This window comes from Salvelinus namaycush, unplaced genomic scaffold, assembly GCF_016432855.1.
Source record: "Salvelinus namaycush isolate Seneca unplaced genomic scaffold, SaNama_1.0 Scaffold89, whole genome shotgun sequence".
Lineage (NCBI taxonomy): Eukaryota > Metazoa > Chordata > Actinopteri > Salmoniformes > Salmonidae > Salvelinus > Salvelinus namaycush.
Window position 1 is genome coordinate 233,089 of NW_024061630.1, and position 72,089 is coordinate 305,177.

The 72,089-nt window shown below is 47.9% G+C and overlaps 3 protein-coding genes across 3 annotated transcripts in view; all 3 read left to right on the top strand.

Moving 5' to 3' along the window:
• Window positions 1-2,279: 2,279 nt before the first annotated feature.
• Window positions 2,280-33,574, top strand: ralbp1 (ralA binding protein 1; the record flags this gene model as incomplete). The annotated part of the gene is made up of 11 exons (XM_038987916.1): window positions 2,280-2,492; window positions 2,857-3,008; window positions 3,692-3,834; window positions 4,465-4,658; window positions 7,065-7,220; window positions 7,606-7,767; window positions 18,710-18,841; window positions 22,148-22,258; window positions 23,389-23,510; window positions 32,650-32,770; window positions 33,117-33,574. Coding segments are annotated over 11 exons (1,833 nt in total), but the record flags the coding sequence as incomplete, so codon positions are not given.
• Window positions 33,575-36,662: 3,088 nt separating this feature from the next.
• Window positions 36,663-48,676, top strand: LOC120043298 (ras-related protein Rab-31-like). Its single transcript, XM_038987921.1, has 7 exons — window positions 36,663-36,843; window positions 37,446-37,525; window positions 39,462-39,543; window positions 40,932-41,003; window positions 41,621-41,727; window positions 47,027-47,136; window positions 48,475-48,676. Exons 1-7 carry the CDS (start codon window positions 36,808-36,810, stop codon window positions 48,570-48,572), a joined length of 585 nt encoding a protein of 194 aa, XP_038843849.1. The 5' UTR covers window positions 36,663-36,807; the 3' UTR covers window positions 48,573-48,676.
• Window positions 48,677-57,288: 8,612 nt separating this feature from the next.
• The window catches only part of LOC120043297 (vesicle-associated membrane protein-associated protein A-like), a 32,408-nt gene continuing 17,607 nt past the window's right edge, over window positions 57,289-72,089 (top strand). Inside the window, exon 1 of the mRNA XM_038987920.1 lies at window positions 57,289-57,440. Coding sequence (XP_038843848.1) covers window positions 57,383-57,440 — 58 coding nt within the window. The 5' untranslated portion in view covers window positions 57,289-57,382. The remainder of the gene's footprint in view (window positions 57,441-72,089) is intronic.

Here is a 72,089-nt window from a genome sequence, read left to right on the forward strand (position 1 = left end):
TATGCTCAGTTTTGGGTCAAAGCCCTCTCAAGCACATGGCGTCTCTGATTCTTAATGGTTCTAGTTATGTGGGGGAGGGGCTTATTGTTCCTCCTGTCTGTTTTTATCAGGGGTTTTCCATGGATACATGTAGCTTTCCCTCCCAGGGCGTAGTGACCAGAGAGAGAGGGTGGGGGGGTGGGTGGGGGGGGGGTTGAGGGCACACCCTGTACCCAGCGAAGGTGTGTCATAGGCAGTGGTCCGATACACAGGGTCTCTAGCTGGCTAGAGGCAACAGGTTAGGTGTTGAGGTCACCATTGATCTGATCTTGGACACCAGTTTGTTTGCGATTGGATGTGAGGAAGTATCTTTTGAGGAGAACGAGCCGCCTGCCAGGTGCTGTGGGAATTGTCCTATATTGGAGCCTGACCTCTTTTCCTTGTCCTCTCTCTCTCTCTGGCTCCCTCTCTCTTTTCTTCTCTCTCTCCTCTCCCCCTCCTCTGCTATATTTCCTGACTCTCTCTCCTCTCCCTCTCCTCTCCTCTAGTTCCTGACTCTCTCTACTCTCCCTCTCCTCTGCTATATTTCCTGACTCTCTCTCCTCTCCCTCTCATCTCCTCTAGTTCATGACTCTCTCTCCTCTCCCTCTCCTCTGCTATATTTCCTGACTCTCTCTCCTCTCCCTCTCATCTCCTCTAGTTCCTGACTCTCTCTCCTCTCCCTCTCCTCTGCTATATTTCCTGACTCTCTCTCCTCTCCCTCTCCTCTGCTATATTTCCTGACTCTCTCTCTCTCCTCTCCTCTGCTATATTTCCTGACTCTCTCTCTCCTCTCCCTCTCCTCTCCTCTAGTTCCTGACTCTCCTCTCCTCTAGTTCCTGACTCTACTCTCTCCCTCTCCTCTGCTATATTTCCTGACTCTCTCTCCTCTCCCTCTCCTCTCCTCTAGTTCCTGACTCTCCTCTCCTCTAGTTCCTGACTCTACTCTCTCCCTCTCCTCTGCTATATTTCCTGACTCTCTCTCCTCTCCCTCTCCTCTGCTATAGTTCCTGACTCTCTCTCCTCTCCCTCTCCTCTGCTATAGTTCCTGACTCTCTCTCCTCTCCCTCTCCTCTGCTATATTTCCTGACTCTCTCTCCTCTCCCTCTCCTCTAGTTCCTGACTCTCTCTCCTCTCCCTCTCCTCTGCTATAGTTCCTGACTCTCTATCCTCTCCCTCTCCTCTCCTATAGTTCCTGACTCTCTCTCCTCTCCCTCTCCTCTCCTCTAGTCCCTGACTCTCTCTCCTCTCCTCTCCTCTAGTCCCTGACTCTCGCTCTCCTCTCCTCTAGTTCCTGACTCTACTCTCTCCCTCTCCTCTGCTATATTTCCTGACTCTACTCTCTCCCTCTCTCTTTTCTTCTCTCTCTCCTCTCCCCCTCCTCTGCTATAGTTCCTGACTCTCTCTCCTCTCCCTCTCCTCTGCTATATTTCCTGACTCTCTCTCCCTCTCCTCTGCTATAGTTCCTGACTCTCTCTCCTCTCTCTCTCCTCTGCTATAGTTCCTGACTCTACTCTCTCCCCCTCCTCTGCTATAGTTCCTGACTCTCTCTCCTCTCCCTCTCCTCTGCTATATTTCCTGACTCTCTCTCCCTCTCCTCTGCTATAGTTCCTGACTCTCTCTCCTCTCTCTCTCCTCTGCTATAGTTCCTGACTCTACTCTCTCCCCCTCCTCTGCTATAGTTCCTGACTCTCTCTCCTCTCCCTCTCCTCTGCTATATTTCCTGACTCTCTCTCTCCTCTCCCTCTCCTCTGCTATATTTCCTGACTCTACTCTCTCCCCCTCCTCTGCTATAGTTCCTGACTCTCTCTCCTCTCCCTCTCCTCTGCTATATTTCCTGACTCTCTCTCTCTCTCCTCTCCCTCTCCTCTGCTATATTTCCTGACTCTACTCTCTCCCCCTCCTCTGCTATAGTTCCTGACTCTCTCTCCTCTCCCTCTCCTCTGCTATAGTTCCTGACTCTCTCTCCTCTCCCTCTCCTCTGCTATAGTTCCTGACTCTCTCTCTCTCCTCTCCTCTGCTATAGTTCCTGACTCTCTCTCCTCTCTCTCTCCTCTGCTATATTTCCTGACTCTCTCTCTCTCTCCTCTCCCCCTCCTCTGCTATATTTCCTGACTCTCTCTCTCCTCTCTCCCTCCTCTGCTATAGTTCCTGACTCTCTCTCCTCTCTCCTCTCCTCTGCTATATTTCCTGACTCTCTCTCACCTCTCTCCCTCCTCTGCTATAGTTCCTGACTCTCTCTCCTCTCTTTCGTGCTTCTTGTTGACTACATCTGTGGTATTAGTGAGAATCAGAGAGAAGTGTGCTTTCTAACCTCCTCCTCTATCCTCTCCGTCCGTCCCGTAGCGGAGGGATACGCAGCCTTCCAGGAGGACAGCTCGGCGGACGAGGCGGAGAGCCCCTCCAAGATGAAGCGTTCAAAGGGGATTCACGTGTTTAAGAAACCCAGCTTCTCCAAGAAGAAAGACTTCAAGGTAAAGAATCAAGTAAATGAACATCACTGTTTTCCATTTATTTACCTTGCCGGGGAACTCTGTTTTAACACTCTGCTGTAATGCCCTGCTATTAACTGTTAGTTACGATAACCAGTGAAGCTTATTCTTTTGAATTATTTCAATGTTTTTATTTGCTATTACTTATGAGGATGCAGCACTAAACCATATTTTTTGGGGATCAGAAAAATGTCTGATTTCTCACTTTATATATGCCATTTTGTCATCCATGCATATATTTTACATATTGGTGGTCCCGGGAATTGAACCCGCTTCCCTGGCGTCGCAAACACTATGCTCTACCAACTGAGCTGCAGGGGACCAACACATTGTCTTGTCCTCCCAGGTGAAGGAGAAGTGTCCCAAGGAGGACAAGAAGGACAAGAAGTCTAAAGACCTGACGGCGGCTGACGTGGTGAAACAGTGGAAGGAGAAGAAGAAGAAGAAGAAGCCTGCGGCCGAGCCGGAGCCCGTCCCCGTGGAGATACCTGCGTTCAGGTAGACCGGACGGGTCAACGTCCCCATCCCAGGCCTGGTGACAATTTGACTGGGAGTGAAAGGCTGGACTCTGTTGCTTTCAACCTGAGTGTGGCTGGACTCTGTTGCTTTCAACCTGTGTGTGGCTGGACTCTGTTGCTTTCAACCTGAGTGTGGCTGGACTCTGTTGCTTTCAACCTGAGTGTGGCTGGACTCTGTTGCTTTCAACCTGTGTGTGGCTGGACTCTGTTGCTTTCAACCTGAGTGTGGCTGGACTCTGTTGCTTTCAACCTGAGTGTGGCTGGACCCTGTTGCTTTCAACCTGTGTGTGGCTGGACTCTGTTGCTTTCAACCTGAGTGTGGCTGGACTCTGTTGCTTTCAACCTGAGTGTGGCTGGACTCTGTTGCTTTCAACCTGAGTGTGGCTGGACTCTGTTGCTTTCAATCTGTGTGTGGCTGGACTCTGTTGCTTTCAACCTGAGTGTGGCTGGACCCTGTTGCTTTCAACCTGAGTGTGGCTGGACTCTGTTGCTTTCAACCTGTGTGTGGCTGGACTCTGTTGCTTTCAATCTGTGTGTGGCTGGACTCTGTTGCTTTCAACCTGAGCGTGTTTCTCAGGGATTTGTGTTAAAAGCCAAAAGTACTAATATCCGTTCTGTGACATTTTAAAATGGTCATTTAAACTATTATTGTTTCTTCACCAGACCCATCTTCGGGGCTCCCCTGGCTGAGGCAGTGAAGAGAACAGCCCTGTATGACGGGATCCAGCTTCCTGCGGTCTTCAGAGAGTGTATCGACTACATCGAGAGCTACGGAATGAGATGTGAAGGAATCTACCGTGTGTCAGGTGTGTCTTGGTGTGTGAGTCTACCGTGTGTCAGGTATGTCTTGGTGTGTGAGTCTACCGTGTGTCAGGTATGTCTTGGTGTGTGAGGGGAGTCTACCGTGTGTCAGGTATGTCTTGGTGTGTGAGTCTACCGTGTGTCAGGTATGTCTTGGTGTGTGAGTCTACCGTGTGTCAGGTATGTCTTGGTGTGTGAGTCTACCGTGTGTCAGGTATGTCTTGGTGTGTGAGTCTACCGTGTGTCAGGTATGTCTTGGTGTGTGAGTCTACCGTGTGTCAGGTATGTCTTGGTGTGTGAGTCTACCGTGTGTCAGGTATGTCTTGGTGTGTGAGTCTAGCGTGTGTCTGGTATGTCTTGGTGTGTGAGGGGAGTCTACCGTGTGTCAGGTGTGTGAGTCTACCGTGTGTCAGGTGTGTGAGTCTACCGTGTGTCAGGTATGTCTTGGTGTGTGAATCTACCGTGTGTCAGGTATGTCTTGGTGTGTGAGTCTACCGTGTGTCAGGTATGTCTTGGTGTGTGAGTCTACCGTGTGTCAGGTATGTCTTGGTGTGTGAGGGGAATCTACCGTGTCAGTGATGAGTGGCGGTGTATACTGTGTATTAACCCTCCCTCCTCTCTCTTTCCCTCCCCAGGTATGAAGTCTAAAGTGGATGAGCTGAAGGCAGCGTATGACCGCGAGGAGTGTCCGTGCTTGGAAGAGCATGACCCTCACACTGTAGCCAGCCTGTTGAAACAGTACCTCCGAGAGCTACCTGAGAACATGCTGGGGCGAGACCTGGCTCAACGCTTTGAGGACGCCTGCAGTAGACCGGCTGAGGCTGAGAAGGTGAGGAGGTGATTTGATGACCAGCTTTTAGATATTATGGATTAATTTATTTTCCCCCCTCGTCAATCTATACACAATACCCCATAACGACAATCCGAAAACAGGTCTTTCGAAATGTTTGTAAATGTATTACAAAAAAAAATAAAAATGAAATACCTTATTTACATAAGTATTCACTCTTTGCTATGAGACTATAAATTGAGCTCCTGTTTCCATTGATCAACCTTGAGATGTTTCTACAACTTGATTGGAGTCCACCTGTGGTAAATTCAATTGATTGGCCGATGATTTGGAAAAGCCTTTTGAGTGTTGTATATCGTCAGTATCCTGGTCAAGGCAGCATCATGTTAAAATATCGTGACCATGGGTAACATATTAAAACCAATCAGTTGGATGGTTTAACAATCTGCCTATGGTGGCCAAATTGACCTGTTTAACAAATGCGATTGGATGGAGGCTGTACTGTTTTAAGGTCTCTGATAGGTTGACTCGTTATTTTGTTACCGGATATAATTTTCTGATCATCTGGCCGTCCTCAGCATCGTGACTAATTTGACCAAGTTGACCTATGAGAAAAGCTAGCAGCTAGCCATCAGACCAATGGTTTAAACGATGGTATAAGCAAAAGTTCACAAGTATGGCCCCTGTGTGTGTTTTAAAAGAGTTCTAGAACAGTGTTTTATTTGCCAGGTGACAGAGTTCTAGAACTGTGTTTTATTTGTCAGGTGACAGAGTTCTAGAACTGTGTTTTATTTGTCAGGTGACAGAGTTCTAGAACGGTGTTTTATTTGTCAGGTGGCAGAGTTCTAGAACTGTGTTTTATTTGTCAGGTGGCAGAGTTCTAGAAGGTGACAGAGTTCTAGAACGGTGTTTTATTTGCCAGGTGACAGAGTTCTAGAACGGTCTTTTATTTACCAGGTGACAGAGTTCTAGAACGGTGTTTTATTTGTCAGGTGACAGAGTTCTAGAATGGTGTTTTATTTGTCAGGTGACAGAGTTCTAGAACAGTGTTTTATTTGCCAGGTGGCAGAGTTCTAGAACGGTGTTTTATTTGTCAGGTGACAGAGTTCTAGAACGGTGTTTTATTTGTCAGGTGACAGAGTTCTAGAACGGTGTTTTATTTGTCAGGTGACAGAGTTCTAGAACGGTGTTTTATTTGTCAGGTGGCAGAGTTCTAGAACGGTGTTTTATTTGTCAGGTGGCAGAGTTCTAGAACGGTGTTTTATTTGTCAGGTGGCAGAGTTCTAGAACGGTGTTTTATTTGTCAGGTGGCAGAGTTCTAGAACTGTGTTTTATTTGTCAGGTGGCAGAGTTCTAGAAGGTGACAGAGTTCTAGAACTGTGTTTTATTTGTCAGGTGACAGAGTTCTAGAACTGTGTTTTATTTGTCAGTTGACAGAGTTCTAGAACGGTGTTTTATTTGCCAGGTGACAGAGTTCTAGAACGGTGTTTTATTTGTCAGGTGGCAGAGTTCTAGAACTGTGTTTTATTTACCAGGTGACAGAGTTCTAGAACGGTCTTTTATTTACCAGGTGACAGAGTTCTAGAACGGTCTTTTATTTACCAGGTGACAGAGTTCTAGAACGGTGTTTTATTTGCCAGGTTACAGAGTTCTAGAACAGTGTTTTATTTGCCAGGTGACAGAGTTCTAGAACGGTCTTTTATTTACCAGGTGACAGAGTTCTAGAACGGTGTTTTATTTACCAGGTTACAGAGTTCGAGAACGGTGTTTTATTTGCCAGGTGACAGAGTTCTAGAACGGTCTTTTATTTACCAGGTGACAGAGTTCTAGAACGGTGTTTTATTTGCCAGGTGACAGAGTTCTAGAACGGTGTTTTATTTGCCAGGTGACAGAGTTCTAGAACGGTGTTTTATTTGCCAGGTGACAGAGTTCTAGAACGGTGTTTTATTTGCCAGGTGACAGAGTTCTAGAACGGTCTTTTATTTACCAGGTGACAGAGTTCTAGAACGGTGTTTTATTTGCCAGGTGACAGAGTTCTAGAACAATCTTTTATTTGTCAGGTGACAGAGTTCTAGAACGGTGTTTTATTTGCCAGGTGACAGAGTTCTAGAACGGTGTTTTATTTGCCAGGTGACAGAGTTCTAGAACGGTGTTTTATTTGCCAGGTGACAGAGTTCTAGAACGGTGTTTTATTTGCCAGGTGACAGAGTTCTAGAACGGTGTTTTATTTGCCAGGTGACAGAGTTCTAGAACGGTGTTTTATTTGCCAGGTGACAGAGTTCTAGAACGGTGTTTTATTTGCCAGGTGACAGAGTTCTAGAACGGTGTTTTATTTGCCAGGTGACAGAGTTCTAGAACAGTGTTTTATTTGTCAGGTGACAGAGTTCTAGAACGGTGTTGTATTTACCAGGTTACAGAGTTCTAGAACGATGTTTTATTTGTCAGGTGACAGAGTTCCAGCGTCTCTTAACGGAGGTGCCCCCCGGCAGTCGCCTGCTCCTGTCCTGGCTGGTCACTCACATGGACCATGTTATCACAAGAGAGACCGACACCAAGATGAATATCCAGAATATATCCATCGTACTCAACCCCACTGTACAGGTAATAAGAATGAATTGTATTTGTAGAGGGCTTTTCATTACATACAGGAATCCCATAGGTCTGTGCAGGAGAGGAGGGAGGGAGGGAGGGAGGGAGGGAGGGAGGGAGGGAGGGAGGGAGGGAGGGAGGGAAGGGTCCTCAGTGAAATCCTGGCCCAGTTTTTTAGAGCTAATGCATTCCCAACAGGGTACGATGTTGGTTGCTCCACTTACACTGAACTAGCAGACTTCATTATCACCCCTACAAACTACTAGACTTTAGCTCAGAGGGTTAACACTGCGTCAGTGCAATTCATATGCCGGTGACCTATATCCTCCTCTTGTCTTCTGTCTGTCCCGTCTATCTGTGCTCCTGTCTTTCTGACCCCCTGTCCTCTTTCCTCCAGATTGGTAACAGGGTCCTGTACATGTTCTTCACCCACGTGAGAGAGCTGTTTGGGGAAGTCTTTCTGAGACCCGTATCCCGTCCCCTCCGCTGGTCCAACGCTGCCACCATGCCGGCCCTGCCAGAGACACAGGACAGCATTAAGGAGGAGATACGACGACAGGTTGGGAGCGTTTGAGCAGATATTTGCAGTACAACTTTAGTCACTGAAGCAGGCTGACTGCCACTCGAGCAGTTTTTAAGGGGCAGTAGATGGTATCCAGGACACTGACGCCGCTCTGGTAAAAGGCCATTTCTGGGTTTTGTTATTTGTGCATCTTAATAAATCTCAGTGGGAACATACAGTGTCAGAGTTGTGGACACTGATCATTGTCTGGATCTGTACGAGCTCCAGTGTCTCAATAGGACTTCCTGTGACTTCCTGTTCATCTCCGTATTAAAATGTAGCCTAGTGTTCCCCTCTTCACGATGTACAGCACATCAATGGAGTTGAGCGGAGACGACTGTGAGAGGACTGAACCTCCGACTACATCCAGGCTGTAAATTCTTAAACCCGTGTACCGTGTACCTATGTTGGTCTTCCGTAGCTTGTACCTATGTTGGTCTTCTGTAGCTCCGTGCCGTTCTTTGTTTACTGAAATCCATACTTTTTTTAAACTAAAAACTTTTGTTCAAATACAGTTCTCTTTCTGTGGGTCTAACCCCCAAAAAGGTTCTGGAACACGGTGAAAGACCTGTAGAATAAACCCTTCTCCTCACAGCTGCCCATGTCTCTATACCAGGCGGTGTCACAGAAAGGCCCGGACAATTGTCAAAAGACCACATCCACCCAAGCCATAAGACTGTTCACTCTACTACCGCACGGCAAGCGGTACCAGAGCACCAAGTCTGGGACCAAAAGGCACCTGAACAGCTTCTAGCCCCAAGCCATAAGACTGCTAAACAGTTAATCAAAATGGCTACCCAGACTACTGCATTTACCTTTTTTTATTACACGTACTCTTAAGTCGACTCTGTTCACTCACTGGAGTCTACCCACACACATAGTGACACTCCAACACACGCTGCTGTTATTATCTATCCTGATTGCCTAGTCATTTTTACCCCTACCTACATGTACATATTACCTCAACTACCTCGTACCCCTGCACATTGACTCTGTACAGGTACTCTTTGTATATAGCCTCGTTAGTGTGATTGTGAAGCAACACACTGCTGTTATTCCTCTCACTACTATTATTATTCATTATTATTATTTATTATTATTATTTATTAGTATTCATTATTATTATTATTTATTATGCATTATTATTATTCATGATTATTATTTATTATTATTCATTAATATTATTTATTATTATTCATTATTATTAGTTATTATTATTATTAATAAGTATTATTTATTATTCATTATTATTTAGTATTATTATTATTCATAATTATTATTTATTATTATTCATTATTATTATTTATTATTCATTATTATTTAGTATTATTATTATTCATTATTATTCATGATTATTATTATTATTATTCATGATTATTATTTATTATTCATTATTATTATTTATTATGATTCATTATTATTTATTACTCACTCATCTTTTTTTGAGAAACAAATTGTTTGAAACACTGCGGTTCGTACACCTTTTAAGATAAACTCCAAATCACAAACACTGTAAAAAATCATTCTGATAACTATTATACGTTTTACAATATTCAACTTTTTGTAACTACAAAAATTCCCCTGAGTTAACATGGCGTTTCAAAACTAAACTTAATTGCCTAGCAACCAGTTTTATATGAACAAGTAATTCGTTTTATAAGCTAATTTACGCAAATGTTGTGAAAATAAGGCTTGTAAATTCAATACCTGATGTTTTTCCACTGATAAAATAATCAATCAATTTAGAAGATGGCCAATATCACTCAAGAAAAAGTAGCTAGCTCTGTCTTTAAACTACTGACCACTACTACTGCCTATACCTACTGACCACAACCACACAACTACTGACCACAACCACACACCTACGGACCACAACCACACACCTACTGATGACCACTACTACTAGCTATACCTACTGACCACAACCACATACCTACTGACCACAACCACACACCTACTGACCACAACCACACACCTACTGACCACAACCACACACCTACTGACCACAACCACACACCTACTGATGACCACTACTACTAGCTATACCTACTGACCACAACCACACAACTACTGACCACAACCACACACCTACTGACCACAACCACACACCTACTGACCACAACCACACACCTACTGATGACCACTACTACTAGCTATACCTACTGACCACAACCACACACCTACTGACCACAACCACACACCTACTGAAGACCACTACTACTAGCTATACCTACTGACCACAACCACACACCTACTGACCACAACCACACACCTACTGACCACAACCACACACCTACTGACCACAACCACACACCTACTGATGACCACTACTACTAGCTATACCTACTGACCACAACCACATACCTACTGACCACAACCACACACCTACTGACCACAACCACACACCTACTGACCACAACCACACACCTACTGATGACCACTACTACTAGCTATACCTACTGACCACAACCACACAACTACTGACCACAACCACACACCTACTGACCACAACCACACACCTACTGACCACAACCACACACCTACTGACCACCACTACTACTAGCTATACCTACTGACCACAACCACACACCTACTGACCACAACCACACACCTACTGACCACAACCACACACCTACTGACCACAACCACACACATACTGACCACAACCACACACCTACTGACCACAACCACACACCTACTGATGACCACTACTACTAGCTATACCTACTGACCACAACCACACACCTACTGACCACAACCACACACCTACTGACCACAACCACACACCTACTGATGACCACTACTACTAGCTATACCTACTGACCACAACCACACAACTACTGACCACAACCACACACCTACTGACCACAACCACACAACTACTGACCACAACCACACACCTACTGATGACCACTACTACTAGCTATACCTACTGACCACAACCACACACCTACTGACCACAACCACACACCTACTGATGACCACTACTACTAGCTATACCTACTGACCACAACCACACACCTACTGACCACAACCACACACCTACTGAAGACCACTACTACTAGCTATACCTACTGACCACAACCACACACCTACTGACCACAACCACACACCTACTGACCACCACCACACACCTACGGACCACAACCACACACCTACTGATGACCACTACTACTAGCTATACCTACTGACCACAACCATACACCTACTGACCACAACCACACACCTACTGACCACAACCACACAACTACTGACCACAACCACACACCTACTGACCACAACCACACACCTACTGATGACCACTACTACTAGCTATACCTACTGACCACAACCACACACCTACTGACCACAACCACACAACTACTGACCACAACCACACACCTACTGACCACAACCACACACCTACTGACCACAACCACACAACTACTGATGGCCACTACTACTAGCTATACCTACTGACCACAACCACACACCTACTGACCACAACCACACAACTACTGACCACAACCACACAACTACTGACCACAACCACACACCTACTGACCACAACCACACACCTACTGACCACAACCACACAACTACTGACCACAACCACACACCTACTGACCACAACCACACACCTACTGACCACAACCACACAACTACTGATGACCACTACTACTAGCTATACCTACTGACCACAACCACACACCTACTGACCACAACCACCCAACTACTGACCACAACCACACAACTACTGACCACAACCACACACCTACTGACCACAACCACACAACTACTGACCACAACCACACACCTACTGACCACAACCACACACCTACTGACCACAACCACACAACTACTGACCACAACCACACACCTACTGACCACAACCACACAACTACTGACCACAACCACACACCTACTGACCACAACCACACACCTACTGACCACAACCACACACCTACTGATGACCACTACTACTAGCTATACCTACTGTCCACAACCACACACCTACTGACCACAACCACACAACTACTGACCACAACCACACACCTACTGACCACAACCACACACCTACTGACCACAACCACACACCTACTGACCACAACCACACACCTACTGACCACAACCACACACCTACTGACCACAACCACACACCTACTGACCACAACCACACACCTACTGATGACCACTACTACTAGCTATACCTACTGACCACAACCACACACCTACTGACCACAACCACACACCTACTGACCACAACCACACACCTACTGATGACCGCTACTACTAGCTATACCTACTGACCACAACCACACACCTACTGACCACAACCACACACCTACTGACCACAACCACACAACTACTGACCACAACCACACACCTACTGACCACAACCACACACCTACTGATGACCACAACCACTAGCTATACCTACTGACCACAACCACACACCTACTGACCACAACCACACACCTACTGACCACAACCACACACCTACTGACCACAACCACACACCTACTGATGACCACTACTACTAGCTATACCTACTGACCACAACCACACACCTACTGACCACAACCACACACCTACTGACCACAACCACACAACTACTGACCACAACCACACACCTACTGACCACAACCACACACCTACTGATGACCACTACTACTAGCTATACCTACTAACCACAACCACACACCTACTGACCACAACCACACACCTACTGACCACAACCACACACCTACTGATGACCACTACTACTAGCTATACCTACTGACCACAACCACACACCTACTGACCACAACCACACACCTACTGACCACAACCACACACCTACTGACCACAACCACACACCTACTGACCACAACCACACACCTACTGACCACAACCACACAACTACTGACCACAACCACACACCTACTGACCACAACCACACACCTACTGACCACAACCACACACCTACTGATGACCACTACTACTAGCTATACCTACTGACCACAACCACACACCTACTGACCACAACCACACACCTGCTGACCACAACCACACACCTACTGACCACAACCACACACCTACTGATGACCACTACTACTAGCTATACCTACTGACCACAACCACACACCTACTGACCACAACCACACACCTACTGACCACAACCACACACCTACTGACCACAACCACACACCTACTGATGACCACTACTACTAGCTATACCTACTGACCACAACCACACACCTACTGACCACAACCACACACCTACTGATGACCACTACTACTAGCTATACCTACTGACCACAACCACACACCTACTGATGACCACTACTACTAGCTATACCTACTGACCACAACCACACACCTACTGACCACAACCACACACCTACTGACCACAACCACACACCTACTGACCACAACCACACACCTACTGACCACAACCACACACCTACTGATGACCACTACTACTAGCTATACCTACTGACCACAACCACACACCTACTGACCACAACCACACAACTACTGACCACAACCACACAACTACTGACCACAACCACACACCTACTGACCACAACCACACACCTACTGACCACAACCACACACCTACTGATGACCACTACTACTAGCTATACCTACTGACCACAACCACACACCTACTGACCACAACCACACACCTACTGACCACAACCACACACCTACTGACCACAACTGTTTTATTGACAGGGAAGTCATACAGAGACTAGGGTCTCTCTTTCAGATGAGCCCTGCATAAATACAAACATTCAAACATGTATACAACATACAATACACTAAATTACACAACACATATGAAGGAAAACAGACACTACTCTGATAATGGTGCTGGAGGGGATGGATGCCCTTTCAGGGGCTCCTAACCAACTGTGCTATTTTGTGTTTTTTTTCTCGCATTATTTGTAACTTATCTTGAACATAATGTTGCTGCTTCCGTCTTTTATTTTTTTAAATATTTTTTTTACCTTTTATTTAACTAGGCAAGTCAGTTAAGAACAAATTATTATTTTCAATGACGGCCTAGGAAACAGTGGGTTAACTGCCTTGTTCAGGGGCAGAACGACAGATTTTTACCTTGTCAGCTCGGGGATTCGATCTTGCAACCTTTCGGTTACTAGTCCAACGCTTTAACCACGAGGCTACGCTGCCGTCTCTTATGACTGAAAAAGAGCTTCTGGATATCCGAACAGCGATTACTCACCTCGATCTGGATGAATATTTTTTCTTTAATGAGTCTGACGTGAAGGATGTACTGCTTGTCTGAGATCAGGCCCAAATCCCCGTCATTCACGTGAAGAATAGACGGAAATACAGGGGGAGGAGATCAGGGTGTCATGTGAGAATTCGTCGTCGAGTGGGTAACCCACCTCTACCATCCGTTCTATTGGCCAACGTTCGATCACTGGAGAATAAACCGGACGATCTCCATTCGAGACTATCCTGGACTGGAAGAGGAAGAACTGGAAGAACTTGTCCCGATTGGTGTTTTTAAATCACTGATGAAGGATTTTGAGGCTGATTCCCTGACCTGTCAATGTTTTTAATTTGCTGTTTTTGATTTTGTTATACTCTTGTGAATTCTATGGTTTTTACTCGATTACTTGTAGTTTTTCATGTTGTCTGTCTGTAATTTTTGTAATGACTTGGTGCTGCCTATCTTGGCCAGGACGCTCTTGAAAAAGAGATTTTAAATCTCAATGAGCCCTTCCTGGTTAAATAAAGGTTAAATAAATAAAATAAAATATCCTACCAACGGGAATTTTAAAACCGTAATATCTAATGTTTCACCGAGTCGTGGCTGAACGACAACATGGATAATATACAGTTGGCTGGTGTGTTCCGTGCATTGGCAAGGGTTGGTGATGTGTGTCTATTTGTCAATAACGGCTGGTACGCAATCTCTAATATTAAGGAGGTCTCGAGGTTCTGCTCGCCTGAGGTAGAATACCTCATGATAAGCTGTAGACCACGATCTCTAATATTAAGGAGGTCTGGAGGTTCTGATCGCCTGAGGTAGAATACCTCATGATAAGCTGTAGACCACGATCTCTAATATTAAGGAGGTCTGGAGGTTCTGCTCGCCTGAGGTAGAATACCTCATGATAAGCTGTAGACCACGATCTCTAATATTAAGGAGGTCTGGAGGTTCTGCTCGCCTGAGGTAGAGTACCTCATGATAAGCTGTAGACCACGATCTCTAATATTAAGGAGGTCTGGAGGTTCTGCTCGCCTGAGGTAGAGTACCTCATGATAAGCTGTAGACCACACCATTTACCAAGAGAGTTTTCATCTATATTTTTCGTGGCCGTCTATTTACCACCACAGACCGATGCTGGCCCTAAGACGGCACTCAATGAGCTGTATAAGGCCATGGGCAAACAAGAAATGATCATCCAGAGGCGATGCTCCTAGTGGCCGGGGACTTTAATGCAGGCAAACTTAAATCAGTTTTACCTCATTTCTACCAGCATGTCACATGTGCAACTAGAGGGGGGAAAAAAACTCTAGACCACCTTTTTACTCCACACACAGAGACACATACAAAGCTCTCCCTCGCTTTGGCAAATCTGACCATAATTCTATCCTCCTGATTCCTGCTTACAAGCACAAACTAAAGCAGGAAGTACCAATACGGAAGTAGTCAGATTTGTATTTATTATGGATCCCCAAGCTACTCATTATAAAAACATTACAATACATTCATAACAGATTTCACAACACACTAAGTGTGTTCCCTCAGGCCCCTACTATCACATATATACAACACTAAATCCATGTGTAGGTGTGTGTATAATGCGTATGTTATCGTCTGTGTGTACTGTATGTGACTGTGCCTATGTTTGTGTTGCTTCACAGTCCCCGCTGTATTTTGTTTATTAAGGCAGGACATGTTGAATGCACTGAGCTGTCTGTCTAAACTACTGGCACACAGCTCAGACACCCATTCATACCCCACAAGACATGCCACCAGAGGTCTCTTCACAGTCCCCAAGTCCAGAACAGACTATGTGAGGTGCACAGCACTACATAGAGCCATGACTACATGGAACTCTATTCCACAGTACTACATAGAGCCATGACTACATGGAACTCTATTCCACAGTACTACATAGAGCCATGACTACATGGAACTCTATTCCACAGTACTACATAGAGCCATGACTACATGGAACTCTATTCCACAGTAGTACATAGAGCCATGACTACATGGAACTCTATTCCACAGTACTACATAGAGCCACGACTACATGGAACTCTATTCCACAGTACTACATAGAGCCATGACTACATGGAACTCTATTCCACAGTACTACATAGAGCCATGACCACATGGAACTCTATTCCACAGTACTACATAGAGCCATGACTACATGGAACTCTATTCCACAGTACTACATAGAGCCATGACTACATGGGACTCTATTCCACAGTACTACATAGAGCCATGACTACATGGAACTCTATTCCACAGTACTACATAGAGCCACGACTACATGGAACTCTATTCCACAGTACTACATAGAGCCATGACTACATGGAACTCTATTCCACAGTACTACATAGAGCCATGACTACATGGAACTCTATTCCACAGTACTACATAGAGCCACGACTACATGGAACTCTATTCCACAGTACTACATAGAGCCACGACTACATGGAACTCTATTCCACAGTACTACATAGAGCCACGACTACATGGAACTCTATTCCACAGCACTACATAGAGCCACGACCACATGGAACTCTATTCCACAGTACTACATAGAGCCATGACCACATGGAACTCTATTCCACAGTACTACATAGAGCCATGACTACATGGAACTCTATTCCACAGTACTACATAGAGCCACGACTACATGGAACTCTATTCCACAGTACTACATAGAGCCACGACTACATGGAACTCTATTCCACAGTACTACATAGAGCCATGACTACATGGAACTCTATTCCACAGTACTACATAGAGCCATGACTACATGGAACTCTATTCCACAGTACTACATAGAGCCATGACTACATGGAACTCTATTCCACAGCACTACATAGAGCCATGACTACATGGAACTCTATTCCACAGTACTACATAGAGCCATGACTACATGGAACTCTATTCCACAGTACTACATAGAGCCATGACTACATGGAACTCTATTCCACAGCACTACATAGAGCCATGACTACATGGAACTCTATTCCACATCATGTAACTGATCCAGCAGTAGGATCAGATTTAAATAACAGATAAACACCTTATGGAACAGCGGGGACTGTGAAGAGACACACACACAGGCACGATAACATACGCACTATACATACACATGGATTTAGTACTGTAGATATGTAGTAGTGTTGGAGTAGGGGCCTGAGGGCACACAGTGTGTTGTGAATGTATTGTAAAGTTTTTAAAATTGTATAATTTTGCTGGACCCCAGGAAGAGTAGCTGCTGCCTTGACAGGAACTAATGGGGATCCATAATAAACCCCAGGAAGAGTAGCTGCTGCCTTGACAGGAACTAATGGGGATCCATAATAAACCCCAGGAAGAGTAGCTGCTGCCTCGGCAGGAACTAATGGGGATCCATAATAAACCCCAGGAAGAGTAGCTGCTGCCTTGGCAGGAACTAATGGGGATCCATAATAAACCCCAGGAAGAGTAGCTGCTGCCTTGGCAGGAACTAATGGGGATCCATAATAAACCCCAGGAAGAGTAGCTGCTGCCTTGACAGGAACTAACGGGGATCCATAATAAACCCCAGGAAGAGTAGCTGCTGTCTTGGCAGGAACTAATGGGGATCCATAATAAACCCCAGGAAGAGTAGCTGCTGCCTTGACAGGAACTAATGGGGATCCATAATAAACCCCAGGAAGAGTAGCTGCTGCCTTGGCAGGAACTAATGGGGATCCATAATAAACCCCAGGAAGAGTAGCTGCTGCTTTGACAGGAACTAATGGGGATCCATAATAAACCCCAGGAAGAGTAGCTGCTGCCTTGGCAGGAACTAATGGGGATCCATAATAAACCCCAGGAAGAGTAGCTGCTGCTTTGACAGGAACTAATGGAGATCCATAATAAACCCCAGGAAGAGTAGCTGCTGCTTTGACAGGAACTAATGGGGATCCATAATAAACCCCAGGAAGAGTAGCTGCTGCCTTGGCAGGAACTAATGGGGATCCATAATAAACCCCAGGAAGAGTAGCTGCTGCCTTGGCAGGAACTAATGGAGATCCATAATAAACCCCAGGAAGAGTAGCTGCTGCCTTGGCAGGAACTAATGACTATCCATAATAAACCCCAGGAAGAGTAGCTGCTGTCTTGGCAGGAACTAATGGGGATCCATAATAAACCCCAGGAAGAGTAGCTGCTGCCTTGGCAGGAACTAATGAGGATCCATAATAAACCCCAGGAAGAGTAGCTGCTGTCTTGGCAAGAACTAATGAGGATCCATAATAAACCCCAGGAAGAGTAGCTGCTGTCTTGGCAGGAACTAATGGGGATCCATAATAAATACAAACACAAATGCCACAGATGTCTCAAGTTTTGAGGGAGTGTGCAAGTGGCCTGCTGACTACAGGAATCCACCTGTAGGATCGTCTGAGTTTTTCTGTCTGTAATAAAGCCCTTTTGTGAGGGAAAACCCCCCAATTCTGATTGGCTGGGCCTGGCTCCCCAGTGGATGGGCCTATGCCCTCCCCAGCCCATCCATGACTCCACCCCTGCGAGGTTATGTGAAATCCATACATTACGGCCTAATTGATTTATTTAAATTGACTTGATTTCCTTCTAAAAAAAAAACCTGTAACTCTTTGAAATTATAGCATGATGTGTTTTTATATTTTTTGTTCAGTGTAACATATTGTGTCGTTAATATTAAAGGTTACTATAATCCTGTATGATAATGTCCCCCCCCCCCCCCCCTAGGAGTTCCTGTTGAACTGCCTTCACAGAGACCTCCAGGCTGGGGTGAAGGATTTGTCTAAAGAGGAGAGGCTCTGGGAGGTCCAACGCATCCTCACCGCTTTAAAACGCAAACTACGGGAGGCCAAGAGACAGGCAAGGACACACACACAACATACAGGGCATTTAGAAAACGGGAGGCCAAGAGACAGGCAAGGACACACACACACCATACAGGGCATTTGGAAAACGGGAGGCCAAGAGACAGGCAAGGACACACACACACACCATACAGGGCATTCAGAAAATGTATTCAGATTTCTTCATTTTCCCACATTTTGTTACGTTACAGCCCTGTTCTAAAATGGATTAAAAAAATAAGAAATCCCTCATCAATCTACACACAAAGCAAAAACAGGTTTTTAGAAATGTTTGCAACAACAAAAAAAGATGAAAAAAATAATAATTGTAGATTTTTCTCAACTTCATTAGAGTCCACCTGTGGTAAATTCAATTGATTGGACATGATTTGGAAAGGCACACAGCTGTCTATATAAGGTCCCACAGTTGCCAGTGCATGTCAGAGCAAAAACCAAGCCATGAGGTCAAAGGAATTGTCCGTAGAGCTCCGAGACAGGATTGTGTCGAGGCACAGATCTAAGAAGGGTACCAAAATATTTCTGCAGCATTGAAGGTCCCCAAGAACACAGTGGCCTCCATCATACTTAATGGAAGAAGTTAGGAACCACCAAGACTCTTCCTAGAGCTGGCCGTCCGGACAAGCTGAGCAATCGTGGGAGAAGGGCCTTGGTCAGGGAGGTGACCAAGAACCTGATGGTCACTGACAGATTTCCAGAGTTCCTCTGTTGAGATGGGAGAACCTTTCAGAAGGACCGCCATCTCTGCAGCACTCTACCAATCAGGCCTTTATGATAAAGTGGCCAGACGGAAGACACTCCTCAGTAAAAGGCACATGACAGCCTCTTGGAGTTTGCCAAACGGCGCCTAAAGGACTCCCAGACCATGAGAGACAAGATTCTTTGGTCTGATGAAACCAAAATGGAGCTCATTGTATTTATTTATTTATTTTTACCCCAATTTCGTGATATTTAATTGGTAGTTACAGTCTTGTCTCATCGCTGCAACTCCCGTACGAACTCGGGAGAGGCGACGGTGAAGAGCCGTGCATTCTCCGAAACAAGGCCCTGCCAAGCCGCACTGCTTCTTGACACACTGCTCGCTTAACCCGGAAGCCAGCCGACACCAATGTGTCGGAGGAAACACCGTACAGCGCCCGGGCCGTCACAAGGAGTCGCTAGAGCAAACCCGTAGTGACGCCTCAAGCACTGGGATGCAGTGCCTTCGACCACTGCGCCACTTGGGAGACAAAGATTGAACTCTTTGGCCTGAATACCAAGCGTCACGTCTGGAGGAGACCAGGCACTGCTCATCACCTGGCCAATACCATCCCTAAGGTGAAGCATGGTGGTGGCAGCATCATGCTGTGGGGATGTTTTTCAGCGGCAGGGGCTGGGAGACTAGTCAGGATTGAGGGAATGATGAACGGAGCAAAATACAGAGAGATCCTTGATGAAAACCTGCTCCAGAGCGCTCAGGACCTCAGACTGGGGTGAAGGTTCACCTTCCAACAGGACAACGACCCTAAGCACACAGCCAAGACAACGCAGGAGTGGCTTCGGGACAAGTGTCTGAATGTCCTTGAGTGGCCCAGCCAGAGCCCGGACTTGAACCCAATCTAACATCTCTGGAGAGACCTGAAAATAGCTGTGCAGCGATGCTCCCCATCCAACCTGACAGAGTTTGAGAGGATCTGCAGAGAAGAATGGGAGAAACTCTCCAAATACAAGTGTGCCAAGCTTGTAGCGTCATACCCAATACGACTGGAGGCTGTAATCGCTGCCAAAGGTCCTTCAACAAAGTACTGAGTAAAGGGTCTGAATACTTACGTAAATGTCATACGTATTTACCAGTCATATTACCAGGGTTAGAGGTTCCAAGCCTGTTCTATTTACCAGTCATATTACCAGGGTTAGAGGTTCCAAGCCTGTTCTATTCATTATATTTACCAGTTATATTACCAGGGTTACAGGTTCCAAGCCTGTTCTATTTACCAGTCATATTACCAGGGTTACAGGTTCCAAGCCTGTTCTATTCATTCTATTTACCAGTCATATTACCAGGGTTAGAGGTTCCAAGCCTGTTCTATTCATTCTATTTACCAGTCATATTACCAGGGTTACAGGTTCCAAACCTGTTCTATTCATTCTATTTACCAGTCATATTACCAGGGTTACAGGTTCCAAGCCTGTTCTATTCATTCTATTTACCAGTCATATTACCAGGGTTAGAGGTTCCAAGCCTGTTCTATTCATTCTATTTACCAGTCATATTACCAGGGTTAGAGGTTCCAAGCCTGTTCTATTTACCAGTCATATTACCAGGGTTAGAGGTTCCAAGCCTGTTCTATTCATTCTATTTACCAGTCATATTACCAGGGTTACAGGTTCCAAGCCTGTTCCATTTACCAGTCATATTACCAGGGTTAGAGGTTCCAAGCCTGTTCCATTTACCAGTCATATTACCAGGGTTAGAGGTTCCAAGCCTGTTCCATTTACCAGTCATATTACCAGGGTTAGAGGTTCCAAGCCTGTTCCATTTACCAGTCATATTACCAGGGTTAGAGGTTCCAAGCCCATTCTATTTACCAGTCATATTACCAGGGTTAGAGGTTCCAAGCCTGTTCTATTCATTCTATTTACCAGTCATATTTCCAGGGTTAGAGGTTCCAAGCCTGTTCCATTTACCAGTCATATTACCAGGGTTAGAGGTTCCAAGCCTGTTCCATTTACCAGTCATATTACCAGGGTTAGAGGTTCCAAGCCTGTTCTATTCATTCTATTTACCAGTCATATTACCAGGGTTACAGGTTCCAAGCCTGTTCTATTCATTCTATTTACCAGTCATATTACCAGGGTTAGAGGTTCCAAGCCTGTTCTATTTACCAGTCATATTACCAGGGTTACAGGTTCCAAGCCTGTTCTATTCATTATATTTCTGTGTGTTGCTGCTGCATGGTGAAGGCCGTTGCCTAGGCAACCAAAGACTGCTTGTTTCAGCAAGAAGCAACAAAGTTTCATCATGTTAAGAGTCTGTGCTACAGCAGAAACTCAACCGCAGGAATCTCCTGCCTTCCTGTCTGCCTTCCTGTCTGCCTTCCTGTCTGCCTTCCTGTCTTCCGTTTGCTATTCGTTTCCAAAATGACGGTTATTTCATCTTCATGACGGTCTTTATCCATACCCGGCGGTTACACGGTTATATGGTAATTGTGCCAGCCCTAGTGTGTACCTCCTAGGAGCTTTAGAGATCCTGTCTCTCTAACGTGTGTGTGTGTGTGTGTGTGTGTGTGTGTGTGTGTGTGTGTGTGTGTGTGTGTGTGTCCAGGAGTGTGAGACTAAGATAGCCCAGGAGATAGCCAGTCTCTCTAAAGAAGACGTGTCTAAAGAAGAGATGACTGAGAACGAAGAAGAGGTGGTCAACATACTGCTGGCACAGGTAACACACGGTAACACACGGTACCACACGGTACCACACGGTACCACACGGTACCACACGGTACCACACGGTACCACACGGTACCACACGGTAACACACGGTACCACACGGTAACACACGGTAACACACGGTACCACACGGTACCACACAGGTAACACACGGTAACACACGGTAACACACGGTACCACACAGGTAACACACGGTAACACACGGTAACACACGGTACCACACGGTACCACACGGTAACACACGGTAACACACGGTACCACACGGTAACACCCGGTAACACCCGGTAACACAGGTACCACACGGTACCACACGGTAACACACGGTAACACCCGGTAACACACGGTACCACACGGTACCACACGGTAACACACGGTAACACCCGGTAACACACGGTAACACACGGTACCACACGGTAACACAGGTACCACACGGTAACACACGGTAACACACGGTAACACACGGTAACACACGAAAATGGACATTATGGAGGGGAAATGATCTGCTGAACAGTGCTTTTTTTCTCTCCCTCCCTTCCTCTCTCTCTCCCTTCCTCTCTCCTTCCCCTCCTCTCTCTCTCCCTCCCCTCCTCTCTTTCTCCCTCCCTCTCTCCTTCCCCTCCTCTCTCTCTCCCTCCCTTCCTCTCTCTCTCCCTCCCCTCCTCTCTCTCTCCCTCCCTCTCTCCTTCCCCTCCTCTCTCTCTCCCTCCCTTCCTCTCTCTCTCCCTCCCCTCCTCTCTCTCTCCTTCCCCTCCTCTCTCTCTCCATCCCCTCCTCTCTCTCTCCCTCCCCTCCTCTCTCTCCCTCCCTCTCTCCTTCCCCTCCTCTCTCTCCCTCCCTTCCTCTCTCTCTCCCTCCCTCTCTCCTTCCCCTCCTCTCTCTCTCCCTCCCTTCCTCTCTCTCTCCCTCCCTCTCTCCTTCCCCTCCTCTCTCTCTCCTTCCTCTCTCTCTCCCTCCCTCTCTCCTTCCCCTCCTCTCTCTCTCCCTCCCCTCCTCTCTCTCTCATTCCCCTCCTCTCTCTCTCCCTCCCTCTCTCCTTCCCCTCCTCTCTCTCCCTCCCTTCCTCTCTCCTTCCCCTCCTCCCTCTCTCCCTCCCCTCCTCTCTCTCTCCCTCCCTCCCTCCAGGAGAATGAGATCCTGACGGAGCAGGAGGAGCTGATATCTCTGGAGCAGGTGTTGAGGAGACAAATCGCTACAGAGAAGGAGGAGATCGAGAGACTGAGGGCCGAGATCGCTGACATACAGAGGTCAGGACTCTGACTGACGTGATTGGCTAGAGGTCAGATCTCTGACTGACGTGACCGGCTAGAGGTCAGATCTCTGACTGACGTGACCGGCTAGAGGTCAGGACTCTGACTGACGTGACCGGCTAGAGGTCAGAACTCTGACTGACGTGATTGGCTAGAGGTCAGATCTCTGACTGACGTGACCGGCTAGAGGTCAGAACTCTGACTGACGTGACCGGCTAGAGGTCAGAACTCTGACTGACGTGATTGGCTAGAGGTCAGAACTCTGACTGACGTGATTGGCTAGAGGTCAGAACTCTGACTGACGTGATTGGCTAGAGGTCAGAACTCTGACTGACGTGATTGGCTAGAGGTCAGAACTCTGACTGACGTGATTGGCTAGAGGTCAGAACTCTGACTGACGTGATTGGCTAGAGGTCAGAACTCTGACTGACGTGATTGGCTAGAGGTCAGAACTCTGACTGACGTGATTGGCTAGAGGTCAGAACTCTGACTGACGTGATTGGCTAGAGGTCAGAACTCTGACTGACGTGATTGGCTAGAGGTCAGAACTCTGACTGACGTGATTGGCTAGAGGTCAGATTTCTGACTGACGTGACCGGCTAGAGGTCAGAACTCTGACTGGCGTGATTGGCTAGAGGTCAGAACTCTGACTGACGTGATTGGCTAGAGGTCAGATCTCTGACTGACGTGATTGGCTAGAGGTCAGAACTCTGACTGACGTGATTGGCTAGAGGTCAGATCTCTGACTGACGTGATTGGCTAGAGGTCAGATCTCTGACTGACGTGATTGGCTAGAGGTCAGAACTCTGACTGACGTGACCGGCTAGAGGTCAGAACTCTGACTGCCGTGACCGGCTAGAGGTCAGATCTCTGACTGACGTGATTGGCTAGAGGTCAGAACTCTGACTGACGTGATTGGCTAGAGGTCAGAACTCTGACTGACGTGATTGGCTAGAGGTCAGGACTCTGACTGACGTGACCGGCTAGAGGTCAGAACTCTGACTGACGTGATTGGCTAGAGGTCAGAACTCTGACTGACGTGATTGGCTAGAGGTCAGATCTCTGACTGACGTGACCGGCTAGAGGTCAGAACTCTGACTGACGTGATTGGCTAGAGGTCAGAACTCTGACTGACGTGATTGGCTAGAGGTCAGATCTCTGACTGACGTGATTGGCTAGAGGTCAGAACTCTGACTGACGTGATTGGCTAGAGGTCAGAACTCTGACTGACGTGATTGGCTAGAGGTCAGGACTCTGACTGACGTGACCGGCTAGAGGTCAGGACTCTGACTGACGTGACCGGCTAGAGGTCAGGACTCTGACTGACGTGATTGGCTAGAGGTCAGGACTCTGACTGACGTGACCGGCTAGAGGTCAGATCTCTGACTGACGTGACCGGCTAGAGGTCAGATCTCTGACTGACGTGACCGGCTAGAGGTCAGATCTCTGACTGACGTGACCGGCTAGAGGTCAGATCTCTGACTGACGTGACCGGCTAGAGGTCAGATCTCTGACTGACGTGACCGGCTAGAGGTCAGATCTCTGACTGACGTGACCGGCTAGAGGTCAGAACTCTGACTGACGTGATTGGCTAGAGGTCAGGACTCTGACTGACGTGACCGGCTAGAGGTCAGGACTCTGACTGACGTGACCGGCTAGAGGTCAGAACTCTGACTGACGTGATTGGCTAGAGGTCAGATCTCTGACTGACGTGACCGGCTAGAGGTCAGATCTCTGACTGACGTGACCGGCTAGAGGTCAGGACTCTGACTGACGTGACCGGCTAGAGGTCAGGACTCTGACTGACGTGACCGGCTAGAGGTCAGGACTCTGACTGACGTGACCGGCTAGAGGTCAGGACTCTGACTGACGTGACCGGCTAGAGGTCAGGACTCTGACTGACGTGATTGGCTAGAGGTCAGATCTCTGACTGACGTGACCGGCTAGAGGTCAGGACTCTGACTGACGTGACCGGCTAGAGGTCAGAACTCTGACTGACGTGATTGGCTAGAGGTCAGATCTCTGACTGACGTGACCGGCTAGAGGTCAGGACTCTGACTGACGTGACCGGCTAGAGGTCAGGACTCTGACTGACGTGACCGGCTAGAGGTCAGGACTCTGACTGACGTGATTGGCTAGAGGTCAGAACTCTGACTGACGTGATTGGCTAGAGGTCAGAACTCTGACTGGCGTGATTGGCTAGAGGTCAGAACTCTGACTGACGTGATTGGCTAGAGGTCAGATCTCTGACTGACGTGACCGGCTAGAGGTCAGATCTCTGACTGACGTGATTGGCTAGAGGTCAGATCTCTGACTGACGTGATTGGCTAGAGGTCAGAACTCTGACTGACGTGATTGGCTAGAGGTCAGATCTCTGACTGACGTGACCGGCTAGAGGTCAGAACTCTGACTGACGTGACCGGCTAGAGGTCAGATCTCTGACTGACGTGATTGGCTAGAGGTCAGATCTCTGACTGACGTGATTGGCTAGAGGTCAGAACTCTGACTGACGTGATTGGCTAGAGGTCAGAACTCTGACTGACGTGATTGGCTAGAGGTCAGGACTCTGACTGACGTGACCGGCTAGAGGTCAGAACTCTGACTGACGTGACCGGCTAGAGGTCAGGACTCTGACTGACGTGATTGGCTAGAGGTCAGAACTCTGACTGACGTGATTGGCTAGAGGTCAGAACTCTGACTGGCGTGATTGGCTAGAGGTCAGAACTCTGACTGACGTGATTGGCTAGAGGTCAGATCTCTGACTGACGTGACCGGCTAGAGGTCAGATCTCTGACTGACGTGATTGGCTAGAGGTCAGATCTCTGACTGACGTGATTGGCTAGAGGTCAGAACTCTGACTGACGTGATTGGCTAGAGGTCAGATCTCTGACTGACGTGACCGGCTAGAGGTCAGAACTCTGACTGACGTGACCGGCTAGAGGTCAGATCTCTGACTGACGTGATTGGCTAGAGGTCAGATCTCTGACTGACGTGATTGGCTAGAGGTCAGAACTCTGACTGACGTGATTGGCTAGAGGTCAGAACTCTGACTGACGTGATTGGCTAGAGGTCAGGACTCTGACTGACGTGATTGGCTAGAGGTCAGGACTCTGACTGACGTGACCGGCTAGAGGTCAGAACTCTGACTGACGTGATTGGCTAGAGGTCAGGACTCTGACTGACGTGATTGGCTAGAGGTCAGGACTCTGACTGACGTGACCGGCTAGAGGTCAGATCTCTGACTGACGTGACCGGCTAGAGGTCAGATCTCTGACTGACGTGACCGGCTAGAGGTCAGAACTCTGACTGACGTGACCGGCTAGAGGTCAGGACTCTGACTGACGTGATTGGCTAGAGGTCAGGACTCTGACTGACGTGATTGGCTAGAGGTCAGGACTCTGACTGACGTGATTGGCTAGAGGTCAGATCTCTGACTGACGTGATTGGCTAGAGGTCAGGACTCTGACTGACGTGACCGGCTAGAGGTCAGGACTCTGACTGACGTGATTGGCTAGAGGTCAGAACTCTGACTGACGTGATTGGCTAGAGGTCAGATCTCTGACTGACGTGATTGGCTAGAGGTCAGAACTCTGACTGACGTGATTGGCTAGAGGTCAGGACTCTGACTGACGTGACCGGCTAGAGGTCAGAACTCTGACTGACGTGATTGGCTAGAGGTCAGAACTCTGACTGACGTGATTGGCTAGAGGTCAGATCTCTGACTGACGTGACCGGCTAGAGGTCAGAACTCTGACTGACGTGATTGGCTAGAGGTCAGGACTCTGACTGACGTGACCGGCTAGAGGTCAGGACTCTGACTGACGTGACCGGCTAGAGGTCAGATCTCTGACTGACGTGATTGGCTAGAGGTCAGGACTCTGACTGACGTGATTGGCTAGAGGTCAGAACTTTGACTGACGTGATTGGCTAGAGGTCAGAACTCTGACTGACGTGATTGGCTAGAGGTCAGAACTCTGACTGACGTGATTGGCTAGAGGTCAGAACTCTGACTGACGTGATTGGCTAGAGGTCAGAACTCTGACTGACGTGATTGGCTAGAGGTCAGAACTCTGACTGACGTGATTGGCTAGAGGTCAGAACTCTGACTGACGTGATTGGCTAGAGGTCAGAACTCTGACTGACGTGATTGGCTAGAGGTCAGAACTCTGACTGACGTGATTGGCTAGAGGTCAGAACTCTGACTGACGTGATTGGCTAGAGGTCAGAACTCTGACTGACGTGATTGGCTAGAGGTCAGAACTCTGACTGACGTGATTGGCTAGAGGTCAGAACTCTGACTGACGTGATTGGCTAGAGGTCAGAACTCTGACTGACGTGATTGGCTAGAGGTCAGAACTCTGACTGACGTGATTGGCTAGAGGTCAGAACTCTGACTGGCGTGATTGGCTAGAGGTCAGAACTCTGACTGGCGTGATTGGCTAGAGGTCAGATCTCTGACTGACGTGATTGGCTAGAGGTCAGATCTCTGACTGACGTGATTGGCTAGAGGTCAGATCTCTGACTGACGTGATTGGCTAGAGGTCAGAACTCTGACTGACGTGACCGGCTAGAGGTCAGGACTCTGACTGACGTGACCGGCTAGAGGTCAGGACTCTGACTGACGTGACCGGCTAGAGGTCAGGACTCTGACTGACGTGACCGGCTAGAGGTCAGGACTCTGACTGACGTGATTGGCTAGAGGTCAGAACTCTGACTGACGTGATTGGCTAGAGGTCAGAACTCTGACTGACGTGATTGGCTAGAGGTCAGAACTCTGACTGACGTGATTGGCTAGAGGTCAGAACTCTGACTGGCGTGATTGGCTAGAGGTCAGAACTCTGACTGACGTGATTGGCTAGAGGTCAGATCTCTGACTGACGTGACCGGCTAGAGGTCAGATCTCTGACTGACGTGATTGGCTAGAGGTCAGATCTCTGACTGACGTGATTGGCTAGAGGTCAGAACTCTGACTGACGTGATTGGCTAGAGGTCAGATCTCTGACTGACGTGACCGGCTAGAGGTCAGAACTCTGACTGACGTGACCGGCTAGAGGTCAGATCTCTGACTGACGTGATTGGCTAGAGGTCAGATCTCTGACTGACGTGATTGGCTAGAGGTCAGAACTCTGACTGACGTGATTGGCTAGAGGTCAGAACTCTGACTGACGTGATTGGCTAGAGGTCAGAACTCTGACTGACGTGATTGGCTAGAGGTCAGGACTCTGACTGACGTGACCGGCTAGAGGTCAGAACTCTGACTGACGTGATTGGCTAGAGGTCAGAACTCTGACTGACGTGATTGGCTAGAGGTCAGAACTCTGACTGACGTGATTGGCTAGAGGTCAGGACTCTGACTGACGTGATTGGCTAGAGGTCAGGACTCTGACTGACGTGACCGGCTAGAGGTCAGAACTCTGACTGACGTGATTGGCTAGAGGTCAGGACTCTGACTGACGTGATTGGCTAGAGGTCAGGACTCTGACTGACGTGACCGGCTAGAGGTCAGATCTCTGACTGACGTGACCGGCTAGAGGTCAGATCTCTGACTGACGTGACCGGCTAGAGGTCAGAACTCTGACTGACGTGACCGGCTAGAGGTCAGGACTCTGACTGACGTGATTGGCTAGAGGTCAGGACTCTGACTGACGTGATTGGCTAGAGGTCAGGACTCTGACTGACGTGATTGGCTAGAGGTCAGATCTCTGACTGACGTGATTGGCTAGAGGTCAGGACTCTGACTGACGTGACCGGCTAGAGGTCAGGACTCTGACTGACGTGATTGGCTAGAGGTCAGAACTCTGACTGACGTGATTGGCTAGAGGTCAGATCTCTGACTGACGTGATTGGCTAGAGGTCAGAACTCTGACTGACGTGATTGGCTAGAGGTCAGGACTCTGACTGACGTGACCGGCTAGAGGTCAGAACTCTGACTGACGTGATTGGCTAGAGGTCAGAACTCTGACTGACGTGATTGGCTAGAGGTCAGATCTCTGACTGACGTGACCGGCTAGAGGTCAGAACTCTGACTGACGTGACCGGCTAGAGGTCAGGACTCTGACTGACGTGACCGGCTAGAGGTCAGGACTCTGACTGACGTGACCGGCTAGAGGTCAGATCTCTGACTGACGTGATTGGCTAGAGGTCAGGACTCTGACTGACGTGATTGGCTAGAGGTCAGAACTTTGACTGACGTGATTGGCTAGAGGTCAGAACTCTGACTGACGTGATTGGCTAGAGGTCAGAACTCTGACTGACGTGATTGGCTAGAGGTCAGAACTCTGACTGACGTGATTGGCTAGAGGTCAGAACTCTGACTGACGTGATTGGCTAGAGGTCAGAACTCTGACTGACGTGATTGGCTAGAGGTCAGAACTCTGACTGACGTGATTGGCTAGAGGTCAGAACTCTGACTGACGTGATTGGCTAGAGGTCAGAACTCTGACTGACGTGATTGGCTAGAGGTCAGAACTCTGACTGACGTGATTGGCTAGAGGTCAGAACTCTGACTGACGTGATTGGCTAGAGGTCAGAACTCTGACTGACGTGATTGGCTAGAGGTCAGAACTCTGACTGACGTGATTGGCTAGAGGTCAGAACTCTGACTGACGTGATTGGCTAGAGGTCAGAACTCTGACTGACGTGATTGGCTAGAGGTCAGAACTCTGACTGACGTGATTGGCTAGAGGTCAGATTTCTGACTGACGTGACCGGCTAGAGGTCAGAACTCTGACTGGCGTGATTGGCTAGAGGTCAGAACTCTGACTGGCGTGATTGGCTAGAGGTCAGATCTCTGACTGACGTGATTGGCTAGAGGTCAGATCTCTGACTGACGTGATTGGCTAGAGGTCAGATCTCTGACTGACGTGATTGGCTAGAGGTCAGATCTCTGACTGACGTGATTGGCTAGAGGTCAGAACTCTGACTGACGTGACCGGCTAGAGGTCAGATCTCTGACTGACGTGACCGGCTAGAGGTCAGAACTCTGACTGACGTGACCGGCTAGAGGTCAGATCTCTGACTGACGTGATTGGCTAGAGGTCAGAACTCTGACTGACGTGATTGGCTAGAGGTCAGAACTCTGACTGACGTGATTGGCTAGAGGTCAGGACTCTGACTGACGTGACCGGCTAGAGGTCAGAACTCTGACTGACGTGATTGGCTAGAGGTCAGAACTCTGACTGACGTGATTGGCTAGAGGTCAGGACTCTGACTGACGTGATTGGCTAGAGGTCAGGACTCTGACTGACGTGATTGGCTAGAGGTCAGAACTCTGACTGACGTGACCGGCTAGAGGTCAGATCTCTGACTGACGTGACCGGCTAGAGGTCAGATCTCTGACTGACGTGACCGGCTAGAGGTCAGAACTCTGACTGACGTGACCGGCTAGAGGTCAGAACTCTGACTGACGTGATTGGCTAGAGGTCAGGACTCTGACTGACGTGATTGGCTAGAGGTCAGATCTCTGACTGACGTGACCGGCTAGAGGTCAGGACTCTGACTGACGTGACCGGCTAGAGGTCAGGACTCTGACTGACGTGACCGGCTAGAGGTCAGGACTCTGACTGACGTGATTGGCTAGAGGTCAGGACTCTGACTGACGTGACCGGCTAGAGGTCAGGACTCTGACTGACGTGACCGGCTAGAGGTCAGGACTCTGACTGACGTGATTGGCTAGAGGTCAGGACTCTGACTGACGTGACCGGCCCAGACAATGGGCCTCAGGATCTTGTCACGGTATCTCTGTGCATTCAAATTGCAATCGCTAAAATGCAATTGTGTTCATTGTCCGTAGTTTATGCCTGCCTATACCATAACCCCACCGCCACCATGGGGCACTCTGTTCACAACGTTGACATCAGCAAACCACTCACCCACACGACGCCATACACGTGGTCTGCGGTTGTGAGGCCGGTTGGACGTACTGCCAAATTCTCTAAAGCGACATTGGAGGCGGCTTATGGTGGAGAAATTAACATTAAATTCTCTTCCAACAGCTCTGGTGGACATTCCTGCAGTCAGCATTCCCTCAAAACTTGAGACATCTGTGGCATTGTGTTGTGAGACAAAACTGCACATTTAAAGTGTCCTTTTATTGTCCCTAGCACAAGGTGCACCTGTGTAATGATCATGCTGTTTAATCAGCTTCTTGATATGCCACACCTGTCAGGTGTATGGATTATCTTGGCAAAGGGAGAAATGTTCACTAACAGAGATGTAAACAAATTTGTTCCCAGAATTTGAGAGAAATATGTTTTTTTGTGCGTCTGGAACAGTTCTGGGATCTTTTATTTCAGCTCATGAAACACGGGACCAACACTTTACATGTATTGATATTTTTGTAAAGTGTAGATTTTACAGTCTTGAGTCAGCTCAGCTATCCTACAGCCCTATTTTATCTCTGGCTAGTTTTGTCTCGTCTCTCCTTATGGGCGGCAGGTAGTGGCAGGTAGCCTCGTGGTTTAGAGCGTTGGACGAGTAACCGAAAGATTGCTAGATAGAATCCCCCGAGCTGACAAGGTAAAAATATGTCGTTCTGCCCCTGAACAAGGCAGTTAACCCACTGTTCCTAGGCCGTCATTGAAAATAAGAATTTGTTCTTAACTGACTTGGCTAGTTAAATAAAGGTTAAATAAATCAAAATGTCTACTGTTAGATCGTTCCCGGAGGACAAATCCCAGAACTAATATCCAGGTGCTAAATGTAGACGGTGCACAAACATCGCCCAGCTTGAGTGTTAGATACATTTACCAACTAAACATCCATGGGTGTGTTTGTGTTACAAAGACAAAAACATTCATTTACACTGTAAATATCATATTGATATCAAATTTTGTTTGTCACATGCGGCGAATACAACTGGTGTAGACTTTACCATGAAGTGTGTTTATCAAGAATGTTCCACCACCCAAAGGACATCCAGCCAACTTGACACAACTGTGGGAAGCATTGGAGTCAACATGGGCCAGCATCCCTGTGGAACGCTTTCAACACCTTGTAGATTCCATGACCCGACGAAGTGAGGCTGTTCTGAGGGCAAAAGGGGGGGGATTCATCTCAATTTTAGGAAGGTGTTCCTAATGATTTGTCCACCCAGTGTATATGGTGAATATAAGTTCTCCTCTCCCTGTGTCTATAGTCGTCAACAGGGTCGCAGTGAGACAGAGGAGTACTCTTCAGACAGCGAGAGTGAGAGTGAAGACGAGGAGGAACTACAGATGATCCTGGAAGAGCTGCAGAAACAGAACGAAGAACTGGAGGTGAGAGACGGGGAGAGAAGAGAGAGAGGGGGATGTCTGAGCTCTGCTATACTTAGTGCTTTATTCTGTCATCTAGTTTTGCTTCTTGTTGCTGTCTCTCTCTCTGTCTCTCTCTGTCCTCTCTCTCTCCCTCTCTCTCGGTCTCTCTCTGTCCTCTCTCCCTCTCTCTCGGTCTCTCTCCCTCTCTCTCTCTCTCTCTCTCCCTCTCTCTCGGGTCTCTCTCTCTCTCTGTCCTCTCTCCCTCTCTCTCGGTCTCTCTCGGTCTCTCTCTCTCTCTGTCCTCTCTCTCTCTCTCTCTGTCCATCTGAACTGTCTTTCCTTGTGTCTCCATCTCGCCATCCTCCAGAACAAGAACACCCACTTCAACCAGGCCATCCACGAGGAGCAGGAAGCCATCTTGGAACTGCGTGTTCAGCTCCGCCTCCTCCAGACCCACAAGCTGCAGCAGCAGGAGCTGACAGCCCCACCTCCAGCAGAACAGGCTCCGCCCATACAGCCCAGCCCCGAGGCGAGGAGCGAGGAGCAGACCAAACGTTCCGTAGCTGCCGTGGTATCCGCTGCAGCAGCAGAGCCAGCGGTGGCGGTCGAAGCTAAGAACGGGAAAGCTACCACTGCCAAGGATCCCCCTAAACCTTCCCCTAGTAGAGATAGGAGAGAGACCAACCTGCCCTAGTAGAGATAGAAGGGAGACCAACCTGTGAGCTCCTCTCCCTGGCCTCTATCCATCCCTCTCTCCCTGGCCTCTATCCATCCCACTCCCTCTCTCCCCTGGCCTCTATCCATCCCTCTCCCTCTCTCCCTGGCCTCTATCCATCCATCTCCCTCTCTCCCTGGTCTCTATCCATCCCTCTCCCCTGGCCTCTATCCATCCCTGGCCTCTATCCATCCCTCTCTCCCTGGCCTCTATCCATCCCTCTCCCCTGGCCTCTATCCATCCCTCTCCCCTGGCCTCTATCCATCCCTCTCCCTCTCTCCCTGGCCTCTATCTCTCCCTGGCCTCTATCCACCCCTCTCTCCCCTGGCCTCTATCCACCCCTCTCTCCCTGGCCTCTATCCATCCCTCTCCCTCTCTCCCTGGCATCTATCCATCTCTCCCTGGCCTCTATCCATCTATCGCTCTCCCTCTCTCCCTGGCCTCTATCCATCCCTCTCCCTGGCCTCTATCCATCTATCGCTCTCCCTCTCTCCCTGGCCTCTATCCATCCCTCTCCCCTGTCCTCTATCCACCCCTCTCTCCCTGGCCTCCCCCCTCCTACCCTCATCAGAGAGGGGAGGGGCTACTAATGAAGGAAGAGGTAGGCTCCAGGTCCCATATTCACAAAGTGTCAGTAGGAGTGCTGATCTAGGATCAGATCCTCTCTGTCCATGTAATCTTATTCACTACAATCTAAAAGGCTAAACTGATCCTAGATCAGCACTCTGACTCAGTTACTTTATGAATACAGACCCTGACCTGTAAGTTATAGAAAAGCGTCTTAGATGACAGCTTTGTAATATGGCCCATGTTAAATCAACAATATTAAAAACAACTACTTAAAGCTTGTCTTTACCAATCCTGTACCAATCTTTTACCAATCATGAATGGAATGGATCCTCTGTGCCATAATAACTGAGAGAGACTGGTCTGTTCGGTCTATAGAACCACTAAAGACAACATTAAAGAGAAATGTCAACATTTTTTTTTTTTTTACAACTTCATATTCATCATGTCCATCACCACCTCAACATCAACGTGTTTAGAAAATGGAGCGTTTCTATGTTGTTGTTGTTGTAGTAAACAATATAATCACGAGCATTTCCAATGACATGCAATGGCTTCTCATAATTGTTTAGAATCACATGATGCACACCGATGATGTCATTGGAAACACTTGTCTGCTGTTGTGGTGCTGCTGCATGATGAATACGAAATATAAATATTTGGAAAACATTAATACATTTTTTATAAAAATAAAATAAAAATAAAAATATTTAACTGACTTGCCTAGTTAAATAAAAGTTAAAGAACAAATTCTTATTTTCAATGACGGCCTAGGAATCAGTGGGTTAACTGCCTTGTTCAGGGGGCAGAACGACAGATTTTGTACCTTGTCAGATCGGGGATTCGATCTAGCAACCTTTACGGTTACTGGCCCAACGCTCCAAACCACTAGGCTACCTGCCGATTTAGTCTATATATTATATATTTACATAATACGCTGGTAGATATTGGGAGAAGACTAAATCCTTGCAAAATTTATAAAATGTTTAAAATGTACCTACCTGATGCCATTTATTCAGTAATATAATATATAGTAGATGATGCTAACCTGAAGCAGCGGAAACATGTCAACTTCACTTAGCACTGCTGTGCCTGTTAATACAAACCTGTTGAATGATCTATAGAACACATTTAGAACCCAAAGAGATTGCATTATGAAATGCTTGTCGACTTAGAAAAGGCTTTATGTAGTGCTTATGAATGTTTTATGGATGAGTTATGAATGTGTTATGAAGTCCTTTTATGTAGGTGCCCTTCCAAGTAAAATGTTGCCTGCCTTTTCCATATTCATAATTTACATCTCTTAATGCCAGAGGGTCAGAAGGACTGGGTTGTGTTCATTAGGCACCAAACGAAAGAAAACGAATTGAAAACGGGGAGAAATTACCTGGACTTGTTCAGTAAGAAATGCACATTTTTTCGCTTTCCGTTGCAAAACATAAAAAATAAAAAAAATAAAAAAAGTTTGTTCATTCTGTGCCCTAATAAACAAGAGCCTGTTATAAGTGGGCGCAAGTCAACATTATAAATCAGTCATTTCAGAATGCATAGTCTATGACCATTTTATACAATGGAAACATTCTACCTTATCGATCGTTGTCAATCAGTGACGGGTGAAAGCGAAGGACATTAAAGATGGCACGGCAGGATGTGCATGTACATTACTGTAAAATGTAAAACATACTGTATTTTTTCAACTCTTTTTTTTTTTTTTTTTGCATTTCTGTTTCTTTGTTTGTTTGTTGACATAAGTAATGATCTGAATTAACTGAAGGAAGACTCTAGTGTGACAGCGTTGGCACTTGTTGGTCTGAGCAAGTCCTGTTGGTAGGTAAATGTGATTTTAAGAAATGTTATTGTTTATTAACGAATCTGTTATGATTGAAATGGATATGACTCGTAACTGTGGTTTAATCTTCGGCATAAGGTTATTTTCATATTGTTAAAAGGCTTTTCGTAGCTTCCCATGCCAGTTGAAAAATAAAGTGTAGAGCTGAACATGATGCTTCCTTATTGTTCATCCTTTATTTTATTTTTTATAAACACCAGTAAAACTACCCCAAGGTTGTCTTTTCAATCAATGAATGAATCAAATTTTGATTTATATAGCTGTTATAACAACATTTGTTAAGAAGGGTTATATATAGAGCCTGACCTTGACCCCAAAATTGCAATCTGTAGCACAGTGGGTATAAGAAACTTGGAGAAGAACCGGACTTGAGGAAAGCCATTATGTTCTGGCTGCAGCCGTGTGCATCATAGCTCTGTCTATTCAAAACTTATTCATTTGTCATATTGGGAACTTCTGAACAAACTCTAAATATTGCTACGCCAAAAGTCTCACCGATTTCCAATCCCATTCTCACAGGCTACATGAATAATTGCCATACCTGGAAGTAACCGTAACATGTTTCAGTTTATATTTACTCACCATCTTCACTCCTGTTGGGGGACCGCTAATCTTGAGTTTAAAATAAATCGTTTATTTATTCTCTGGTACTATTCTTAATTTATCGCCTTGTCTTTTTCAGTTCTCATCTCTTTTGAACGTAAAAGTAACGGAAGAGGTTACGCCGTGACGTGACGTTGAGCGTTTCGGGAGGTTTGCTCCAGCTGGTCCCGTTACATTTGGAAAGATGGCCAGTAGTCCTGCTTAGGGGCTGAACTTTGTTTTCTCTTAGCTAAAGAAAAAATACGTTGTAAGCAAACGTGGAGAGACAAAGGCGTTGAAAAGAAACGGAAGAAGTATGCCTAGATTGCCATAACCTTTTTTAAAATGGCCATACGGGAATTAAAAGTGTGTCTTCTAGGAGTAAGTGAAATAAGTTATTGGGTGGTTGATTCTCTTTGGAAATTCCTCGTCTGTCTGTCTGCGGTCTGGCTGTATCTCTTCACACGGGGAACACGGCCGTTTGAATGCCTGTCTGTCTTGCTAGAATTTGACATCGTATAGAAACGGCACCGTTATTATCTTGTCGAAGAATCGTACATTGGAAACACGATTTCTTTAGTAAAATAATGTGGAGTCGCCGCCACATAACCTAATCATAACCTTTCCCCTGACCTTGATAGGCCTTTACAAATCCATTTTTTGTATTATGTTGTTGTTTATTGTACTGCAGTTTTGTTGTCCTTGTCCATTGAGAGATTTCCCTTACGATGCATTTTTTGGGGGGAATGGCTCTTCTGACTATTACCAACCGTTACGCCACCATCCCGTTAGAGTGTTTTTTATAAAGTAACCATTCGGTCCTACAGATACAGTATGTATCCTTGGTTAGCATAAGCTACACAAACAACAGGCTACTGGGATGCTTTAGCCATTTAGCCGTTGTGTATCTTCTCAAGTCTTTTGTACAGACATCGTAACCCCTATATAGCGTTGCACCAATGTGTTATTTCTTTCTGCTGTAGGATACAGGAGTGGGCAAGTCTAGTATTGTATGTCGTTTTGTACAAGACCATTTCGACCACAACGTCAGTCCAACGATAGGGTAAGTTGTACGAGCGTTAATACCTTTATTTTATGCAACAAGTGTGTGATCAGCTTCCTGCCTGTCCTCTTCTGGAGACATTTTCAGGAAAATCAAGTTAATTGCACGGAAATCTCAAATAAAACCAGAGTCTCAAACTCTGTCTTATGTCCAGGGAAGAAAAGGAAATTAGCAATTGTGTCGGAAGGATTTTCCTGGAAATAAGGGCTTTATATCCAAATCCAGCTTTCTCTATCTGATTCTCTGTCTGATTCTCTGTCTGATTCTCTGTCTGATTCTGTCTGATTCTCTGTCTGATCCTCTGTCTGATCCTCTGTCTGATCCTCTGTCTGATTCTCTGTCTGATTCTCTGTCTGATTTTCTATCTGATTCTCTGTTTGATTCTCTGTCTGATTCTCTGTCTGATTCTCTGTCTGATTCTCTATCTGATTCTCTATCTGATTCTCTGTCTGATTTTCTATCTGATTCTCTGTCTGATCCTCTGTCTGATCCTCTGTCTGATCCTCTGTCTGATCCTCTGTCTGATCCTCTGTCTGATTCTCTGTCTGATCCTCTGTCTGATCCTCTATCTGATCCTCTATCTGATCCTCTGTCTGATCCTCTGTCTGATCCTCTGTCTGATCCTCTGTCTGATCCTCTGTCTGATTCTCTGTCTGATTCTCTGTCTGATTTTCTATCTGATTCTCTGTTTGATTCTCTGTCTGATTCTCTGTCTGATTCTCTGTCTGATTCTCTGTCTGATTCTCTATCTGATTCTCTATCTGATCCTCTATCTGATTCTCTGTCTGATTTTCTATCTGATTCTCTGTCTGATCCTCTGTCTGATCCTCTATCTGATCCTCTATCTGATCCTCTGTCTGATCCTCTGTCTGATCCTCTGTCTGATTCTCTATCTGATCCTCTGTCTGATCCTCTATCTGATCCTCTATCTGATCCTCTATCTGATCCTCTGTCTGATCCTCTGTCTGATCCTCTGTCTGATCCTCTGTCTGATCCTCTATCTGATCCTCTGTCTGATTCTCTATCTGATTCTCTGTCTGATTCTCTGTCTGATCCTCTGTCTGATCCTCTGTCTGATTTTCTGTCTGATTCTCTATCTGATCCTCTGTCTGATCCTCTGTCTGATCCTCTATCTGATTCTCTATCTGATCCTCTGTCTGATTCTCTATCTGATTTTCTGTCTGATCCTCTGTCTGATTCTCTGTCTGATTCTCTGTCTGATTTGGTATCTCATGATAGGCCTTGGTGAAGTAACTGCTCTGAGTGTAAAACTTTCATCATCCCTCGTGGGAAAAATAAAGTTATTCTTCTATTCTAATTTGTCTTGTTCTGTCCTGACCTGTTCTGTTCTACTCTGTCCTGTCTTGTCCTGTTCTGCTCTGTCCTGACCTGTACTGCTCTATCCTGACCTGTTCACCTCTGACCTGCTCTGTCCTGTTCTGTTCTACTCTGTCCTGACCTGTCCTGTTCACCTCTGTCCTGTTCTGTTCTACTCTGTCCTGTCCTGTCTTGTCCTGTTCTGCTCTGTCCTGTTCTGCTCTGTCCTGACCTGTACTGCTCTGTCCTGACCTGTTCACCTCTGACCTGCTCTGTCCTGTTCTGTTCTACTCTGTCCTGTCTTGTCCTGTCCTGTTCTGACCTGTCCTTCTCTGCTCTGTCCTGCACTGACCTGTCCTGCTCTGACCTGTCCTGTCTTGCTCGGTCCTGCTCTGACCGGTCCTTCTCTGGCCTGCACTGTCCTGCACTGACCGGTCCTGTCTTGCTCTGACCTGTCCTGTCTTGCGCTGACCTGTCCTGTCTTGCTCGGTCCTGCTCTGACCTGTCCTGTCTTGTTCCTGACCTATTCTGTCATCAACAGTTAACACTATTCTATCATTCCGACAGTTGTCTTAATGATTAAGACTGTGCTAGGCCTAATGTTCTGTGTTACTTGCAGGGCATCGTTTTTAACCAAGACGGTGCCGTGTGGACATGAACTACACAAGTTCCTCATCTGGGACACAGCGGGACAGGAAAGGGTGGGTTCTTCCTCTTTCTCCTTTTCCTCATCCTTTATCTGTACAACATTCTCACTCAGTGGAGGCTGCTGATTGGAGGATGGCATGTAATAATGGCTGGAATGGAGTAAATGGAATTATATTTTAAACACATGGTTTCCATTCCATTGATTCCATTCCATTGACTCCATTCCATTGATTCCATTCCATTGACTCCATTCCATTGATTCCATTCCATTGACTCCATTCCATTGATTCCATTCCATTGATTCCATTCTATTGATTCCATTCCATTGATTCCATTCCATTGACCCATTCCATTGACTCCATTCCATTGATTCCATTCCATTGACGCCATTTCATTGACTCCATTCCATTGACTCATTCCATTGATTCCATTCCATTGATTCCATTCCATTGATTCCATTTAATTGATTCCATTCCATTAACTCCATTCCATTCCATTGATTCCATTCCATTGATTCCATTTCATTGATTCCATTCCATTGATTCCATTCCATTGATTCCATTTCATTGATTCCATTCCATTGACTTCCATTCCATTGATTCCATTGATTCCATTCCAGCCATTATTATAAGCCGTCCTCCCCTCAGCAGCCTCCACTGCTCTCGCTGGTAGTGTTGCCATCTCAAAATAGGACCCAACTGATTCTGGGAGATTAGAAAAACCTGTTCACCTTGTTTTCATTTTATCCAGTCAACAAGAAAATAATATCCAAAATAAGTTTCACTGCTCGCCGGGAGGTAAAGGCTGATTCATGGAGACTGGAAGGGTCAGAGATGGCCAACTACTCACTATTTGATTTGTCCATTGGGCCGAGATTTAGTTTGACGTTGTTGTCTTGTCTCGCGTTGCCATAGCCACACTTCCTGGGTCCGATGGTGTCTGTCCAATCACTGCTCAAGTGGCTTACACAATCTTTTCTTGACTGTGTAACATATGTCTCGTCATCATGAGAAGGATTCCTATTCTCAGAGAAGATGTGGTTTGTTATTCTGGGACACAGCATGGGTCAGAGTTCAAGGTCCATAGTATTGTTGTGGCGTGATGACTCACAGGGGTGGGGTGTAAATGGAAAGTGTGTGTGGAAATATGTGTAGGATGGGCAATATGCTGACCAGGCCTGCTGTTAGAATGCCTCATCATTAAGTCCTTAACACATGAGGGAAAAATAGCTCGCAGTTATATTGTTTTGCTATACTGTAGCTGGTAGCTCACCATCTCTTTGTCCAACTGTATATTATTTCCTATTTTGTATTTGAACTTGAATATTTATTTTTTAACCCTAAAGCTGAACTAGTTAGTTTTAACATGGTTAAAACCCAGTAATGCAGTCATATGACCTCCCCTTTGTTCATAGCTAACTTCCTGTATCGTTTGATTCCAGTTCCACTCGCTGGCTCCCATGTACTACCGAGGCTCTGCCGCCGCTGTCATAGTCTATGACATCACCAAACTGGTAAGGAACCGATCAATAATCTGTGTGGATTCCAGACTGGAGACATTTACAGTCTGGCCTATTTGTGTCGTCTTGCCAACTCCTGTGGTCATTGTCATGCTAAACAGATCTGAGACCAGGGCCTGTATTCATAAAGCGTCTCACGCTAGTAGGACTGGTGATCTAGGATCAGTTTTGCCTCTCAGATCATTATAATTAAGATGTTATATTGGACAAGTGGGGGGACCTGATCCTAGATCAGCACTTCTACTTTATGAATACGGGCCCAGGCTAGAGAAAGGAGGCTTTGGGGGTAAAAAGCAAAGTTTGACAAATCAGTCCTGTAGTAAAGTGTAACCTGGCCATTGTTCTGTTCTGTCTGCCCTGTTATGTCTGTCTGCTCTGTTCGCCTGTCTGCCTGCCCTGTTCTGTTCGCCTGTCTGTCTGCCCTGTTCTGTTCTACCTGTCTGTCCTGCCTGCCATGTTATGTCTGTTCTGTCTCTGTCTGTCTGCTCTGTCTGCCTGTCTGCCTGCCCTGTTCTGTTCTGTCTGTCTGTCCTGCCTGCCCTGTTATGTCTGTTCTGTCTGTCTGTCTGTCTGCCTGCCTGTCTGTCTGCCCCGTTCTGTCTGTCCGTCAGGACTCTTTCCAGACACTGAAGAAATGGGTGAAGGAGCTGAAGGATCACGGTCCTGAGGACATCATTGTAGCCTTGGCAGGGAACAAGAAGGATTTGGGGGACATCAGGTATCAGTCCTTCACGTTCACGTCGTCATGGAAACCCTGTTGATTGGTCACCTTGCCATGGTGTTGTGTGTTACTATTGTTGGGACTCTGCAATACAACTCTGCTCTGTAGGCCGTAAGAACCATTTGATTGACAGGACCTCGATGTCCACCTTCGTTACATTTAAGACGAGGAAGTATTAGCCTAGGTACCAGTATCAAGCTAAGGAAGTGTAGTAAGTTGACAACAAGGGTTTAATTTTGTTTACTTAACAACTAAAATACTGATATTCTCACAAGGGTGTAACCTCACCACCACCATGTTAAAGGCTGTTTGTTAGGGAAGCCCTGTTGATGAGTCACCACCATGTTAAAGGCTGTTTGTTATGGAAGCCCTGTTGATGAGTCACCACCATGTTAAAGGCTGTTTGTTAGGGAAGCCCTGTTGATGAGTCACCACCACCATGTTAAAGGCTGTTTGTTAGGGAAGCCCTGTTGATGAGTCACCACCATGTTAAAGGCTGTTTGTTAGGGAAGCCCTGTTGATGAGTCACCACCACCATGTTAAAGGCTGTTTGTTAGGGAAGCCCTGTTGATGAGTCACCACCATGTTAAAGGCTGTTTGTTATGGAAGCCCTGTTGATGAGTCACCACCATGTTAAAGGCTGTTTGTTAGGGAAGCCCTGTTGATGAGTCACCACCACCATGTTAAAGGCTGTTTGTTAGGGAAGCCCTGTTGATGAGTCACCACCACCATGTTAAAGGCTGTTTGTTAGGGAAGCCCTGTTGATGAGTCACCACCATGTTAAAGGCTGTTTGTTAGGGAAGCCCTGTTGATGAGTCACCACCATGTTAAAGGCTGTTTGTTAGGGAAGCCCTGTTGATGAGTCACCACCACCATGTTAAAGGCTGTTTGTTAGGGAAGCCCTGTTGATGAGTCACCACCATGTTAAAGGCTGTTTGTTAGGGAAGCCCTGTTGATGAGTCACCACCACCATGTTAAAGGCTGTTTGTTAGGGAAGCCCTGTTGATGAGTCACCACCATGTTAAAGGCTGTTTGTTAGGGAAGCCCTGTTGATGAGTCACCACCACCATGTTAAAGGCTGTTTGTTATGGAAGCCCTGTTGATGAGTCACCACCATGTTAAAGGCTGTTTGTTAGGGAAGCCCTGTTGATGAGTCACCACCACCATGTTAAAGGCTGTTTGTTAGGGAAGCCCTGTTGATGAGTCACCACCATGTTAAAGGCTGTTTGTTAGGGAAGCCCTGTTGATGAGTCACCACCATGTTAAAGGCTGTTTGTTATGGAAGCCCTGTTGATGAGTCACCACCACCATGTTAAAGGCTGTTTGTTATGGAAGCCCTGTTGATGAGTCACCACCACCATGTTAAAGGCTGTTTGTTAGGGAAGCCCTGTTGATGAGTCACCACCACCATGTTAAAGGCTGTTTGTTAGGGAAGCCCTGTTGATGAGTCACCACCATGTTAAAGGCTGTTTGTTAGGGAAGCCCTGTTGATGAGTCACCACCACCATGTTAAAGGCTGTTTGTTAGGGAAGCCCTGTTGATGAGTCACCACCACCATGTTAAAGGCTGTTTGTTATGGAAGCCCTGTTGATGAGTCACCACCATGTTAAAGGCTGTTTGTTAGGGAAGCCCTGTTGATGAGTCACCACCACCATGTTAAAGGCTGTTTGTTATGGAAGCCCTGTTGATGAGTCACCACCACCATGTTAAAGGCCGTTTGTTAGGGAAGCCCTGTTGGTGAGTCACCACCACCATGTTAAAGGCTGTTTGTTAGGGAAGCCCTGTTGATGAGTCACCACCACACGTTAAAGGCTGTTTGTTAGGGAAGCCCTGTTGATGAGTCACCACCATGTTAAAGGCTGTTAGGGAAGCCCTGTTGATGAGTCACCACCACCACGTTAAAGGCTGTTTGTTATGGAAGCCCTGTTGATGAGTCACCACCACCATGTTAAAGGCTGTTTGTTAGGGAAGCCCTGTTGATGAGTCACCACCATGTTAAAGGCTGTTAGGGAAGCCCTGTTGATGAGTCACCACCATGTTAAAGGCTGTTTGTTAGGGAAGCCCTGTTGATGAGTCACCACCATGTTAAAGGCTGTTTGTTAGGGAAGCCCTGTTGATGAGTCACCACCACCATGTTAAAGGCTGTTAGGGAAGCCCTGTTGATGAGTCACCACCATGTTAAAGTCTGTTTGTTAGGGAAGCCCTGTTGATGAGTCACCACCATGTTAAAGGCTGTTTGTTATGGAAGCCCTGTTGATGAGTCACCACCATGTTAAAGGCTGTTATGGAAGCCCTGTTGATGAGTCACCACCATGTTAAAGGCTGTTTGTTATGGAAGCCCTGTTGATGAGTCACCACCACCATGTTAAAGGCTGTTTGTTAGGGAAGCCCTGTTGATGAGTCACCACCATGTTAAAGGCTGTTAGGGAAGCCCTGTTGATGAGTCACCACCACCATGTTAAAGGCTGTTTGTTAGGGAAGCCCTGTTGATGAGTCACCACCATGTTAAAGGCTGTTAGGGAAGCCCTGTTGATGAGTCACCACCATGTTAAAGGCTGTTTGTTAGGGAAGCCCTGTTGATGAGTCACCACCACCATGTTAAAGGCTGTTTGTTAGGGAAGCCCTGTTGATGAGTCACCACCATGTTAAAGGCTGTTAGGGAAGCCCTGTTGATGAGTCACCACCACCATGTTAAAGGCTGTTAGGGAAGCCCTGTTGATGAGTCACCACCACCATGTTAAAGGCTGTTAGGGAAGCCCTGTTGATGAGTCACCACCACCATGTTAAAGGCCGTTTGTTAGGGAAGCCCTGTTGATGAGTCACCACCACGTTAAAGGCTGTTTGTTATGGAAGCCCTGTTGATGAGTCACCACCACCATGTTAAAGGCTGTTTGTTAGGGAAGCCCTGTTGATGAGTCACCACCACGTTAAAGGCTGTTTGTTAGGGAAGCCCTGTTGATGAGTCACCACCACGTTAAAGGCTGTTTGTTAGGGAAGCCCTGTTGATGAGTCACCACCACCATGTTAAAGGCTGTTTGTTATGGAAGCCCTGTTGATGAGTCACCACCACCATGTTAAAGGCTGTTTGTTAGGGAAGCCCTGTTGATGAGTCACCACCATGTTAAAGGCTGTTAGGGAAGCCCTGTTGATGAGTCACCACCACCATGTTAAAGGCTGTTTGTTAGGGAAGCCCTGTTGATGAGTCACCACCATGTTAAAGGCTGTTAGGGAAGCCCTGTTGATGAGTCACCACCATGTTAAAGGCTGTTTGTTAGGGAAGCCCTGTTGATGAGTCACCACCACCATGTTAAAGGCTGTTTGTTAGGGAAGCCCTGTTGATGAGTCACCACCATGTTAAAGGCTGTTAGGGAAGCCCTGTTGATGAGTCACCACCACCATGTTAAAGGCTGTTAGGGAAGCCCTGTTGGTGAGTCACCACCACCATGTTAAAGGCTGTTTGTTAGGGAAGCCCTGTTGATGAGTCACCACCACCATGTTAAAGGCTGTTAGGGAAGCCCTGTTGATGAGTCACCACCATGTTAAAGGCTGTTTGTTAGGGAAGCCCTGTTGATGAGTCACCACCACCATGTTAAAGGCTGTTATGGAAGCCCTGTTGATGAGTCACCACCATGTTAAAGGCTGTTATGGAAGCCCTGTTGATGAGTCACTACCACGTTAAAGGCTGTTTGTTATGGAAGCCCTGTTGATGAGTCACCACCACCATGTTAAAGGCTGTTTGTTAGGGAAGCCCTGTTGATGAGCCACCACCATGTTAAAGGCTGTTATGGAAGCCCTGTTGATGAGTCACCACCACGTTAAAGTCTGTTTGTTAGGGAAGCCCTGTTGATGAGCCACCACCATGTTAAAGGCTGTTAGGGAAGCCCTGTTGGTGAGTCACCACCACCATGTTAAAGGCTGTTTGTTATGGAAGCCCTGTTGATGAGTCACCACCACCATGTTAAAGGCTGTTATGGAAGCCCTGTTGATGAGTCACCACCACCATGTTAAAGGCTGTTTGTTAGGGAAGCCCTGTTGATGAGTCACCACCACCATGTTAAAGGCTGTTATGGAAGCCCTGTTGATGAGTCACCACCACGTTAAAGGCTGTTTGTTAGGGAAGCCCTGTTGATGAGCCACCACCATGTTAAAGGCTGTTTGTTATGGAAGCCCTGTTGATGAGTCACCACCATGTTAAAGGCTGTTTGTTATGGAAGCCCTGTTGGTGAGTCACCACCACCATGTTAAAGGCTGTTTGTTAGGGAAGCCCTGTTGATGAGTCACCACCACCATGTTAAAGGCTGTTTGTTAGGGAAGCCCTGTTGATGAGTCACCACCATGTTAAAGGCTGTTTGTTATGGAAGCCCTGTTGATGAGTCACCACCACCATGTTAAAGGCTGTTATGGAAGCCCTGTTGATGAGTCACCACCATGTTAAAGGCTGTTATGGAAGCCCTGTTGATGAGTCACTACCACGTTAAAGGCTGTTTGTTAGGGAAGCCCTGTTGATGAGCCACCACCATGTTAAAGGCTGTTTGTTATGGAAGCCCTGTTGATGAGTCACCACCATGTTAAAGGCTGTTTGTTATGGAAGCCCTGTTGGTGAGTCACCACCACCATGTTAAAGGCTGTTTGTTAGGGAAGCCCTGTTGATGAGTCACCACCACCATGTTAAAGGCTGTTTGTTAGGGAAGCCCTGTTGATGAGTCACCACCATGTTAAAGGCTGTTTGTTATGGAAGCCCTGTTGATGAGTCACCACCACCATGTTAAAGGCTGTTATGGAAGCCCTGTTGATGAGCCACCACCATGTTAAAGGCTGTTATGGAAGCCCTGTTGATGAGTCACCACCACGTTAAAGGCTGTTATGGAAGCCCTGTTGATGAGTCACCACCACCATGTTAAAGGCTGTTTGTTATGGAAGCCCTGTTGATGAGTCACCACCACCATGTTAAAGGCTGTTTGTTAGGGAAGCCCTGTTGATGAGTCACCACCACCATGTTAAAGGCTGTTTGTTAGGGAAGCCCTGTTGATGAGTCACCACCACCATGTTAAAGGCTGTTATGGAAGCCCTGTTGATGAGTCACCACCATGTTAAAGGCTGTTATGGAAGCCCTGTTGATGAGTCACCACCATGTTAAAGGCTGTTATGGAAGCCCTGTTGATGAGTCACCACCATGTTAAAGGCTGTTTGGGAAGCCCTGTTGATGAGTCACCACCACCACGTTAAAGGCTGTTTGTTAGGGAAGCCCTGTTGATGAGTCAACCCAAGCTTTAGTTTATAGTATCTCTTTTAACAGGGAAGTTCCTATGAAGGAAGCGAAGGACTTTGCTGAGTCCATCGCAGCCATCTTCATGGAGACCAGCGCCAGAAACGCTGTCAATGTGGAGGAGCTCTTTCAGAAGATCAGTAAGTGTGTTTTAGTTTACAGTTTACGTCGGCGTGGTGGTTCGTTCCATCCGACCACATCAAACACTGTTTAGTTTGTTTTATCATGAATTGTTATGTGAGATGTTCCGTGGTTCGGCAGCGTGGCCTAGTGGTTAGAGGGGAGGGTCGGCAGCGTGGCCTAGTGGTTAGAGGGGAGGGTCGGCAGCGTGGCCTAGTGGTTAGAGGGGAGGGTCGGCAGCGTGGCCTAGTGGTTTAGAGGGGAGGGTCGGCAGCGTGGCCTAGTGGTTTAGAGGGGAGGGTCGGCAGCGTGGCCTAGTGGTTTAGAGGGGAGGGTCGGCAGCGTGGCCTAGTGGTTAGAGGGGAGGGTCGGCAGCGTGGCCTAGTGGTTAGAGGGGAGGGTCGGCAGCGTGGCCTAGTGGTTAGAGGGGAGGGTCGGCAGCGTGGCCTAGTGGTTAGAGGGGAGGGTCGGCAGCGTGGCCTAGTGGTTAGAGGGGAGGGTCGGCAGCGTGGCCTAGTGGTTAGAGGGGAGGGTCGGCAGCGTGGCCTAGTGGTTAGAGGGGAGGGTCGGCAGCGTGGCCTAGTGGTTAGAGGGGAGGGTCGGCAGCGTGGCCTAGTGGTTTAGAGGGGAGGGTCGGCAGCGTGGCCTAGTGGTTTAGAGGGGAGGGTCGGCAGCGTGGCCTAGTGGTTTAGAGGGGAGGGTCGGCAGCGTGGCCTAGTGGTTTAGAGCGTTGGACTAGTTAACCGTAAAGGTTTCTGGATCGAATCCATGAGCTGACGAGGTAAAAATCTGTCGTTCTGCACCTGAACAAAAACAGTTAACCCACTGTTCCCAAGTAGGCCGTCATTGTAAATAAGAATTTGTTCTTAACTGACTTGCCTAGTTAAATTACGGTTAAATTTGAAATAAAATAAAAAGTCACTTAACTAAAGCATCCCTCGTGAATGTCTTTTGAAGTGTGTTCGTTGTAGACACCACAACATTCCATTCAACCTTGTAAGACAGAGTAGCACCATTCAGTACAGAGCCTGTTAGCCTGTTAGCCTGTTAGCCTGTTAGCAGCTCTCTTAGGGACAAATCTGAACTTCTACTTCATTCAGATTTTCACTTAAGTGACAGTTAGGATTCACCACTTAAAGGGATAGTGTGAGATCTTGGCAATTAAGCCCTTTTTTTTTACATACCCAGAGTCAGATGAACTCATGGATACCATTTGTATGTCTCTGCGTGCAGTTTGAAGGAAGGCAGCTTCTGGAGCCATTGCTAACGCTAGTTACTCCAGAAACTACCTCAACTTCCTTCAAACTGCACCTGGTTGTTTAAACTGCACCTTCAACTGCACCTGTGTTGTGTTTCAGGTAAACAGATTCCGCCTCTGGAGAATCCAGACGTTGACAGCAGCGACTCCTTCAAGATAACCCGGCAGTCCCCTCCATCTAACAAACTCTGCTGCTAGTAAGATTACTGCTGAGTCCCAAATAGATGCCGAGAACCCTACCCCCCCTAGACCATAGCACCCTACCCCCCTAAACCATAGCACCCTACCCCCCCTAGACCATAGCACCCTACCCCCCCTAGACCATAGCACCCTACCCCCCTAGACCATAGTACCCTAGACCATAGCACCCTACCCTACCCCCCCTAGACCATAGTACCCTACCCCCCCTAGACCATAGTACCCTACCCCCCCCCTAGACCATAGTACCCTACCCCCCCTAGACCATAGCACCCTACCCCCCCCTAGACCATAGCACCCTACCCCCCCTAGACCATATCACCCTACCCCCCCTAGACCATAGCACCCTACCCCCCCTAGACCATATCACCCTACCCCCCCTAGACCATAGCACCCTACCCCCCCTAGACCATAGCACCCTACCCCCCCCCCTAGACCATAGTACCCTACCCCCCCCCTAGACCATAGTACCCTACCCCCCCTAGACCATAGCGCCCTACCCCCCCTAGACCATAGCACCCTACCCCCCCTAGACCATAGCACCCTACCCCCCTAGACCATAGCACCCTACCTCCCCTAGACCATAGTACCCTACCCCCCCTAGACCATAGTACCCTACCCCCCCTAGACCATAGTACCCTACCCCCCCTAGACCATAGCACCCTACCTTCCCTAGACCATAGTACCCTACCCCCCCTAGACCATAGTACCCTACCCCCCCTAGACCATAGTACCCTACCCCACCAGACCATAGCACCCTACCCCCCCTAGACCATATCACCCTACCTCCCCTAGACCATAGTACCCTACCCCCCCTAGACCATAGTACCCTACCCCCCCTAGACCATAGTACCCTACCCCACCAGACCATAGCACCCTACCCCCCCTAGACCATAGTACCCTACCCCCTAGACCATAGCGCCCTACCCCCCCTAGACCATAGCGCCCTACCCCCCCCTAGACCATAGTGCCCTACCCCCCCCTAGACCATAGTACCCTACCCCCCCTAGACCATAGCACCCTACCCCCCCTAGACCATAGCGCCCTACCCCCCCTAGACCATAGTACCCTACCCCCCCTAGACCATAGCACCCTACCCCCCTAGACCATAGCGCCCTACCCCCCCTAGACCATAGTACCCTACCCCCCCTAGACCATAGCACCCTACCCCCCCCTAGACCATAGCGCCCTACCCCCCCTAGACCATAGTACCCTACCCCCCCTAGACCATAGTACCCTACCCCCCCTAGACCATAGCGCCCTACCCCCCCTAGACCATAGTACCCTACCCCCCCTAGACCATAGTACCCTACCCCCCCTAGACCATAGCACCCTACCTCCCCTAGACCATAGCACCCTAGACCATAGCACCCTACCCCCCCTAGACCATAGCACCCTACCCCCCCTAGACCATAGCACCCTACCCCCCCTAGACCATAGCACCCTACCTCCCCTAGACCATAGCACCCTAGACCATAGCACCCTACCCCACCTAGACCATAGCACCCTACCTCCCCTAGACCATAGCACCCTAGACCATAGCACCCTACCCCCCCTAGACCATAGCACCCTAGACCATAGCACCCTAGACCATAGCACCCTACCCCCCCTAGACCATAGCACCCTACCCCCCCTAGACCATAGCACCCTAGACCATAGCACCCTACCCCCCCTAGACCATAGCACCCTAGACCATAGCACCCTACCCCCCCTAGACCATAGCACCCTACCCCCCCTAACACAGAGTCACTGCTCTCGATTTGAAGGGATTGGACAGGTGTATGATCCATCTACCTAGCTTATCCGACGTCAAGTTGGAGAGTTCCCCACATTTCCTCTTGGATCTACATGGTGTTTTAGGGAGCAAAAGGAAGCAGGTTCAGAATTCAGCATCAGATTTGCCAGTGAGATTATATCACTGTCCTTGAGGTTCCACACATACACACAGCTGCATGGATCACAGGGTATTACAATGCAAACACTGCTGCTGCGTGGCTCAACTAGTCATTGTCCACCGCCACACAGTCCACCATGCATATACAGTACATTGGTCTCAGGGGAGGAGGAGGAGGAGGACAACAGGGCTTTGGCTTGTGATAGATCAGACCCTCTCACCTGTAGCATAGTAACCAGCGTGGGCCAGAAACCACCCCTATAACCCATAGAAAGATACAGTAACCCATAGAAAGATACAGTAACCCATAGAAAGATACAGTAACCCATAGAAGGATACAGTAAGCCATAGAAGGATACAGTAACCCATAGAAAGATACAGTAACCCATAGAAAGATACTGTAACCCATAGAAAGATACAGTAACCCATAGAAAGATACAGTAAGCCATAGAAAGATACAGTAAGCCATATAAGGATACAGTAACCCATAGAAAGATACAGTAACCCATAGAAAGATACAGTAAGCCAAAGATACAGTAACCCATAGAAAGATACAGTAACCCATAGAAAGATACAGTAACCCATAGAAAGATACAGTAACCCATAGAAAGATACAGTAACCCATAGAAAGATACAGTAAGCCATAGAAGGATACAGTAACCCATAGAAAGATACAGTAGGTGGACATTTTGCCATATTGCTTATACCCATCCAATCCTCCTCTCAGATTGACTCCAGTGCCCTGGTAAGGTGTGTTGTAAGTGTCCTTTCTGGACTGGGCCTGTGTGTGCTGACTCAGGAAGGGAACCAGTGTGTCGCCCTCTAGTGTTTTTGGTTAGAGATTAACATCAGAAAATGGATCCTGAAGTTACACACAATTTAAAAGAACTGCACTTCCTGATTTGGCCACGTTTTTCATCAATTCTCATTAAGATATGCTAGCGGCCATGACTGAAGGTAAACAAACTGTTGTCACAAAATTAGAAGCACAGAATCGTCTAGAATGCCATTGTATGCTGTAGCGTTAGGATTTCCCTTCACTGGAACTAAGGGGCCTGAACCATGAAAAACAGCCCAAGACATTATTCCTCCTCCGCCAAACTTTACAGTTGACACTATGCATTCGGGCAGGTAGCGTTCTCCTGGCATCCGCCAAACCCAGATTCGTTCATCGGACTGGCAAATGGTGAAGCTTGGTTCATCACTCCAGAAAATGCGTTTCCACTGCTCCAGAGTCCAATGGCTTCGAGCTTTACACCACTCCAGCCGACGCGTGGCATTGCGCATGGTGATCATAGGTCTCTGTGCGTCTGCTCGGCCATAAAAAACCATTTCATGACGCTCCAGACTAACCGTTCTTGTGCTGACGTTGCTTCCAGAGGCAGTTTGGAACTCTGTAGTGAGTGTTGCAACCGAGGACTAACGATTTTTACGCGCTTCAGTAGTCGGCGGTCCCGTTCTGTGAGATTGTATGGCCTACCACTTCGCGACTGAGCCGTTGTTACTCCTAGACGTTTCCACTTCACAATAACGGCACTTACAGTTGCCCAGAGCAGAAATTTAATGAACTGACTTGTTGGTAAGGTGTTGTCTTATGATGCGCCAGGTGGGCAGGGTTTGCACATTTTAGACTATTCCATTGGTCCTCCTTAACGAGAGGTCTCTGTCATAGCGAATTCGCCCAGTCTTTCCCCAGAAAACATGGTGCCACCATGTATTAAAAGGCAAAAGGGGGCATGAATTGTTGACGTGATTGTAATCCAAACCCTCAAGTAAGTCATGACTCAGTCATTTACCGAACTCTTGTTTTGGAACGAGACTCACTTTATGACCCAAAAATTATCCTATTTTAAACTTTGTAGTCAATTTTGCCATTTAGAAATGAAAGATTCTGACTCATAGTGATGTCACATAGAACTCCTCCATTTTTAAAACAGCCCAAGGGCCAGTTGACCTTTAAAAAACAATAGACGCAGAGACTTTTATACATGGGAGTTGTACGCATACTGGGATATGTTTTTATTTCATATTCAGCAGCACAATAAAAATAAAATAAACATTTAATCCTGAAAATTGAAACATGTTAGATCTCATTGCGCTGAATTGGTGTGGTGTTTGGATAAATTGCACAAATATTGAATAATCTAGTTGAGTTTAATGACTAAAATATGATGCAAACTAGAGATTACATTCTGAATTCTTATACGATTTATTTTTTATTTTACTAGGCAAGTTAGTTAAGATCAAATTCTTATTTTCAATGACGGCCTAGGAACAGTGGGTTTAACTGCCTTGTTCAGGGGCAGAACGACAGATTTTTCAACCTTGTCAGCTCTGGGATTCAATCTTGCAACCTTCCGGTTACTAGTCCAACGCTCTAAACCACTAGGCTACGCTGCCGCCCCAATATAGAGATTACAATCCAAATTCTCATTCCTGAATATGCAGTCAACAGTTGAGCAGATCCAGTGATTCCACTGTTGCCTTGTGGCTCCAGTATCGCGTAGATCGACAGATAGAATCCCTTTGTCGCTGCCGATATTGATATTGATTGCATGAATTTGGTCTCGCCAACCGTTGTCTTTATCCCCCATTGAATGCTATTATAGAATATGTATTTTGAGAATGTATAAGGTGTTCAAAATGTATTTGAAGGACGACGTAGCATGCATTCGAATACCTGAGTTGCCATGTCTTGTTTTTGCTATGTTGTAACTAACGTCCATATGTTGTTATCATTGACCAACTACTGAGAAAGGGGCCACTATCACAATAAATACAACTATTGACGAATATAAGACCAGATGCGCAGATTGATTGATCGGTAGACTAACTACTGTATCTGTGAGGTAATATAGCCTCTTCGATTCAACCACTCGCTAAGGGATTTTAAATCGTCTTTTTTTTTTTTTTATCGGGATTTTAAAGTGTCACTTTTGTAGCTAGTTCCTGCACTTTCTCATGAAAAACAACGATACAGTGTTAATGACTACATTTATTGACTACATTCCTTTACAACACCAATGTGGTGTTGGTAATAGCCGCATTGCCTTAAAGTAGACCTAGTTAAAAGGGTGTGTCGAACTGTACAACAGGTGTACCTTTTGAAAGTACGAAGCTGAGTTTACAGCAACAGTCCTTGCGGATCTAGCAGTGCCATATGTTAAATAAATCTACTTTGTGGGAAGATACTGTAGATGAGACTAAAAAAAAAAAATCCATATTTTTTTGTCTATTTTGGGTTTTGTACCATGTTTGACATTTGTCTGTGTACAGTTATACACACACACACAGAGGTGTTAGCTCACAATACTGAGATGTAGTATTCTGTACGAACTTGACAAATACCAAATGTCCAAGTGGGGCATCAATAAAACTAGACTTGGACACTTCCCGGCCTGAGTTTGCCTCTAACCATTTATACATACAGTCCATTCTGCAATGCAAACAAGTACCTTTGTGTTTTCCTTCTGTAGACAAAATCTAATATGACATTTATTAATATGAATAGTTTAAATTGTTACTTTTTTTGTGTACTTGACTCAAGTTATTCCCTTTTCTATAACACAATAACATTTTATATATTAATCTGTCTGATAATAAAGTGGTATTATTTGTATTTTCTCTTGGTTCTTTTTTTTGTGTTGTGTTGTTGCCTCCATAGAATGACAATTGTAAAAGTTATTACTATTCCTCTGATCCACAAATGGACTGTTTTCCCATACTATTATATACATTACCAGTCAAAAGTTTGGACACACCTACTCATTCCAGGGTTTTTATTTAAATGTACTATTTTCTACATTGTAGAATAATAGTGAAGACGTCAAAACTATGAAATAACACATTTGGAATCGCGTAGTAACCAAAAAAAGTGTTAAAACAAATCAAATATATTATATTTGAGATTCTTGAAAGTAGCCACCATTTGCCTTGACAGTTTTGCACTCTCTTGGCATTCTCTCAACCTGGAATCCATTTCAATGAACATCTGTGCCTTATTAAAAGTGAATCCAGGCTGAATCACATCCGGCCGTGATTGGGAGTCCCATAGGGTGGCGCACAATTGGCCCAGCGTCGTCCGGGATAGGCCGTCATTGTAAATAACAATGTGTTCTTAACTGGACTTGCCCAGTTAAATAAATGTTAAATATATATATTTTTTTTTAGATGTGTGGAATTTCTTTCCTTAATGCATTTGAGCCAATCAGTTGTGTTGTGACAAGGTAGGGGTGGTATACAGAAGATAGTCCATATTATGGTAAGAACAGCTCAAATAAACAAAGAGAAACGACAGTCCATCATTACTTCAAGACATGAAGGTCAGTCAATCTGGGGGAACTTTGAAAGATTCTTTATGTGCAGTCGTAAAAACCATCAAGCGCTATCATGAAATTGGCTCTCATGAGGACTGCCATCAACTGTTCAGAGGAGACTGCGTGAATCAGGCCTTCATGGTCAAATTGCTGCAAAGAAACCACTACTAAAGGACACCAATAAGAAGAGATTTGGTTGGGCCAAAAAACACGAGTATTGGACATTAAATTTGAGACTTTTGGTTCCAACCGGCGTGTCTTTGTGAGACGCAGAGTAGGTGAAAGGATGATCTCCACGTGTGGTTCCCACCGTGAAGCATGGAGGAGGAGGTGTGATGGTGTGATTTGTTTAACACTTTTGGGGTTACTACATGATTCCATATGTGTTATTTTATAGTTTGATGTCTTCACTATAATTCTACAATGTAGAAAATAAAGAAAAACCCTTGAAGAAATGGTGTGTCCAAACTTTTGACTGGTACTGTAGATGGGGTGCCCCCTCTTACCTCCTGCCTGGTGTCTTCTGTATTGGTTTCAGCCCCCTCTTACCTTCTGCCTGGTGTCTTCTGTATTAGTTTCAGCCCCCTCTTACCTCCTGCCTGGTGTCTTCTGTATTGGTTTCAGCCCCCTTTTACCTCCTACCTGGTGTCTACTGTATTGGTTTCAGCCCCCTCTTACCTCCTGCCTGGTGTCTTCTGTATTGGTTTCAGCCCCCTCTTACCTCCTACCTGGTGTCTTCTGTATTGGTTTCAGCTCCCTCTTACCTCCTGCCTGGTCTCTTCTGTATTGGTTTCAGCCCCTTCGTACCTCCTGCCTGGTGTCTGTGTTGGTTTCAGCCCCCTCGTACCTCCTGCCTGGTGTCTACTGTATTGGTTTCAGCCCCCTCGTACCTCCTGCCTGGTGTCTTCTGTATTGGTTTCATTTGACATTTTGATGTCAGAGTGCCTGGATGTTGCTTGGGTCGGTTGCGACCTTTGCAACCCACCTATAAATTAAACTAGGGAAAAAAGCTGTTTTGTAGTTATGCGATTACACAGGGAATACACATTTAACATCTAATAGGAAATGGTGGTGACATTTATTTTGACACGTGTCGGATGCTATTTGAGAAACCAGAAAAAGTGTAAAAACGATTTGTGAGTGAAATCAGTGGCATGTATCAAGGCTCCAAGTACAGTAAACTGTAAAATGATACTTTGTAACTACCCACTGAACTTCAGGGGTAAAGACACACTGTCCGCTCTGCTCTGATTGGCTGTTTACATTAAGCGCAATTCAATTGGAATATATTTCCTGGGGGGGGGGGTTTTCTCTCCTGATTTGACAGTTGACATTTATCCCAAACTTGCTGTAGGGAAACAGTGAACTATTTCAACTTTATTTGACATTTTGACAGTTTTCAGCTAACTTTCTGAAATAGTCTGACATACAGTATAACTACTGTTTTAGTAAACATTTGCTGCACGGTTATCACTTCCCCTCGTCTTTAACCTCTCATTTCAAGGAAACATAAAGGTTTGTCTAAAGAGTTTATCCTATTTAGTGAAGGTATTGGTCTCTGACCTTTGGGAATGCTGTAAATAGACGGAAAGAGAGTGGAGCGGGCTCGGGTGTTCAGCCGTGCTCTACTCCAGACTACCCTCCCTCCCAACAGTTTACACGTGTTCTTGACAGGGAAGTCTGCACCGCCGCTCTGTCACGAAGATGGACTTAACCCTAGACGAGGCTCTCAAAATGTCCGAAGAGAGAAAGGCCGAGTAGAGAGCGTTCTGGGTTTAAAGTTGTAAAACAAACAAGGTTAGGAGTTTATTTTGTGCTCCCGAGAAGGCACAGTGGTCTAAGGCACTTCATCACAGTGCTAGAGGCGTCACTACAGACACCCTGGTTCGATTCCAAGCTGTGTCACAACCGGCCATGTTTGGGAGTACCATAGGGCAGCGCACAATTGGCCCAGCGTCGTCCGGGTTAGGGTTTGGCAATCATTGTAAATAAGAATTTGTTCTAAACTGACTTGCCTAGTTAAATAAAGGTTACACACAGTAATACAGAGTGAGACAGAACAGGCACACACACACACCCCCTTCTTACACATGCACAAGTTATTTTTCAACCCCTTCCTATATATATATATATATATATATATATATATGTCATTGCTCTCAACACACACATATATCCAGAGAAGTACCACTTAATATCAATACAGTACTTGGAACCATGCCTATCAAAATACCCCATAAATCAAGTTTGTTGAAATAGCTCTATCATCACATTTGAACCAATATGGCATTTAGACCTATCTGTAAACTACATATTTTCCCAGGAAGGATCTGTGGCAAAAAAATAAATAAAGTAGCCTACATGACTATTGCGTATTTGATTAACTAACTAACTTAATCAAATCAGCTCCAAACAAAATGAGTTTCTTATTAAAATTAGTGAAGACCCACCACGCGAACGCGCACTAGAATCGCGCGTTCAAATATTTGCTCCCGTGTGCTCGTTCAGGTTGTTAGACCAGAGACCAGTCAGCGACTCTTCAGCTCCAGCTAGCAGGATTACCTCTTGTCAGTGTGTCTCTGACAACGCTATAGATAAATATGTCAAAGTTGGAGCAGATCCTTGTTCTCGATCCCCCCTGTGACCTCAGATTTAAAGGTAAGTGCATTTTACCTTTACATTATTTAATGTATTTTTTGTGTTTGAAATCTCCGAGACAAGCCTGTAATTCTCGGATGATTTCACACTTCCCTTCGGTTCGTTTCGTAGCTAACGCGTTGGGCTGGCCACCAGCGCCATTTTGTTCGGGAAAGGAGACAGGCCGCTGTGTGAATCACCGTACTGTAAGTGACGTGGTCAACCAGCGTGGGGTTTTGGCTTCTTGTCATAAACTGGCGAATCGTTTTTCCTCTGACTGCATGCCATCTTTCCCGTTTCTTATGACAAGACTGTCCAGATAAGGAATACCTGGGGCGGATAGGTTAACGTTTACTAGCGCAAAAGTTTACAACTTGCTAACCAGTATACTAACATACAAGGAGGACCTGCAGTTAACCAACTAGCTAAAGGTGTCCTGCTTGTGAAGTAGTCATTGGTGGTTATACTAGCTAACTAGGTATGCAACTAACGTATTTTAAATCAGTCATTTGGTTGGTGAATGGTTGCAACGTTTGAACGTAGTTAGGTAGCAAATGTTAACGTTAGCCGTTCTAACTATCTTGCCGTTTATTGCACTTATAAAAAAACAAGTCGGAATAAACATTTACAAGTAAACCGAAAAATAAATGTATTTTATGCATCCAGCTGCTCAATCGGAGCTTTCTGTGCTAACGCACCGGTTCGTTCAGAGGGCGAGGTTCTCTACCTAACGTTACATGGTTCTTCTGAGGTTTAACTGGCGGTTGGCATCCAATTTGTTGCATTACCGCCACCTACTAGACTGAGGTACAAATTAACTCCCTTATACTTTGCTTGAAAAGCAAAAATGTACTAAATATATACCCTACCATCTAACACTACTCTCACCAATTTAAAAAGTGATATAAAATGAACACCACACTACTCCACTAATTAAATGTATTTTCTTCCTACCTCATGCCATCATCCTGTAACCCTTCTGACACCGAACCCAAACCGGCTGCGCGCGTGCGCTATCTTGCATACATTTATTTTGCCCCCCCCACACCAAACGCGATCACGACACGCAGGTTAAAATATCACAACAAACGCTGAACCAATGACATTAATTTGGGGACAGGTCGAAAAGCATTAAACATGTATGGCAATTTAGCTAGTTAGCTTGCACTTGTTAGCTAACGTTAATTTGTCCTATTTAGCTAGTTTGCTGTTGCTAGCTAATTTGTCCTGGGATATAAACATTGAGTTGTCATTTTACCTGAAATGCACAAGGACCTCTACTCCGACAATTAATCCACACAAAACGGCCAACCGAAACGTTTCTAGTCATCTCTCCTCCTTCCAGGCTTTTTCATCGTTGAACTTAGATGGTGATCGCATCTAAACTTCAATAGTATTACCACGACGACCGGCAAAACATTTCGTCTTTCAATCACCCACGTGGGTATAACCAATGAGGAGATGGCACGTGGGTACCTGCTTCTATAAACCAATGAGGAGATGACTTTCTGCGCGATCTGCGTCAGAAATAGGAACGACTTCTATTTTAGCCCTTGGCGTCATTGGCGCAATAATTGAATAACATGGATTTCTATATTTATTTTGCAACGTTCGCGCACGCGACGTGTCCGGTCTGGTCAGCATGTGACGTCAAGTCTCGCACACCTAAATACCTCTCTGCAGATGCCACCACCACCACCTCTATTTTCTGTGACTTCCGTTCCATCTCTGCAGTACAGTGGATAACCATTGGCTATAAATGCTAACAATCCAATCTTACCAAAACGTATAACTTTTGGTACTATCCCTCTGTACTGGTATATCTCTACTACTCTCACCACTCCTCCCCTTTGACCCATCTTCCTGTACTTTCTTCACTGCCTCAGCATATGAGAACTTCTGCATTACTCTAACCCTGGAAACCTCAACCTGCCTCTCTTGCACAGGGGACATTTCTGATCCCCAGCCCCATGGACACCCCTACAATTAACACATTCTACTACTTGCCCCAATACTACACATTCCTTTGTCTCATGCCGTTCTGCACACTTCTGACACCTTGGACCCTCCCTTCTACACACTGCTGCCACATAGGAACACCGTGGACCCTCCCTTCTACACACTGCTGCCACATAGAAACACCTTGGACCCTCCCTTCTACACACTGCTGCCACATAGAAACACCTTGGACCCTCCCTTCTACACACTGCTGCCACATAGGAACACCTTGGACCCTCCCTTCTACACACTGCTGCCACATAGAAACACCTTGGACCCTCCCTTCTACACACTGCTGCCACATAGAAACACCTTGGACCCTCCCTTCTACACACTGCTGCCACATAGGAACACCTTGGACCCTCCTTCCTACACACTGCTGCCACATAGAAACACCTTGGACCCTCCCTTCTACACACTGCTGCCACATAGGAACACCGTGGACCCTCCCTTCTACACACTGCTGCCACATAGGAACACCTTGGACCCTCCTTCCTACACACTGCTGCCACGTAGGAACACCTTGGACCCTCCTTCCTACACACTGCTGCCACATAGAAACACCTTGGACCCTCCCTTCTACACACTGCTGCCACATAGAAACACCTTGGACCCTCCCTTCTACACACTGCTGCCACATAGGAACACCTTGGACCCTCCTTCCTACACACTGCTGCCACATAGGAACACCGTGGACCCTCCCTTCTACACACTGCTGCCACATAGGAACACCTTGGACCCTCCCTTCTACACACTGCTGCCACATGGGAACACCTTGGACCCTCCCTTCTACACACTGCTGCCACATGGGAACACCTTGGACCCTCCCTTCTACACACTGCTGCCACATAGGAACACCTTGGACCCTCCCTTCTACACACTGCTGCCACATAGAAACACCTTGGACCCTCCTTCCTACACACTGCTGCCACAGAAACACCTTGGACCCTCCCTTCTACACACTGCTGCCACATAGGAACACCTTGGACCCTCCTTCCTACACACTGCTGCCACATAGAAACACCTTGGACCCTCCTTCCTACACACTGCTGCCACATAGAAACACCTTGGACCCTCCCTTCTACACACTGCTGCCACATAGGAACACCTTGGACCCTCCTTCCTACACACTGCTGCCACATAGAAACACCTTGGACCCTCCCTTCTACACACTGCTGCCACATAGGAACACCTTGGACCCTCCTTCCTACACACTGCTGCCACATAGAAACACCTTGGACCCTCCTTCCTACACACTGCTGCCACATAGAAACACCTTGGACCCTCCCTTCTACACACTGCTGCCACATAGAAACACCTTGGACCCTCCCTTCTACACACTGCTGCCACATAGAAACACCTTGGACCCTCCCTTCTACACATTGCTGCCACATAGAAACACCTTGGACCCTCCCTTCTACACACTGCTGCCACATAGGAACACCTTGGACCCTCCTTCCTACACACTGCTGCCACATAGGAACACCGTGGACCCTCCCTTCTACACACTGCTGCCACATAGGAACACCTTGGACCCTCCCTTCTACACACTGCTGCCACATAGAAACACCTTGGACCCTCCCTTCTACACACTGCTGCCACATAGGAACACCTTGGACCCTCCTTCCTACACACTGCTGCCACATAGAAACACCTTGGACCCTCCCTTCTACACACTGCTGCCACATAGGAACACCTTGGACCCTCCTTCCTACACACTGCTGCCACATAGAAACACCTTGGACCCTCCTTCCTACACACTGCTGCCACGTAGGAACACCTTGGACCCTCCCTTCTACACACTGCTGCCACATAGGAACAACTTGGACCCTCCTTCCAACACACTGCTGCCACATAGGAACACCTTGGACCCTCCTTCCTACACACTGCTGCCACATAGGAACACCTTGGACCCTCCTTCCTACACACTGCTGCCACATAGGAACACCGTGGACCCTCCCTTCTACACACTGCTGCCACATAGGAACACCTTGGACCCTCCCTTCTACACACTGCTGCCACATAGAAACACCTTGGACCCTCCCTTCTACACACTGCTGCCACATAGGAACACCTTGGACCCTCCTTCCTACACACTGCTGCCACATAGAAACACCTTGGACCCTCCCTTCTACACACTGCTGCCACATAGGAACACCTTGGACCCTCCTTCCTACACACTGCTGCCACATAGAAACACCTTGGACCCTCCTTCCTACACACTGCTGCCACGTAGGAACACCTTGGACCCTCCCTTCTACACACTGCTGCCACATAGGAACAACTTGGACCCTCCTTCCAACACACTGCTGCCACATAGGAACACCTTGGACCCTCCTTCCTACACACTGCTGCCACATAGGAACACCTTGGACCCTCCTTCCTACACACTGCTGCCACATAGAAACACCTTGGACCCTCCCTTCTACACACTGCTGCCACATAGGATCACCTTGGACCCTCCTTCCTACATACTGCTGCCACATAGGAACACCTTGGACCCTCCTTCCTACACACTGCTGCCACATAGAAACACCTTGGACCCTCCCTTCTACACACACACACACATGCCCATAAGCTCGACACCTGTAACATCTTAATGTATTCGGCACATACGCTCGTACAGGATAACTTATATATCCTAACTTCACATTGTCGGGCAAGGACTCAACGTCAAAGCTCAAAAGAGCAGACAATGACTCTTCTGTTTCCACACTCTTGTCACCCTGTCTGAGTCGCATCAAACGACGAGCATCACATACACAGGGAATCTTTCCCCCTCAGCTGGTCAACTTTTATATCTACTGCTTACTCCAGTTATCACTCCTTTCATTGGTGCTCTTTTCTTGAGAGCGAAATTATTCACTTTTCTTGCCACCTGTTTGTTTTCCTCCGAGCGCCCTTCTCCCTCTGACCAACAGAAACAAACAATTATCACTAGACCATTTCTGGTTACCCTCGCCAATTCCACATTACCCAACTCTTTTATTTATTTTCTTCCACCCAGCATGAATCCACAAATGGATCAGCTTAAAGGCAAGAGTCCACTTTTTCCATAAACTTCACTTAACGCTGGGCCTGGGTGTTACTAATGACCTGGACCAGAGCTAGCCGTGCCCCCTGGTAGCTCTGGTCCTGGGTGTTACTGATGACCTGGACCAGAGCTAGCCGTGCCCCCTGGTAGCTCTGGTCCTGGGTGTTACTGATGACCTGGACCAGGGGGCAGGTCATCAGTAGGGGCACGGCTAGCTCTGGTCCATGCCCTCTGATACGTCTTCTGATCAGTCAGCCCAACTTCATCAGTCACAAGATGTTTTATTTACCCCTTCAACAAATTAAACCCGAGGCTCACTAACTGCTTTCTGGAAGACTCAAGGACAACGGTAGGAGAGCAAGCAACAATTTTAGGAAAATGAATTGCATGTCAGGTAATTGGCCAGCTCTCTCCCTTCCCAGGCTCAATGAGAAGGTAAATAGGCCATGTCAGGTAATTGGCCAGCTCTCTCCCTTCCCAGGCTCAATGAGAAGGTAAATATGCCATGTCAGGTAATTGGCCAGCTCTCTCCCTTCCCAGGCTCAATGAGAAGGTAAATAGGCCATGTCAGGTAATTGGCCAGCTCTCTCCCTTCCCAGGCTCAATGAGAAGGTAAATATGCCATGTCAGGTAATAGGCCAGCTCTCTCCCTTCCCAGGCTCAATGAGAAGGTAAATAGGCCATGTCAGGTAATAGGCCAGCTCTCTCCCTTCCCAGGCTCAATGAGAAGGTAAATAGGCCATGTCAGGTAATTGGCCAGCTCTCTCCCTTCCCAGGCTCAATGAGAAGGTAAATAGGCCATGTCAGGATCACCCAGTCAGGGGAGAAAACATGCATCTTCTCTTTAACCTCAACACCAAATGACAAACATAATATAAATGTAATTGTGTTTAGGTAGTTAGGGTGTAAGTAGCAAGACTGCTGGCTCCAATACCATACCACTTGTGTGTTGACGCAAACTAGGATTATAATGACTTCATTTTTTTAACTCTCGTGACAAGTATGTGACCCTGAAAAGGTTAGTAGCTCAGTACATTCTCTTTAGGAGGATGGCCCTGTACAGCCTAGATCCTGTCTAGGAGGATGGCCCTGTACAGCCTAGATCCTGTCTAGGAGGATGGCCCTGTACAGCCTAGATCCTGTCTAGGAGGATGGCCCTGTGCAGCCTAGATCCTGTCTAGGAGGATGGCCCTGTGCAGCCTGGATCCTGTCTAGGAGGATGGCCCTGTGCAGCCTGGATCCTGTCTAGGAGGATGGCCCTGTGCAGCCTGGATCCTGTCTAGGAGGATGGCCCTGTGCAGCCTGGATCCTGTCTAGGAGGATGGCCCTGTGCAGCCTGGATCCTGTCTAGGAGGATGGCCCTGTACAGCCTAGATCCTCTCTAGGAGGATGGCCCTGTACAGCCTAGATCCTCTCTAGGAGGATGGCCCTGTGCATCCTAGATCCTCTCTAGGAGGATGGCCCTGTACAGCCTAGATCCTGTCTAGGAGGATGGCCCTGTACAGCCTGGATCCTGTCTAGGAGGATGGCCCTGTGCAGCCTGGATCCTGTCTATGAGGATGGCCCTGTGCAGCCTAGATCCTGTGCAGCCTGGATCCTGTCTAGGAGGATGGCCCTGTACAGCCTGGATCCTGTCTAGGAGGATGGCCCTGTACAGCCTAGATCCTGTCTAGGAGGATGGCCCTGTACAGCCTAGATCCTGTCTAGGAGGATGGCCCTGTACAGCCTAGATCCTGTCTAGGAGGATGGCCCTGTGCAGCCTAGATCCTGTCTAGGAGGATGGCCCTGTGCAGCCTGGATCCTGTCTAGGAGGATGGCCCTGTGCAGCCTGGATCCTGTCTAGGAGGATGGCCCTGTGCAGCCTGGATCCTGTCTAGGAGGATGGCCCTGTGCAGCCTGGATCCTGTCTAGGAGGATGGCCCTGTGCAGCCTGGATCCTGTCTAGGAGGATGGCCCTGTGCAGCCTAGATCCTCTCTAGGAGGATGGCCCTGTACAGCCTAGATCCTCTCTAGGAGGATGGCCCTGTGCATCCTAGATCCTCTCTAGGAGGATGGCCCTGTACAGCCTAGATCCTGTCTAGGAGGATGGCCCTGTACAGCCTGGATCCTGTCTAGGAGGATGGCCCTGTGCAGCCTGGATCCTGTCTATGAGGATGGCCCTGTGCAGCCTAGATCCTGTGCAGCCTGGATCCTGTCTAGGAGGATGGCCCTGTACAGCCTGGATCCTGTCTAGGAGGATGGCCCTGTACAGCCTAGATCCTGTCTAGGAGGATGGCCCTGTACAGCCTAGATTCTGTCTAGGAGGATGGCCCTGTGCAGCCTAGATCCTGTCTAGGAGGATGGCCCTGTGCAGCCTGGATCCTGTCTAGGAGGATGGCCCTGTGCAGCCTGGATCCTGTCTAGCCTAGATCCTGTCTAGGAGGATGGCCCTGTGCAGCCTGGATCCTGTCTAGGAGGATGGCCCTGTGCAGCCTAGATCCTGTCTAGCCTAGATCCTGTCTAGCCTAGATCCCGTGCAGCCTGGATCCTGTCTAGGAGGATGGCCCTGTGCAGCCTGGATCCTGTCTAGGAGGATGGCCCTGTGCAGCCTGGATCCTGTCTAGGAGGATGGCCCTGTGCAGCCTGGATCCTGTCTAGGAGGATGGCCCTGTGCAGCCTGGATCCTCTCTAGGAGGATGGCCCTGTGCAGCCTAGATCCTCTCTAGGAGGATGGCCCTGTGCAGCCTAGATCCTGGCTAGGAGGATGGCCCCGTGCAGCCTGGATCCTGGCTAGGAGGATGGCCCCGTGCAGCCTGGATCCTGGCTAGGAGGATGGCCCCGTGCCGCCTGGATCCTGGCTAGGAGGATGGCCCCGTGCCGCCTGGATCCTGGCTAGGAGGATGGCCCCGTGCCGCCTGGATCCTGGCTAGGAGGATGGCCCCGTGCCGCCTGGATCCTGGCTAGGAGGATGGCCCCGTGCCGCCTGGATCCTGGCTAGGAGGATGGCCCCGTGCCGCCTGGATCCTGGCTAGGAGGATGGCCCCGTGCCGCCTGGATCCTGGCTAGGAGGATGGCCCCGTGCCGCCTGGATCCTGGCTAGGAGGATGGCCCCGTGCCGCCTGGATCCTGGCTAGGAGGATGGCCCCGTGCCGCCTGGATCCTGGCTAGGAGGATGGCCCCGTGCCGCCTGGATCCTGGCTAGGAGGATGGCCCCGTGCCGCCTGGATCCTGTCTAGGAGGATGGCCCTGTGCAGCCTGGATCCTGTCACAAAATAACTATATAGGAGTTGACAACTGTCTCAGCCGTTCTTTCTGAATTGAATTTGAACACAGGCTCAAGGCTGTGCAATAAAACACTGTGTTCTCTAGGAGATTAGGATGTTAATTGGTTAGCCACCGAAATACATTTTGACCGGTCATGCTTATCGGTTTATAGGTTAATTTGAATAATTGTGTGGAATTTAAATTGTTGTGTATTTTCGTTAGTCATTTACATTTAAGTCATTTAGCAGACGCTCTTATCCAGAGCTACTTACAAATTGGTGCATTCACCTTATGATATCCAGTGGAACAACCACTTTACAATAGTGCATCTAAATCTTTTAAGGGGGGGGGGGGGGTTAGAAGGATTACTTTATCCTATCCTAGGTATTCCTTAAAGAGGTGGGGTTTCAGGTGTCTCCGGAAGGTGGTGATTGACTCCGCTGTCCTGGCGTCGTGGGGGAGTTTGTTCCACCATTGGGGTGCCAGAGCAGCGAACAGTTTTGACTGGGCTGAGCGGGAACTGTACTTCCTCAGAGGTAGGGAGGCGAGCAGGCCAGAGGTGGATGAACGCAGTGCCCTTGTTTGGGTGTAGGGCCTGATCAGAGCCTGAAGGTACGGAGGTGCCGTAGTCCTCATGCATTTTGTTTATCACCTGTCAGACAGCATACAGAGCCTAGTTTGAGGAGAGGAATACCACCTGTTTGACAGCATACAGAGTAGCTCCTCAGTCTCTAGTCTACTGGAGTGAAGCCTGCTTTTAGAAGCCCCAGTCATTGTTCAACAAATATCACTTCTAAATGCAATCGCTTGTTAACTTATGGCCACGATTTAAAAAAATTACACTTTTTATTTTCTTCTCAATCTCAACTTGAAAAGCGTGCCTTCCATTTGCATGCGTAGGCGATAGCCTGGCTGCCGTCGACTATTTATCAGTGGTTCACCCAACACTTTGCAATGGGAGCTTGAGGCAGTATATTTGTTTGCAACGAGGCGTGTCTTACCTTGCTTCAATGTAGCCTTGTGAAAATCCATCCGTAGAAACGAGGAGGCAGTTATTATAGACTTCCTCGTGCCATTAACCAGCATTTCTCTCCTGTTCTATTGCTTTTCATATCAGCTTTATTTCGTAGTACAGAAGACAAAGGCACAATCCCGGTCCTAGTATCAACCAATCCCGGTCATATTATCAACCAATCCCGGTCCTAGTATCTACCCGTCCCCGTCCTAGTATCTACCCGTCCCCGTCCTAGTATCTACCCGTCCCCGTCCTAGTATCTACCCGTCCCCGTCCTAGTATCAACCCGTCCTAGTATCAACCTGTCCCGGTCCTGGTATCAACCCGTCCTAGTATCAACCCGTCCTGGTATCAACCCGTCCCCGTCCTAGTATCAACCCGTCCCCGTCCTAGTATCTACCCGTCCCGGTCCTGGTATCAACCCGTCCCCGTCCTAGTATCAACCCGTCCCGGTCCTGGTATCAACCCGTCCCGGTCCTGGTATCAACCCGTCCCGGTCCTAGTATCAACCCGTCCCGGTCCTAGTATCTACCCGTCCTAGTATCAACCTGTCCCGGTCCTGGTATCAACCCGTCCTAGTATCAACCTGTCCCGGTCCTGGTATCAACCCGTCCTAGTATCAACCCGTCCCCGTCCTAGTATCTACCCGTCCTAGTATCAACCTGTCCCGGTCCTAGTATCAACCCGTCCTGGTATCAACCCGTCCCCGTCCTAGTATCTACCCGTCCCCGTCCTAGTATCTACCCGTCCCCGTCCTAGTATCTACCCGTCCCCGTCCTAGTATCTACCCGTCCCCGTCCTAGTATCTACCCGTCCCCGTCCTAGTATCTACCCGTCCCCGTCCTAGTATCTACCCGTCCCCGTCCTAGTATCTACCCGTCCCCGTCCTAGTATCTACCCGTCCCCGTCCTAGTATCTACCCGTCCCCGTCCTAGTATCTACCCGTCCCCGTCCTAGTATCTACCCGTCCCGGTCCTAGTATCAACCCGTCCTGGTATCAACCCGTCCTGGTATCAACCCGTCCTGGTATCAACCCGTCCTGGTATCAACCCATTGTAGTTGCTATTTGATTCCCCCTCTTTCTAAATTTCTAATGGAGATTTCCATCTGTCAGATATGGATTGAGTTTAATTAGCTGCTTCACCGGCTCCGATGCCCGTCGGATGTGGCAGGGCTTGCAGACTACTACGGACTAAAAAGGGAATCTCAGCCGCGAGCTAAATGACTTCTACTCGCACTTCGAGGCAAGCAACACTAAAGCATGCATGAGAGCACCGGGGGCCCCCTCAGGGGTGTGTACTTAGTCCCCTCCTGTACTCCCTGTTCACCCACGATTGCGTAGCCAAGCACAGCTCCATCACCATCAAGTTTGCCGACGACACAACGGTGGTAGGCCTGATCACCGACAACGATGAGAGATTCTCCATTAGTCCTGAGCTAGGCTTAATCTGTGTCTGGGAAACTGCCCCTCGCTGACTGGAACAGATTGCTGGGCAAGAAGTTCAAACGCAAAATAAAATAACATTTTTAGGATGTTTAGTCCCCTCTACCCATGCTGTTGTTAAAAACGAAAGGTTCTGTGACGGTCCTGTCCTTAACCCATTGGTCCCGTGGTGGGCTAACCCAGTGCCCGTGGTCCCGTGGTGGGCTAACCCAGTGCCCGTGGTCCCGTGGTGGGCTAACCCAGTGCCCGTGGTCCCGTGGTGGGCTAACCCAGTGCCCGTGGTGGGCTAACCCAGTGCCCGTGGTGGGCTAACCCAGTGCCCGTGGTGGGCTAACCCAGTGCCCGTGGTGGGCTAACCCAGTGCCCGTGGTGGGCTAACCCAGTGCCCGTGGTGGGCTAACCCAGTGCCCGTGGTGGGCTAACCCAGTGCCCGTGGTGGGCTAACCCAGTGCCCGTGGTGGGCTAACCCAGTGCCCGTGGTGGGCTAACCCAGTGCCCGTGGTGGGCTAACCCAGTGCCCGTGGTGGGCTAACCCAGTGCCCATGGTCCCGTGGTGGGCTAACCCAGTGCCCATGGTCCCGTGGTGGGCTAACCCAATGCCCGTGGTGGGCTAACCCAATGCCCGTGGTCCCGTGGTGGGCTAACCCAGTGCTCGTGGTCCCGTGGTGGGCTAACCCAGTGCTCGTGGTCCCGTGGTGGGATAACCCAGTGCCCGTGGTCCCGTGGTGGGATAACCCAGGTCCCGTGGTGGGATAACCCAGTGCCCGTGGTCCCGTGGTGGGCTAACCCAGTGCCCGTGGTGGGCTAACCCAGTGCCCGTGGTGGGCTAACCCAGTGCCCGTGGTGGGCTAACCCAGTGCCCGTGGTGGGCTAACCCAGTGCCCGTGGTGGGCTAACCCAGTGCCCGTGGTGGGCTAACCCAGTGCCCATGGTGGGCTAACCCATTGCCCATGGTCCCGTGGTGGGCCAACCCAGTGCCCATGGTCCCGTGGTGGGCTAACCCAGTGCCCATGGTGGGCTAACCCAGTGCCCATGGTGGGCTAACCCAGTGCCCATGGTGGGCTAACCCAGTGCCCATGGTGGGCTAACCCAGTGCCCGTGGTCCCGTGGTGGGCTAACCCAGTACCCGTGGTCCCGTGGTGGGCTAACCCAGTACCCGTGGTCCCGTGGTGGGCTAACCCAGTACCCGTGGTCCCGTGGTGGGCTAACCCAGTACCCGTGGTCCCGTGGTGGGCTAACCCAGTACCCGTGGTGGGCTAACCCAGTGCCCGTGGTGGGCTAACCCAGTACCCGTGGTCCCGTGGTGGGCTAACCCAGTGCCCGTGGTCCCGTGGTGGGCTAACCCAGTGCCCGTGGTCCCGTGGTGGGCTAACCCAGCACGTCCAGGCCTAATCTCACTTCGCTGTGGTGATCAGTGTATTGAGTAGGTCATAGTAATCTAGAAAACCGTTGGTTATTGATTAATGTTAGAGGGTTGATGAATGGTCATTGATCCTGAAGCAAAAAAAAACAGAATCCTATTTGCAATCCCTCAGCTTGTCTCTAAGCAAGAGGATGTGCTCATAGGTTGAATTGGGTCTACCTGTGTTGTCATATAGGCCCCATCAGTATCAAACTAAACCCAAGCTTTCTGTGGGAGTATAACCAAACGCATGACTGAAATGCTGTTCCATGTCCCTCAGATCTTGTTGTGCACAAGCAGGGGAAACTCTTTCTGATTTTGATGGGAATAATTTCCTCCCTAGGTATGGATGGAACAGCAGTGACGACTGTGAGGAGCGTAGTGGCACTAGAGGTGGAAAATGAGCGTAGAACCATAGTAGGTTACTTGAGTGAGTCAGAATGTTGTTTGGTGCAATGACAGACATAGACCCTGTCTTTCAGTATATCATCTGATCTGAAACAGTGTTATGGTCATGCCAGGTCATGGCAAAACATTCCCTAATAAACCTATCAGCTGGGAAAATGGATACACAACAACCTCCATTCAGCTCTGCAGGGCTAACTAATCACAAATTCATCTGAGATTGGTGTAATTTGACTTACATTTACATTTAAGTCATTTAGCAGACGCTCTTATCCAGAGCGACTTACAAATTGGAAAGTTCATACATATTCATCCTGGTCCCCCCGTGGGAATTGAACCCACAACCCTGGCGTTGCAAGCGCCATGCTCTACCAACTGAGCCACACGGGACCACGGGACTTGGCATCCAGCTGTGTTGACAACATGATGGAACATCACCCCATCAAAGCTGAACCGTGTTGGCACCAGGCTGGCTGGTTAAAGCTGGACCGTGTTGGCACCATGCTGGCTAGTTAAAGCTGGACCGTGTTGGCACCATGCTGGCTGGTTAAAGCTGGACCGTGTTGGCACCATGCTGGCTGGTTAAAGCTGGACCGTGTTGGCAACATGCTGGCTGGTTAAAGCTGGACCGTGTTGGCACCATGCTGGCTAGTTAAAGCTGGACCGTGTTGGCACCATGCTGGCTGGTTAAAGCTGGACCGTGTTGGCACCATGCTGGTGCTAACATGCTAGCTGGTTAAAGCTGGACCGTGTTGACACCATGCTGGTGCTAACATGCTGGCTGGTTAAAGCTGGACCGTGTTGGCACCATGCTGGCTGGTTAAAGCTGGACCGTGTTGGCACCATGCTGGCTGGTTAAAGCTGGACCGTGTTGGCACCATGCTGGCTGGTTAAAGCTGGACCGTGTTGGCACCATGCTGGCTGGTTAAAGCTGGACCGTGTTGGCAACATGCTGGCTGGTTAAAGCTGGACCGTGTTGGCACCATGCTGGCTGGTTAAAGCTGGACCGTGTTGGCACCATGCTGGCTGGTTAAAGCTGGACCGTGTTGGCACCATGCTGGCTGGTTAAAGCTGGACCGTGTTGGCACCATGCTGGCTGGTTAAAGCTGGACCGTGTTGGCACCATGCTGGCTGGTTAAAGCTGAACCGTGTTGGCACCATGCTGGCTGGTTAAAGCTGGACCGTGTTGGCACCATGCTGGCTGGTCAAAGCTGGACCGTATTGGCACCATGCTGGCTGGTTAAAGCTGAACCGTGTTGGCACCATGCTGGCTGGTCAAAGCTGGACCGTGTTGGCACCATGCTGGCTGGTTAAAGCTGGACCGTGTTGGCACCATGCTGGCTGGTTAAAGCTGGACCGTGTTGGCACCATGCTGGCTGGTTAAAGCTGGACCGTGTTGGCACCATGCTGGCTGGTTAAAGCTGGACCGTGTTGGCACCATGCTGGCTGGTTAAAGCTGGACCGTGTTGGCACCATGCTGGCTGGTTAAAGCTGGACCGTGTTGGCACCATGCTGGCTGGTTAAAGCTGGACCGTGTTGGCACCATGCTGGCTGGTTAAAGCTGGACCGTGTTGGCACCATGCTGGCTGGTTAAAGCTGGACCGTGTTGGCACCATGCTGGCTGGTTAAAGCTGGACCGTGTTGACACCATGCTGGCTGGTTAAAGCTGGACCGTGTTGGCACCATGCTGGCTGGTTAAAGCTGGACCGTGTTGGCACCATGCTGGCTGGTTAAAGCTGGACCGTGTTGGCACCATGCTGGCTGGTTAAAGCTGGACCGTGTTGGCACCATGCTGGCTGGTTAAAGCTGGACCGTGTTGGCACCATGCTGGCTGGTTAAAGCTGGACCGTGTTGGCACCATGCTGGCTGGTTAAAGCTGGACCGTGTTGGCACCATGCTGGTGCTAACATGCTGGCTGGTTAAAGCTGGACCGTGTTGACACCATGCTGGTGCTAACATGCTGGCTGGTTAAAGCTGGACCGTGTTGGCACCATGCTGGCTGGTTAAAGCTGGACCGTGTTGGCACCATGCTGGCTGGTTAAAGCTGGACCGTGTTGACACCATGCTGGCTGGTTAAAGCTGGACCGTGTTGACACCATGCTGGCTGGTTAAAGCTGGACCGTGTTGGC

What these genes read in the sequence shown, in the direction of transcription:
- LOC120043298 (XM_038987921.1), top strand. Translation starts at nt 36,808, where the DNA reads ATGGCCATACGGGAATTAAAAGTGTGTCTTCTAGGA. An exon ending in TAAAAGTGTGTCTTCTAGGA is followed by an intron (nt 36,844 to 37,445) that starts GTAAGTGAAATA and finishes TTTCTGCTGTAG; the next exon opens with GATACAGGAGTGGGCAAGTC. An exon ending in ACACAGCGGGACAGGAAAGG is followed by an intron (nt 39,544 to 40,931) that starts GTGGGTTCTTCC and finishes GTTTGATTCCAG; the next exon opens with TTCCACTCGCTGGCTCCCAT.